Here is a 72089-nt window from a genome sequence, read left to right as displayed (position 1 = left end):
GGCTATTAAAATTGGGGGACCCCCCCAAAAAATGACGTGGGGACCCCCTATATTTTATAGACAGAAAGGCTATGCAGACAGCTGCGGGCTGATATTCATAGCCTAGAGAGGGGCCATGGATATTGCCCCCCCGGAAACAAATACCAGTCCGCAGCCACCAAGGAAATGGCACATCTGTAAGATGCACCAATTCTGGCACTTAACCCCCTCTCTTCCCACTCCCATGTACCGGTGGGATATGGGGTAATAAGGGGTTAATGTCACCTTGCTATTGTAAGGTGACATTAAGCCGGGTTAATAACGGAGAGGCGTCAATAAGACGCCTATCCATTATTAATCCAATACTAGTAAAGGGTTAATAAAACACACACACATTAGGAAAAAAATATTTTAATATTCTTCATTTAACCATAATTACCATACTTCAGTGCCTGCAAAAAACATAAAATAATAAACTGTATACTGCCTGTCCGCCGTAGTCCAATTAATAACGAGTGTCCCACGGCGATCTCCTCTATAGAACAGTGACATCGGGTGATGTCACTGCTCTATAGGACCCTCAGTGACACAGTGACAGGAGACAATGGCTCCTGCAGTGTATCACTGAGAGGTTACTTGAGTTCAAAGTCTCACTTTATGGTAATTGCTGCGTGGGAAAATTTCTCACACAGCAATGGCATAAAGTGAGACTAGGGACTGTTTTTTTTACAGCGGCGGAGGAATACAGTGGTTCCTCCCGTCATTGTGTTCCTGGAGCCCCTGGAGAGCGGTCGCATCAGCTGATGCTGCCGTTCTCCACGGGAGATCGTCGTGGGACACTCGTGGATTCTGTGGATCAGGGAGTATATTGGTTGTTTGTTATTTTAATATTTTTTTACAGATGACACTGGCTTCGGGAAACAAAGCGACAAGTAATGGTGAGTATGAACTCTATGTTTAATGTACTGTATGTCTGTATGTATGTATTGTATGTAATGTATGAATGTATTGTATGTAGTATGTATGTTGTATGTATGTTGTATGTATACAGTATGTATGTAGTATGTATGTAGTATTTATGTAGTATGTTGTATGTATGTAGTATGTATGTAATGTATGTAGCATGTATGTAGTATGTATGTAGTATGTATGTTGTATGTATGTAATGTATGTAGTATGTATGTAGTATGTAGTGTGTATGTAGTATGCATGTATGTATGTAGTATGCATGTATGTAGTATGTATGTAATGTATGTAGTTTGTAGAACAAAAAGTTGAATAAAAAGCAATCAAAAAGTCTGATATAAATAAGCATGGTATTGCTGAAAACATAATCTTGTCTTGCAAAGAAAAAGCTACTTTATAGCTCCATCAGCAGAAAAACATAAAAGTTATGGCTTTCGGTATAAAGCAATGCAAAAATAATAATTTTTTTCTATAAAATAAAAGACATAAAAAAAATATAAGTGAGGTATCGCTGTAATTGTACTGACTCAAAGAATAAAACTGCCTTATCAATTTTATCAAACAGAACGGCACCAAACATAAAAACCCGATATAAATCTGGTATCGCTGTAATCGCACTGACCCGAAGAATAAAGTCGCCTAATCACTAATACCGCATGAGAAACGGCATAAAAAATAAATAAAACCAATTCTTCACCTGCTTCCCAAAGATCACAGTAAGGTTCGGCGCACATTTACCCTGCGCTCTGCGCTGAGCGCTTGCACTGGGGTTTCCGTGTAAATCTCTGAGATATGTGACTCAAATGGAACCTCTAGCAGAAGATTCCCAATAATGAGGCAGATGGAGGCACTGTGGACACCATCTGACTAGTGATTTGGCGGTGCCCATCTGTTTAAGGCTGCAGTCACACTATTAGTATTTGGTCAGTATTTTACATCAGTATTTGGAAGCCAAAACCAGGTGAGGAACAATCAGAGGAAAAGTATAATAGAAACATGTCACCACTTCTGGGTTTATCACCCACTCCTGGTTTTGGCTTACAAATACTGATGAGAAATACTGACCAAATACTGATAGTTTGACTGGACTGCAGCCTAAGATTGCATAAAAGTGCCGTCAGACACAATTTTCTGCACTTCTGAAAAGGACACCGCTGAAAAGAGGCCAGACGGAGTTCAGAGTGCCTCTGCTGCCTCATTATAGTGAACGGATCCTGTGATGTACCAACTAGTGATCTAATGAGAGACAGGTATGTATCGCAGAGACAGAGGTCTGCGGCGATCTGAATCCAGGACAGGTTGCTGGGTCTTGTACTCCCACAAAACTGTATTTTAGTAAAGGGCTGGATTTAAGTGATAACCAGAAAGTGATGGGTGGGACTGGTTAACCATATACCTACCAGGGGGTGTGCTTCTATGATGTCAGGAAGGTCCTATATGTTTTCTGGTTGCATCACATGGAAGATGTCCATGTGTGAAACTGGAGTTACCAGGGAGCTCCTGAGAGTCCAGGGAGCATGGAGGGTTGGAACTACTGACAGATCCTGTATGAGTCCAGGCTGGGAAAACCGGAGCATCTGTTAAGCAGGTAACCCAGAGCCTGAGGAACTGTGACCTGACGGGGGTTGGGTATTGAACTGCATGGACATAACTGCAGCTGAAATGGACTATATGTTGGTAATGTCATGTTCTAATGCCCTACCGTGGTTTATGGAGGTGTAATAAACCAGGAACTGACTTTTCTATCTGAGAAACGGCTGATGTTTGTTTGAATATCGCTACCAAGGGACTGTACCCCAACTTACTTAGTGATTGCTACGTCACATGTGGTGGAGAATGGTAAGGGCGCTCTTGTAGCATTGTTGCTGGGGCAACGGACGAGGCCTACAAACTCAGTTGCTGGTGGCAACGGACGAGGTGCACATCTTCTGGATTCTGCAGCAGTGCAGCCTTGTTACTAAGAGCAACGATACCACTGCAACAGCACATGCGGAAGCAGGCATCTGGCTGTGCTCGGCAGGGCCACAAAGATTAAAGCTTCTGGTTTTAACTTGGCGGGGTTACCAAGGTTTCAACACCCTCAACCCAGGTTTGCTGTGGCTCAGAGGAGTGTTTCAGGACCCAGAGTGACCGCATCAGGAGCTGTGCAAAATGTCCGGTGTGTATGGGTCGGTGTGCAGTGCCAGGAGGTCCAGCCAGTTAGGCTCCAGGTTTTTGAGGGCCCCAGGCGAAAGAGTCTCAGTGGTCCCCCCCGTTTAACACATACCACGATTCATGATGCACAGATACAGCAGAGAACTATAGGTATAGTACAATGCCAGATATCACTTCTTACATGAGTGATAGCTAATGTAAATTCTACAATACCATACAGCAGAGGGGCTTTATATAAATCAACCCCTTACATGCCAACTATGCAAGAGCGATGTGCAAGCCTTGCATTGCATCACCCGAAACGTCCGTATTTCTATGCAGCTGCAACACTCCTGTTCAAAGAACGGGCGGCTGTGCAGGGTGAAGTGATGCGAGCCTCTCACAAGTGGAACTCCGAGTCCGACCTAATATATAGTAATGATTGTTCACTTAGTCACTTACTAGTCCACGTGTGTATTCTGGAAAATAAGTCCTGATAGTGGCATTTCTGCACTGTGTCACTCTTGGAGTAGGTGACATGTAGATCCTGTACTTTAGCAGATGGCTAATTCTGGTGATCTAAGATCCACAGGTCTCAGGGTATCAGTACCTGTAATATTAGAGGCAAATCAACATTATAGAATACTTTTGGGTTTTCATTGGCTGTAAGCCATAATCATCTACATTAACAGAAATAAACACTTGAAATAGATCACTATGTTTATAACTAGATGGTGGCCCGATTCTAACGTATCGGGTATTCTAGAATATGCATGTTAACGTAGTATATTGCACAGCCCACGTAGTATATTGGCCAGCCACGTAGTATATTGCCCAGCCACATAGTATATTGCCCAGTGACGTAGTATATTGCCCAGCCACGTAGTATATTGCCCAGTAACGTAGTATATTGCCCAGTGACGTAGTATACAGCACAGAGCCATGTAGTATATTGCACAGCTACGTAGTATACAGCACAGAGCCATGTAGTATATTGCCCAGCCACGTAGCATATTGGCCAGTCACATAGTATATTGCCCAGCTACGTAGTATATTGCCCAGCCACATAGTATATTTCCCAACCACGTAGTATATTGCACAGCGACGTAGTATACAGCACAGAGCCACATAGTATATTGCCCAGTTATGTAGTATATTGCCCAGTGACGTAGTATATTGCCCAGCCACGTAGTATATTGCCCAGTTACGTAGTATATTGCCCAGTGACGTAGTATACAGCACAGAGCCACGTAGTATATTGCACAGCGACGTAGTATACAGCACAGAGCCACGTAGTATATTGCCCAGCCACGTAGTATATTGGCCAGTCACGTAGTATATTGCCCCGCTACGTAGTATATTGCCCAGCCACGTATGTCACAGGTTAAAAAATAAAAAATGAGCATATACTCACCTTCCAGGGCCCCTTGTAGTCCTGTCGCCTCCTTCTCGCGCAGGCATGCAGGACCTGTGATGATGTCGCGGTCACATGACCGTAACGTCACGGCCGGTCCTTCTCGCGCAGGCGCGCAGGACCTGTGATGACGTCGCGGTCACATGACCGTGACGTCATGGCAGGTCCTTCTCGCAGACCATCCTTGCCACCGGAGCCTGCCGCTTGCATGGAGCGGTCACCGGAGCGTCGTGAGGAGCAGGAAAGGTGAGTATATAATGATTTTTTTATTATTATTATTATTTTTAACATTAGATGTTTTTTACTATTAACGCTGCATAGACAGCATCAATAGTAAAAACTTGGTCACACAGGGTTAATAGCGGCGGTAACGGAGTGAGTTACCCGCGGCATAACGCGGTCCGTTACCGCCAGCATTAACCCTGTGTGAGCGGTGACTGGAGGGGAGTATGGAGCGGGCGCCGGGCACTGACTGCAGGGGAGTAGGGAGGGACTAATCGGACTGTGGCCGTCGCTGATTGGTCGCGGCAGCCATGACAGGCAGCTGGCGAGACCAATCAGCGACTTGGATTCCATGACAGACAGAGGCCTCGACCAATGAATATCCGTGACAGAAAGAAAGACAGAAGGACAGAAGGACAGAAAGATGGACGTGACCCTTAGACAATTATATAGTAGATGATGACTATATAATATCGAGTTTCATTTTTTGTATTGAGGAACTGAAATAAATTAACTTTGATGATATTCTAATTTTGTGAGCAGCACCTGTATGCATACAACTTTTCTAAACTAAATTAGTGAAGTTTCAGAAATTCATAAACTGTAGGCACTGCTTCAATAGTTGAAGACCCCATGCTGAATAAGGAAGAGGTGTGCAAGCAGTGTATGGCAGCGGTATCTCTATTGAGCATGCACACTAGTTTTTCATTACGGCAACATACAAGTGTGCGTTACCTTCCTGTGCAGTGAGAAGGGCACAAAGTCATCACTGTGTAAGGCGAGCATGTGCAGGGCGAGCATGTGCAGGGCAAGCATGTGCCTGTCCTGTAGCTCCACTGCTTCTCCCTGCCATCAGTGCCACTCAGTTACACTGGACACACTAGGGAGACCAGTGTATAAAGGGAAATGTAGTTTTTAGAAGGATGTCAGATGGTCACTTGATCTGAAGCGCTGGCCATCTGACATTATAAAGGGGAACAAAAATGCTTGGGTGCCCATCTACAAAAGGAAATACTATAGTAAAAGGGTGAATTTTTAATATATGCTTGCATGTGTGGCTTTAAATAAAACTGGGCTATTTGGACAACCCCTTTAAATATTTACTGAACTTAAAGTCTTTAGATTCATACCTATTTATCGTATACACATCAGATATGCCTCAGATGGGAACACCCCTTTAATTTAGTGGGGCCCCTGGATTTGTTCAGTGTGACCCTTGGACAAAAAAAATAAAGTCAGCGCCCCCTGCTGCAGATGGCTAGCTATAGAGACACTGATAGACTCCTATACCCTAGAGATGTGGCCAGTGACCTCCACCTGCCCCCACCCCCGGGTCACCTCCCAGAAGGGCTCACACATGGGGACAAGTCCTCGCCATTTCCCATTATTCCCAGGAGTGCTATCACGCACTGGCACAGGCCGTACGTGGGAGCAGCACACAGCCTCATAGGCAGGCGGCACTCCGGGCTTCAGCCACCAACACCAGCAGGACATACACGTGAGCCCAAACCCGGTCATGCCTCTACCCGGGGGTCACTGCGCTGACCGGGGTCAGTACCGCAGACATACAGAGTTGCACACCGCAGGCCGGGTACTCACAGGCGAGTTGTTCATTGACGTCCGGCTATCAGTCATGCCGCTAGAGCTCAATCTCCCACTCATCGTCTGACGGTTCCGGACTCAATGCACTTCTAAGTCAGGCAGACGGTTACCGTAGTCTGCACTGTGCGGTGCGCGTGCTGTATCCCAGACAGCATGAGTGGGGCCCCCAGTCTTGCCAGAGCCCCGGCACTTGCCTGGGTGCGCTGGGTGCTGACGCCAGCCCTGGGTCCAGCAACAGCCATAGAATGTAAAGCAGCCATGTGTGAAGTGGTTTTCAGTGATGCTCTTGAGGAGTTCTATCACTCTGTGATAGGTGGGCATTCGCAGGAGTCGGTGGGGTGTTCATGGGAAGTATCCCCTATAGACTGGGTTGCCCAAAAGGGCAGTATCCCAAAAAGGGTAGTTGCCCAAAAGGGGGCAGAGTCCCATAAGGGGCGGTATCTTAAAATGAGGTAGTTGCCCAAAAGGGGGTGGAGTCCCAAAAGGGGGCAGTATCCCAAAAGGAGGTGGTTGCCTAAAAGTGGGCGGTGGCCCTAGAGAGGTTAATGACCCAAAAGGGCAGAGCCCCAGAAGTGGGAGTTGCCCAAAAGAGCATCCCGAAGTAAAAGGGGTGGTGCAGTTGGACTGTTACTGGGATAAGTGTACTATGTGTGCCCAGCCATATAAACTACCTACCTGGCACGGGGCTACATGGGTGTGCCCTGCAGATGAACGCAGATGGTATGGTCGGACTAGTCAATTCTAGAAGCTTTGTGACCCTAGTGGGGGCTGGGCACAACCTATTTGAGATACCCAAAAGGAAGATCAGGGTCACCTGCATCCATGGGGACACTAAAGACTATCCGGTGTCCAGGGTGATCCTCAAGATGGCCAATGTTATTGCCAGCTATGATGTTGTGGTAGTCCTGAACTTATCCTATCCAGTGGTAGTACGCCGGTAGGCTGTTCCCAGATTTGTGGGAGAAGGGTGCTCCTCTACAGCAGGAGGAGGAAGGGCTCTCTGCTGATGGGGTGGGGTACATTGCGGCAGTGACACCTCCAAAAATTGACGGTTCAGACATAAGGGTGACCAGAGGAAGGTATGCATCTGCCCAACGTACTGACCTGAGGTCACCTGACGTGTACCATGGTATGTCTGGGAGCGATCTGGAAGCTAAAAAGAGGGGAGCTGACACCCAGTTTGAGAGCAACTTGAGGGTTCACCATACTGTGGGGTGTGACACAGACTCGGGGGTGATGGTAACTCTACAAAACAACGGGAGTACTGTAAGGAAGGGCCCAACAAGGGTGGCAAATCCTCCCACAACTGAGGGAGCAAGGGCCACAAAGAAGTGATCCAACTGACTCTTGTTGATGATGAGCTGTCAAATGATGGCACTATAGGAGAATAAATCCTGGGAAGTGCTGGTGGAGAAGGAGTCTGTGATGCCCAGGAAGAGCAGATCAATGGTGAATCCACCTCTAGGGAGGCTGGAAACAAAAACAGAGCTATGGGTGAAGAAGTGGAGAAGGTTGAAGACTCTAAAGACCTTGAGAGTAAAGAGTGGAGGGCTGAAGGTGTAACAGCTGAGACCCATGAGAAGGCTGAAATTGCCATTGCTGAAACCCAGGTGAAGACCGAAGGTGCAGACATGGAGGAAGCCACCAAAGGAGTGGGTCCTGATACCTCCTCGAGTGATGGAAGCTCAACAAGTCCAGAGGATGGAAGAAGCGAGCTAAGGAGGATCAAGGAAATTATACAAGCCCATTTGAAGCAACAGAAGCTTCGGAGACAGGCTGCTGATGGCCAAGTGGGTACGTTGGAATGAGAGGTGTCCAAGCTCAGAAGCTGCCTGGCAGGAAGACAGGCGATGAATACGGCAGTCCTGAAGATGATGGAGCAGCAGGTGTCTGTTCTGGCCAACCAACTCGAAGAGGTAGAAGTCCGGCGAGAGCCGAGGCCTGAGACTGAGCCCGGCGATCATCATGGTGCAGTGAAGAAGGGTGAAACTCCCTTGTTCAAGTGCCTTGTAGAGGTTCTGGAAGACCTGAGAGAAGAGTGTGCCAGAGAGTCGGTGTATGATGACTTTAAGAAGGCTGTGGGAGCTTGTAGGATGTACTGGTTCCCAGAAGCTAAACAGCTGATGGTTCCGTCAACAAATGAAATGACTGTGGATCGAGTGGCTATACTGAGGGACATGCTCTGAGGTGTGTTTGCATGAAGCAGTTGATCCAGTGGAAAAACAAGGAAGACGCTAGGCGACTGCAGCTTATGAGGAAAGCTTGGAATCTACTGGAAGATGTTGTCCAGGTGCCTAGTACTCTGCTGAGAGAATTCATTGGGACAAATGGACGACTCATGCAGGAAATGGTAGATAAGTCTCGGGTGACCAGAGTGAAAATTCCCAATAATAACGAAGACAAGATACCCAGGGAAGTGAGTATGGTTGCATTCCTCATCGTTGGGACAGGCGAGAGTCTTGGTAATATGCGGATTCTCCTCATGTATAGGGTGGCTCACCTCAATGAAGTGTAGCAATTAAGGCTGGAAAGAGAGAGGATCGAGAGACAGCATCGCTTCCAAAGATGGAAGCCATCTTTAACCCCTTTCTGACCTTGAACGGGATAGTACGTCCGAGTAGGGTTGAGCGAAACGGATCGGACAAATTCAAAAATCGCTGACTTTCGGCAAAGTCGGGTTTCATGAAACCTGACCCGATCCTAGTGTGGGATCGGCCATGCGGTCGGCGATCTTCGCGCCAAAGTCGCTTTTCGTATGACGCGTTCGGCGCCATTTCTCAGCCAATGAAGGAGGACGCAGAGTGTGGGCAGCATGATGACATAGGTCTTGGTCCCCACCATCTTAGAGAAGGGCATGACAGTGATTGGCTTGCTTTCTGCGGCGTCACAGGGGGTATAAAGGGGCGTGCACACCGACCGCCATCTTACTTCTGCCGGTCTTAGCATAGGGAGAGATTGCTGCAGCTTCGTCAGAAGAAGGGATATAGTTAGGGAGGGAAGATTAACCCCCAAACCACTTGTGCTGTAGCGATTTCCACTGTCCAACACCACCTTTTTTTGCAGGGACAGTGGAGGCTATTTTTTTGTGCATCAGCTCTGCAGCTTATTAGGCTGCCTTATAAGGCTCCATGATAACTGCATTGCTGTTTGCACGCTGCTGTGCAAACCAACTGCTTTTTTAAAAGCAAAAATCCTATTGCTCCTTTCTGCAGTTATCTTGTTTATTTGTCCACACTTTTGTGTGCAGCAGTCCTTTTTGTTGCTGCCATACTTGTCCTGATATCATTGTAGGAAGATTGAAATTGTACTACAGTCCTTGGATTTTTTCAGATATCTTCCAGTCACTTTCTGCCACTTAAATTGTGCTGTGTTACACACTGGGCATGAGTTACAGTGCAGACTCCTCCCAAAAAAAGGGAGATTCAAATTGTCACAAAGTGGATATACGTCAGTTCTGTTAGTTTGTCGTATATCAGCCAGCCATGTTCTGCCACTTACATTGTGTTGTGTTATACACTGGGCCTTAGTTGCGGTGCAGTCTCCCCCCAAAAAAAGGGTGTTTCAAATTGTCACAAAGTGGATATACGTCAGTTCTGTTAGTTTGTCGTATATCAGCCAGCCACGTTCTGCCACTTACATTGTGTTGTGTTATACACTGGGCCTGAGTTGCGGTGCAGTCACCCCAAAATAAAAAGGGAGATTTAAATTCTCAACAAGTTTATATACACCTTCTACCTTGTTTTACAGTACCATATAACAGTTGTTATTTTGGTAACATTTTCCCAAAAGGAGGAAGTCTGGTGGAAGAGGCCATGGGTGGTCATTGCCAGCTGGTACTGATGGTGGTGGTGGTGGAGCATCTGGTGGTAGTGGGAAAAGCAAAATGGCACCTAAGGCTGGAGGTGTTGAGCCAGCGTCATCGTCTGGCTACACAAGGCCTCGAAGGCTCCCTTATCTTGGAGTAGGAAAACCGCTTTTAAAGCCGGAGCAGCAGGAAAAAGTTTTGGCTTTCCTTGCTGACTCAGCCTCTAGCTCTTTCGTCTCCTCTTCAGAAAGTTCCAAATATAAAAGCAGCGAGTCGTCAGTGGATGCTCCCGGTCAGGAACAAGACGTTTCCTTGTGTCCTTCACCCAAATCAAAAGTGAAGGACAGGCGACACTACAGGTTACTCCATGGAGCTCTTTACACATACCGTGCCTGGGTTAAAAAGGGAAATTGTTAACTGCCCATTACAAGATGAATCGGACATGGAGTGCACTGATGCACAGCCACAGCTAGATTATTATGCTGTTCCATTGACTCAGATCACTAAATTGCCCTCGCAGTGTACTCAGCCAGAATCTGACCCTGATGAGACTATGGTGCCCCGTCCCGAACGCTATAACACCTTACATGGTGACACAGAGGAAGGTGCACATGACATTGAAGAGGAGGTGATAGATGACCCAGTTGTTGACCCAGATTGGCAGCCATTGGGGGAAGAGGGTGCTACTGCCAGTAGCTCAGAAGCGGAGGAGGATGATCCGCAGCAGACATCTACATCACAACAGCTGTCATCTGGCAGGCCCGTATCAGGTCAAAAACGTGTGTCAAAAACAAAAACAGTTTTAGGACAGCATGGCCATTGGGTGAAAGTAGCACAGCGGGCAATGCCTGAAAAGGTATTCGATAGTAGGAAGAGTGCAGTGTGGCAATTTTTTAACCAAGATCCGAATGATCAGTCAAAAGTTACCTGTAAGAAATGATCAAAGACAAAGACCTTTAGCAGAGGGAAGAATCTTCAAATTTTAAATACAACGTGCATGCGTAGACATTTAACCAGCATGCACTTGCAAGCCTGGACTAACTACCAAACTTCCCGTACCGTTGGTGCACCTGCTCAGAATGAAGGTAGTCAGCAACGCTACATTGCTTCCCTCACTGTAAGCCCACCGGTTAGGACACCACCAGCAGCAAATGTGGAGGTATCGTCGCAAGGCCAAAGCAGTCAGGGAATCACAAGGTTTTCGGTAGGAAACACTGTATGTATGCCAACATCAAGAATACCATCACCAACCCTCTCTCAATCCGCCATGTCCACCACCACCACCACCGCTAATTCCACCATATGCAGCTCTCCAGTCCAGCTCACCCTACAAGAGACTCTCGATAGGAAAAGAAAGTACTCATCCTCTCATCCGCGTACACAGGGTTTGAACGCCCACATTGCTAGACTAATCTCATTAGAGATGATGCCCTACCGGTTGGTTGAAAGCGAAGCTTTCAAAGACCTGATGGCCTACGCAGTACCACGCTATGACCTACCCAGTCGGCACTTCTTTGCGAGAAAAGCCATCCCAGCCCTCCACCAGCATGTCAAAGACCGCATTGTCCATGCACTGAGGCAATCAGTCAGTGGAAAGGTGCACCTCACAACAGATGCATGGACCAGTAGGCATGGCCAGGGACGTTACGTGTCCATCACGGCGCACTCTGTTAATGTGGTGGATGCAGGGTCCACAAGGGACAGCCATAGTGGGACAGTTCTGCCTAGCCCACGGTCTAGGAAACAATAGGCTGTAGGCGTTCGCCACCCCTCCTCCTCCTCCTCCAGAAGTGAAAGCTCGTCCACAGAGCGCAGTCGCATGACCACTCCATTCGCAGCTGCCAGTGTTGCACACGACAGCAGGCTGTGTTACAAATGAAGTGTTTGGGTGACAACATACACACCGCGGAAGTACTGGCCGAGTACTTGCACCAAGAAACTCAGTCATGGCTGGGCAGTGTACATCTTGAGGCAGGCAATGTAGTCAGTGATAACGGAAGGAATTTTATGGCTGCCATAGCCCTTTCAGAACTGAAACACATACCTTGCCTGGCTCACACCTTGAACCTGGTGGTGCAGTGCTTCCTGAAAAATTATCTGGGGTTACCAGCCCTGCTCCTGAAGGTGCAAAGACTTTGCTCGCACATCCGCCGGTCAACCGTACACTCCAGCCGTATGCGAAACCATCAGCGATCGCTGAATCTTCCCCAGCACCGCCTAATAATCAACGCTGCAACAAGGTGGAACTCCACACTGCACATGCTTGAGAGGCTGTGCGAACAGAGGCGTGCTGTAATTTATTTGTGGGAGGATACACATACACGGGCAGGCACTTGGATGGCAGACATGGAGTTGTCTGGTGTGCAGTGGTCGATTCTACAAGACCTCTGTCAAGTCCTTCAGTGTTTTGAGGAATGCACACGGAAGGTAAGTGCAGATGACGCCATCATAAGCATGAGCATCCCACTAATGCGTCTGCTGATGCAAAGTTTGATGCACATTAAGGAGAAGTTGTCTGCAGCCGAGGAGGAGGGAAGCCTTGATGACAGTCAGCCATTGTCTGCTCAGGGAACTCTCCTGGATGAGGTGGCGGACGAAGAGGAGGAGGATGATGGGGATGAATATTTATGGGAGGAGGATGCTTCTCAAGGGGCAATAGAAACTGGTGGCGTTGCAAGGTCAGGTACAGGGTTTTTGCGGGACACAAGTGATGTTGATTTGCAAGAAAGTGCTCCTCAACCTAGCACAAGCAATGAATTGACACCTGGAACATTGGCCCACATGGCTGAGTATGCCTTGCGTATCCTAAAAAGGGACCCTCGCATTATGAAAATGATGACCGATGACGATTACTGGTTGGTCTGCCTCCTGGATCCACGATATAAAGGAAAATTACAAAATATCATGTCACATGAGAACCTTGAGCAAATATTGGCTACCAAACAAGCAACTCTTGTAGACCGTTTGGTTCAGGCATTCCCAGCAGACAGCGGCGGTCATAGTTCTTACTCGAGCCGTAGTGGGCAACATGGCAGAGGTGCACAAATCCGAAGTGGCGTTGGACAGAGGGGTTTTATGACCAGGTTGTGGAGTGATTTCACAATGACCGCTGACACGACAGGTACTGCTGCATCGATTCAAAATGACAGGAGACAGCATTTTTCCAGTATGGTTACGAACTACTTTTCCTCCCTCATCGATGTTCTCCCTCACAGGTCATTCCCCTTTGATTACTGGGCATTTAAAATAGACACCTGGCCTGAATTGGCAGAATATGCATTACAGGAGCTCGCTTGCCCTGCTGCTAGTGTGCTATCCGAAAGAGTCTTCAGTGCTGCTGGTTCAATACTGACCGAAAAAAGGACACGTCTGGCTACCCGAAATGTCGATGATCTAACCTTCATTAAAATGAACCAATCATGGATTTCAAATTATTTGGCCCCACCTTCCCCTGCTGACACGTAGCTTGCCTGAAAAATGTCTTGCTTTTGGCCTCCTCTTACTGACTGCTTCAATTCCTCCATTTGCAGCTGCTGAATGTCCACCATAGGCCATTGTTATACCTCCCTAAATGGGCTGACTCCCCCCACAGGGCTGTGGTCACCACCTGGCGCAAGCACCCATGCGAGTGCCGTTTGCCTGGACAGGTGGGTGTGCCCACTCTTGGGAGTCGGCACTGGCACAGGGTCCCTCAAAGTACAATGAAATGTCTCTGACGGTGGTGGTGCACAACCAACGTCAGACACACCGTCATAATATGAAGGGCCCTGTGCCAGTACCGCCGCCCACGAGAGAGTGTTCCCCCCAGCTCGAATAGTGCTCTACCACTTGCAATACTTACCTCTCCCTGCTCCACCACCATGTAGTCTGTGCTGTTAAATCCTTCAATGGCACTGCCAATACAAATTTGTTGAAATGACAGATGATAGTTAAAATATACAGGGGCTCTGGCCTCCATTTAGACCGGTTAATACTTTGCGCCTACTACCACTGTCTGCTACTCAGCAGAGGAGCCCACCCCTGTACCTAGCTATGCCACCTGTTTATTTATTAACAATTTTTTGGCATTTAGCCCACTTTATTTTTTGGGCCTACTAACTGTGTCTGCCACTCATTACAGTTGTCCTCAGCTGAACAAAGCAATGCCGCCTGGTTAGTCCTGTTACCAATTTTGAACTGCATTTAGCCTACTTACTTATTTGGGCCTACTCACTGTGTCAGCCTCTCCTTACAGTTGTCCTCCGCTGAACAAAGCAATGCCGCCTGGTTAGTCATGTTACCAATTTTGAACTGCATTTAGCCTACTTACTTATTTGGGCCTACTCTCTGTGTCAGCCTTTCCTTACAGTTGTCCTCCGCTGAACAAAGCAATGCCGCCTGGTTAGTCCTGTTACCAATTTTGAACTGCATTTAGCCTACTTTCTTATTTGGGCCTACTCACTGTGTCAGCCTCTCCTTACAGTTGTCCTCAGCTGAACAAAGCAATGCTGCCAGTTTAGTTCTGTTACCAATTTTGAACTGCATTTAGCCCACTTTATTATTTGGGCCTATATCTGTGTTTTCTCCTCATCCTGCCCATTGCCAAGCCACTGCTAGATGAGTCTGCTGGTACATTGACCCAGACCACTACATTCCCCTTACACTCTACACAGCCAGAATCTGACCCTGCTGAAAGTCAGGTTCCCCTTCCCGCATACTATACCACCTTACATGGGGACAAAGAGGAAGGTGGAGATGAAACTGCAGGTTCCTTCATCAGGTGGGGGGGCATACTCGTTGTCGATGTCACTGGCACAGGGCCCCTCATAGTACGCAAAAGTGTCTCTGCCGGTGGGAGGCGCCACCTGCTGTCAAACACACCGCCATACTATGAGGGGCCCTGTGCCAGTGTCAATGCCAATGAGTGGGCCCCCACTGCTTGCTCAGGATCACAGCACTTGCAAAGTTGAAATACTTACCTCTCCCTGCTCCACCGCCGTGACGTATGCCGCGTTTCCTGGGCCCACGAAAATTTTGAGCCAGCCCTACCCCCCCACAACTTTAGCCAAATGACCCCCAGTTTTCAATGCCTAACTATTATTATAAAGTAAATTAAGATTGACAAGCTTTAGTAATAAGAATTGATGTTTTTGGCATTAAAATGGGCACTGTAGGTGTTTTCCTGTCTACCACTCACTGCCGACTTTGATTCCCCATTGACTTGCATTGGGTTTCGTGTTTCAGTCGGCCCCCGACTTTACCCAATATTCGGCCGATTTCACCCGACCCGACTTTTGACAAAGTCGGGTTTCGCGAATCCCAACTCGATCCGAAAAAAGTAAAAGTCTCTCAAATCTACGTCCGAGGTCAGATCCCCTGCTTTGATGCGGGCTCTGGCGGTGAGCCCGCATCAAAGCCGGGACATGTCAGCTGTTTTGTAAAGCTGACATGTGCCCGCAATAGTGATGGTTGGAATGGTGATCCACCCGCCGCTATTAACTAGTTAAATGCCGCTGTCAAACACTGACAGCGGCATCTAACTAGCGCTTCCGGCCATCGGGCCGGAAATGAGCGCATCGCTGAACCCGTCACGTGATCAGGGGGTCAGCGATGCATCAGCATAACAACCCGAGGTCTCCTAGAGACCTCTATAGTTCTTGATGCCGGATTGCTATGAGCACCACACTGTGGTCGGTGCTCATAGCGAGCCTGTAATTTTGGTACATAGGAGCGATCTGAGCTTCGCTCCTATGTAGCAGAGCCGAGCGAGTAGTGCCAGCTTCTAGCATGGAGGCTATTGAAGCATGGCAAAAGTAAAAAAAAATGTTTTAAAAAATATGAAAAAAAATATATATATAAATCACCCCCCTTTCGCCCCATTTAAAATAAAATATATTTCTAGTGCAGTAATGCAGTTCAATATTCATGTTTCATGTTTGCAAGCTATGACGCTACAGAGTACAGCCTTGTTTATTTGAGAAAAAGTATTTAGTCAGCCACCAATTGTGCAAGTTCTCCCACTTATAAAGATGAGAGAGGCCTGTAATTGACATCATAGGTAGACCACCACTATGAGAGTCAAAATTGGAAAACAAATCCAGAAAATCACCTTGTCCGATTTGGCAAGATTTATTTTGCAAATTATAGTGGAACATAAGTATTTGGTCATTAACAAAAGTTCATCTCAATATTTTGTTATACAGCTGTGGCAAAAATTAAGAGACCACCACATCAAAACCCTGTCATAGGCAGCCCATTCTCCAGACCTGAACTCCATTGAAAACCTCTGGAATGTAATCAAGAGTATGATGGATAGTCACTAGTGATGAGCGAGCACTAAAATGCTGGGGTGCTCGTTGCTCGGGACGAGCAGATTGGAATACTCAGGTACTCGGCCAGAGCAACAAGCCCAATGTAAGTCTATGGGAGACCTGAGTATATTTACAGCGATTCCCCCCGGGGGTCCTTTTAAAGTCTTAAAATGTCTGAAAATCATGGAAACAATGCTCAAATGACACAGGGACATCATGGGGATCGCCCCTGGAACCATTCCTGACTTCTAGTTCACAGCTGTAAACATTTTTTCCGAGATTCATGCCATCTTTGCCTATGCAACAAAAAACACACTAAAACTAAACCAAAACGGATTTTGCTGGGAAATATGTCAAGGTACATCCTTTGCAGGTTAATGACTTTCCTGTAAGGCCAAATATTTAACCCCAGACCGAAAATTTCCTCCCCCACTTAGGCTTAGTTCAGACGCAGCGTTTTTGAAGCGTTTTTCAACTTTAACATTGTTTTCAACCACTACAAATGCATTCACTGGGAAATGTCATTCTAACATTTATCAACCCTAGCTGGCCATGTGGTGTGTGACACATAAGAAGACCCATCTTGTTTAACCCCTTCCCGACATTTGACGTACTATCCCGTCGAGGTGGGGTGGGCCCGTATGACCGCCGACGGGATAGTACGTCATCACCGATCAGCGGCGCTCACGGGGGGAGCGCGGCCGATCGCGGCCGGGTGTCAGCTGCATATCGCAGCTGACATCCGGCACTATGTGCCAGGAGCGGTCACGGACCGCCCCCGGCACATTAACCCCCGGCACACCGCGATCAAACATGATCGCAGTGTACCGGCGGTATAGGGAAGCATCGCGCAGGGAGGGGGCTCCCTGCGGGCTTCCCTGAGACCCCCGGAGCAACGCGATGTGATCGCGTTGCTGCGAGGGTCTCCTACCTCCTTCCTGGCTGCAGGTCCCGGATCCAAGATGGCCGCGGCATCCGGGTCCTGCAGGGAAGGAGGTGGCTTACCGAGTGTCTGCTCAGAGCAGACACTGGTAAGCCTGCAGCCCTGCACAGCAGATCGTCGATCTGGCAGAGTGCTGTGCACACTGCCAGATCAATGATCTGTGATGTCCCCCCCTGGGACAAAGTAAAAAAGTTAAAAAAAAAATTTTCCACATGTGTAAAAAAAAAAAAAAAAAAAAAATCCTAAATAAATAATAAAAAAAAAATATATATTATTCCCATAAATACATTTCTTTATCTAAATAAAAAAAAACAAAACAATAAAAGTACACATATTTAGTATCGCCGCGTCCGTAACGACCCAACCTATAAAACTGCCCCACTAGTTAACCCCTTCAGTAAACACCGTAAGAAAAAAAAAAAAAAAACGAGGCAAAAAACAACGCTTTATTACCATACCGCCGAACAAAAAGTGGAATAACACACGATCAAAAAGACTGATATAAATATCCATGGTACCGCTGAAAACGTCATCTTGTCCCGCAAAAAACAAGCCGCCATACAACATTATCAGCAAAAAAATAAAAAAGTTATAGTCCTGAGAATAAAGCGATACCAAAATAATTATTTTTTCTATATTTTAGTTTTTATCGTATAAAAGCGCCAAAACATAAAAAAATGATATAAATGAGATATCGCTGTAATCGTACTGACCCGAAGAATAAAACTGCTTTATCAATTTTACCAAACGCGGAACGGTATAAACGCCTCCCCCAAAAGAAATTCATGAATAGCTGGTTTTTGGTCATTCTGCCTCACAAAAATCGGAATAAAAAGCGATCAAAAACGGTCACGTGTCCGAAAATGTTACCAATAAAAACGTCAACTCGTCCCGCAAAAAACAAGACCTCACATGACTCTGTGGAGCAAAATGTGGAAAAATTATAGGTCTCAAAATGTGGAGACGCAAAAACTTTTTTGCTATAAAAAGCGTCGCTGGTTTCACACTTGCGTTTTTTGTCTGCAGCGTTTTTTGCACAAAAAAACGCATGCGTTTTTTCCCTATATTTAACATTGAAAACGCATGCGGTTTTTTTGTACGCGTTTGGTCGCGTTTTCAAACGCATGCGTTTTTTTTCTGCATGCGTTCATTTTCAGAAATACAACCTGCAGTATTTTCTTGCGTTTTTAAGCACATGCGTTTGTTTGCGTTAAAAACGCATGCATTTAAACACACTGAAAAGCCACCCACCACCATCAAGGTGATAAAGGGATCCAAACCCTAACCCTAACTCTACCCCTAACCTCACCCCTAACCGTTTAATGAACATTTTCTGACAGTCATAGTGCCACGTATTTCAGTGCCACGTATTTCAGTGCCACGTATTTCAGTGCCACGTGTTTCAGTGCCACGTATTTCAGTGCCACGTATCACATATTTCAGTGCCACGTATCACGTATTTCAGTGCCACGTATCACGTATTTCAGTGCCACATATTTTAGTACCACGTATTTCAGTGCCACGTATTTCAGTGCCACGTATTTCAGTGCCACGTATTTCAGTGCCACGTATTTCAGTGCCACGTATTTCAGTGCCACGTATCACGTATTTCAGTGCCACGTATTTCAGTGCCACGTATTTCAGTGCCACGTATTTCAGTGCCACGTATTTCAGTGCCACGTATTTCAGTGCCACGTATCACGTATTTCAGTGCCACGTATTTCAGTGCCACGTATTTCAGTGCCACGTATTTCAGTGCCACGTATTTCAGTGCCACGTATTTCAGTGCCACGTATCACGTATTTCAGTGCCACGTGTTTCAGTGCCACGTATTTAAGTGCCACGTATCACGTATTTCAGTGCCACGTATTTCAGTGCCACGTATTTCAGTGCCACGTATCACGTATTTCAGTGCCACGTATTTCAGTGCCACGTATTTCAGTGCCACGTATTTCAGTGCCACGTATTTCAGTGCCACGTATTTCAGTGCCACGTATTTCAGTGCCACGTATTTCAGTGCCACGTATTTCAGTGCCACGTATTTCAGTGCCACGTATTTCAGTGCCACGTATCACGTATTTCAGTGCCACGTGTTTCAGTGCCACGTATTTAAGTGCCACGTATCACGTATTTCAGTGCCACGTATTTCAGTGCCACGTATTTCAGTGCCACGTATTTCAGTGCCACGTATTTCAGTGCCACGTATTTCAGTGCCACGTATTTCAGTCACGTTTAGGGTTAGGGTTAGGGGTAGGGTTAGGGTTAGGGCTAGGGTTGGAGGTAAAGTTAGGGTTGGGGCTAAAGTTAGGGTTGGGGCTAAAGTTAGGGTTAGGGTTTGGATTACATTTACGTTTGGATTAGGGTTGGGATTAGAATTATGGGTGTGTCAGGGCTAGGGGTGTGGTTAGGGTTACCGTTGGGATTAGGGTTAGGGGTGTGTTTGGGTTAGGGTTTCAGGTAGAATTGGGGAGTTTCCACTGTCCAGGCACATCAGGGGCTCTACAAGCGCGACATGGCGTCCAATCTCAATTCCAGCCAATTCTGCGTTGAAAAAGTAAAACAGTGCTCCTTCCCTTCCAAGCTCTGCCATGCGCCCAAACAATGGTTTACACCCACATATGGGGTATCAGCGTACTCAGGACAAATTGCACAACATTTTTTGGGGTCCAATTTCTTCTCTTACCCTTGGGAAAATAAAAAATTGGGGGCAAAAAGATCATTTTTGTGAAAAAATATGATTTTTTATTTTTACGGCTCTGCATTATAAACTTCTGTGAAGCACTTGGTGGGTCAAAGTGCTCACCACACATCTAGATAAGTTCCTTAGGGGGTCTACTTTCCAAAATGGTGTCACTTGTAGGGAGTTTCAATGTTTAGGCACATCAGGGGCTCTCCAAACGCAACATGGCGTCCCATCTCAATTCCAGTCAATTTTGCATTGAAAAGTCAAATGGCGCTCCTTCCCTTCCAAGCTCTGCCATGCGCCCAAACAATGGTTTACACCCACATATGGGGTATCAGCGTACTCAGGACAAATTGCACAACATTTTTTGGGGTCCAATTTCTTCTCTTACCCTTGGGAAAATAAAAAATTGGGGGCAAAAAGATCATTTTTGTGAAAAAATATGATTTTTTATTTTTACGGCTCTGCATTATAAACTTCTGTGAAGCACTTGGTGGGTCAAAGTGCTCACCACACATCAAGATAAGTTCCTTAGGGGGTCTACTTTCCAAAATGGTGTCACTTGTAGGGGGTTTCAGTGTTTAGGCACATCAGGGGCTCTCCAAACGCAACATGGCGTCCCATCTCAATTCCAGTCAATTTTGCATTGAAAAGTCAAATGGCGCTCCTTTCCTTCCGAGCTCTGCCATACGCCCAAACAGTGGTTTACCCTCACATATGGGGTATCAGCGTACTCAGGACAAATTGTACAACAACTTTGGGGGTCCATTTTCTCCTGTTACCCTTGGTAAAATAAAACAAATTGGAGCTGAAATAAATTGTGTGTGAAAAAAAGTTAAATGCTCATTTTTATTTAAACATTCAAAAAATTCCTGTGAAACACCTGAAGGGTTAATAAACTTCTTGAATGTGGTTTTGAGCACCTTGAGGGGTGCAGTTTTTAGAATGGTGTCACACTTGAGTATTTTCTATCATATAGACCCCTCAAAATGACTTCAAATGAGATGTGGTCCCTAAAAAAAAATGGTGTTGTAAAAATGAGAAATTGCTGGTCAACTTTTAACCCTTATAACTCCGTCACAAAAAAAAATTTTGGTTCCAAAATTGTACTGATGTAAAGTAGACATGTGGGAAATGTTACTTATTAAGTATTTTGCGTGACATATGTCTGTGATTTAAGGGCATAAAAATTCAAAGTTGGAAAATTGCGAAATTTTCAAAATTTTCGCCAAATATTCGTTTTTTTCACAAATAAATGCAAGTTATATCGAATAAATTTTACCACTAACATGAAGTACAATATGTCACGAGAAAACAATGTCAGAATCGCCAAGATCCGTCAAAGCGTTCCAGAGTTATAGCCTCATAAAGGGACAGTGGTCAGAATTGTAAAAATTGGCCCGGTCATTAACGTGCAAACCACCCTTGGGGGTGAAGGGGTTAATTTATGAAGGAGGGACTCTTAAAGTCACAGACTATTTTTACTGGTGCATCAGGCGGCATTAATCTTCTTAAAGGGCCATTATTAAACAGTGGGTCTCCTAAGCTGTTGTAGCCTATGCTGTGAGTGGATGGGCTGCCAAGAATTACGACACACCACAATACCCCTTTCATAAGATGTCCAGGGAGGACTCCTGAAAAAGTGTTGCATTGAATTCAAGGCCTGCCCTGCTACCAATTCATATGCACCCCAATAAGCATTTGAACCAACATACTGGATGGGCTCCTGAAAATCCACTTCACAATATGCATTTTGTACTCCGTACTCCTTTGTTATACACTTTGGCAGGAAGGCTAGCCCTGCTGCATAGTCAGTCATATGCACCCCATTACGCCTTGGAACCCACATACTGGATGGGCCCATGAAAATCCACTCGCATTTTTTAATGGTATGATGGTTCCCTCTTTGCAGAATTATTTACAGGAGAATTTGGCAATTTTATTTCCCATGTTTTTAACACTAAGGTTCAGATACGGCTTTAAATAAGGCTAATACTTGCAATACAACGTAATTTTATTTCAAACTACAAAATTCAAGAAATAAAACACAAAAAAGTACAGTAAAACAAAAAGCGCTATGTTGCCAAAAAATCACAGTGAACAGCAAGTGCTAGTAAAAAGATGGAGAAAACCGGATATTTGGTTGATACTTTTTTTGCAAAAAATGTGTACTAAGCCGCTCTACCAAACGTCAAGGTATACCCGTATCAGAGCAGTCCTAACTGATGTATGTAATCCCTATCTGATGTATTTAAAAACCTGGTCATCTGTACAATACCTGCTGTTGTGAACTCTGTTTTTGGGCTCCCTCTTGTGGTCACAAGTGGTACTGTGTGACTGCTGTCTTTGGGCTCCCTCTGGTGGCTCTTTGTGTCTTTCTGCAGGTCTGAGGCGGATCAGCTGTCTCATTATCTGTTAGCTGGTTTCCTATTTAGCTCACCTGGACTTTCAGTGTTTGCCTGCTGTCGATGTATTCAGTGCTATCTTGATCTCTTCTGAATTCCTTCGCTATCAGTCTCTCCAAGAGAAGCTAAGTTTTCTGTTTGGTTATTTTTTGCTCATTAGTGTTCAATATGTTTCTGGGTTATTTCCTTGTCCTTGTCCAGCTTGCTAATATGTGATTTCCTTGCTTGCTGGTAGCTCTAGGGGGCTGAGTTTCTCCCCTCACACCGTTAGTTGGTGTGGGGGTTCTTGTATTCTCAGCGTGGATATTTTGCATAGGGTTTTTTACTGACCGCACAGTTCCCTGCCTGTCTTCTGCTATCTAGTATTAGTGGGCCTCATTTGCTGAATCTGTTTTCATTTCTACGTTTTGTATTTTCCCCTTACCTCACCGTTAATATTTGTTGGGGGCTTACTATATCTTTGGGGTCATTTCTCTGTGGCAAGTGAGGTCTTACTTTCTCTATAGGGGTAGCAAGTTTCTCAGGCTGCGTCGAGACGTCCAGGAATTTAGGCACGTTCACCAGCTACCTTCAGTGTGTTTGGTTAGGATCAGGTTTTGCGGTCAGCCCAGTTACCACCTCCCTAGAGCTCGTTCTATGTTCAGTAACTTAGCTAGTTCATTCTGTGATCCTCAGCCACTAAGGATCATAACAACCTGCATGAGCAGGGTTCAGAGAGGAAATGTCCAATGTGCACACGCTGGATAGAACAGCTCTTGTGCGCACGGCTCAAAAAAAGGAGGGGTGGAGGCCTCCCCAGTCTTGTGGACACAAGAGAAAAATTGTGTAAAACAGGAACACATGAGCAGTGCGCACAGTGAACAAGCCTGTAGAGACATGTTCACACCACCTCATGTGTTCCTGTTTTACAAAATTCAAGGAATAGCATGATTGAGTAGTGTGAGTGTGTACACTTTTGTATATGTTAACATACAAAGGTGAATAAGTACATGTAAGGATTAAATACATATAGCGATTACCTATATATGAAGATTAAGTACATACAGTATACTTACATCAGTCACAAGAGGCTTTTAAACATCATCTATATGGAATATCAGAGAAGCAAGACCAAGACAGAGAACCCCTGGGAGATTACCTACACTGCATGGGCGTCCCCAATTATGCAGGTATCAGCACACTGTACATGTACAGGTACCCCAGTTTTGGCATTTGTCTTTGTCATGTTTCTCTGGTCTTATATAGTGATTTACACTATGTAGTAACTCTAGTTTCACCCAGACCTTCAAGTGGCCAGCTTTCAAGGTTGTATGACACTGAGATATCATGGAGTCATCAGACGAGGGGCCATAAACCATTAGAAAATAAAAGCCACAAGGATTTAGATCAAACCACCACAGGCAGAGTTTCAGTAAACCTAAATGTTTTACAATGACAAACTTTGCCATTGTTCCCCTGCCTGAGCTGGATTGCACTTCTGTCTCTCTAGCTTGGACTCCTTGGTTGTACAACATACTCTGACTTCTGCTGCCAGCGTTCTCACATGGTAATTCTGCTACAAGGACCCTCTGGTACTGCAACATTTTAGTACACCTCTCTGCCTCTGGTAGCAGAGATTAAAAGTTCTCATTTTAGTATGGGTCTCGAAGTATCACCAACCAGTAATGAGTGTCACCCAAAATTTTTATAATGCGAGGGTCACTTGAAATGCAGCACAACATAAAGTCAGCCATGCATGCAAGACTGCTAACAGGGAAGACTTACATGTCCTCACCAATAGGACGACTGACCATGTTGTCCTCCTCCTCATCCTCCTCCCTGTCCTCAGGCCATCCCCGCTGAACAAACGGTATGACAGCTGTGCTTGTAGTACCGTCTTTAGCGCATGAAAGAAGCTCCTGTTATTCCTCCTCCTCTTCCTCCTCATTGTCTACCAATCCATGTTGGGACGACAGCTGGGCTGATCCCAGTAATCACCCTGTATGGTTCCTTGCTCCATTTCATCATGCTCTGCCTGCAATGCATCCTCTTTAATTGTGAGCAGAGAGGCTTTCAGAATGCAGAGAAGGGGGATGGAGATGCTAATTATGGCGTCATCACTAGTGTTGAGCATTCCGATGCTGCAAGTATCGGGTATCGGCCGATACTTGCTGTATCGGAATTCCGATACCGGGATTCCGATACTCTTGTGGTATCGGGTATCGGGTATCGGAACAACATTAATGTTAAAATGTGTAAAATAGAGAATTAAAATAAAAAATATCGCTATACTCACCTGTCCGACGCAGCCGGGACCTCAGCGCAGGAACCGGCAGCGTTGTTTGTTTAAAATTCCCGCTTTTACATGGTGACGCGAAGTCCCGGCTTTTGATTGGTCAGGGCGGCCATGTTGCCGGGCCGCGGACCAATCACAGCAAGCCGTGACGAAATTACGTCACGGCTTGCTGTGATTGGTCCGCGTCCCGGCAACATGGCCGCCATTAACCAATCACAAGCCGTGACGTCACGGGAGGCTGGAAACGCGCTCATTTTAAAAAGGGCGCGTGTCCAGCCTCCCGTGACGTCACGGCTTGTGATTGGTTGCGTCGCGGTCAACCAATCACAAGCCGGGAGGCTGGACACGCGCCCATTTCAAAATGAGCGCGTCCAGCCTCCCGGCTTGTGATTGGTTGATCGCGGCGCAACCAATCACAAGCCGTGACGTCACGGGAGGCTGGACACGCGCCCATTTCAAAATGAGCGCGTCCAGCCTCCCGGCTTGTGATTGGTTGATCGCGGCGCAACCAATCACAAGCCGTGACGTCACGGGAGGCTGGACACGCGCCCATTTTAAAATGAGCGCGTGTCCAGCCTCCCGTGACGTCCCGGCTTGTGATTGGTCAGGGCGGCCATATTGCCGGGACGCGGACCAATCACAGCAAGCCGTGACGTAATTTCGTCACGGCTTGCTGTGATTGGTCCGCGTCCCGGCAACATGGCCGACCTGACCAATCACAAGCCGGGAATTCACGTAACCAAGTAATAGCGCGATTTTTAAACAAACAACGCTGCCGGTTCCCTCGCTGAAGTCCCGGCTGCGTCGGACAGGTGAGTATAGCGATATTTTTTATTTTAATTCTTTATTTTACACATTAATATGGTTCCCAGGGCCTGAAGGAGAGTTTCCTCTCCTTCAGACCCTGGGAACCATCAGGAATACCGTCCGATACATGAGTCCCATTGACTTGTATTGGTATCGGGTATCGGTATCGGATTGGATTCCGATACTGTGACGGTATCGGCCGATACTTTCCGATACCGATACTTTCAAGTATCGGACGGTATCGCTCAACACTAGTCATCACCGCTCACCTTCTTGGTGCAGCCCTCCTTATGTGTGGAGTCTGAACTGAATATCGACGGCCTTGTTGATGCTGGTAGTCAACAACTGCCCTCTTCTGCTCACAAATCCTTTCAATCATGTGCAGTGTAGAGTTCCAATGTGTGGGGACATCACACACCAGTCGGTTAGCCGGAAGCTGCAAACGCTGCTGGAGCACGGCAAGCAGCGTACTTTCACTAGCAGATCCGGCAGCTCCGGGTAGTTTTTGAGAAAATGTTGAACCATGAGGTTAAGTACATGGGCCAGGCAAGGTATGTGTGTGAGCTCACCTTGCCTCAGAGCTGCCACCAGGTGCTGACCATTGTTACACACGACCATGCCTGGCTGTAGGTTCAGCGGTGTCATCCAAATATCTGACTGCTCTTTCAGCGCTGTCCACAACTCTTCAGCATTTTGCGGTTTGTCACCTAAGCAGATTAGCTTCAGCACAGCCTGTTGCCGCTTGGCTGAGGCAGCTGCAGTGCTTCCAGCTTCTGACTGATGTGTTCATTTCAGAGATGGAGGCTGAGGAGGAGGAGGTGCAGGAGCTGTAGACTGTGGGGGCAACCCTGATTGATGTAGGGCCCACAATCATTGGTGTGTGGAGGATGTGTTCCATCCCAAGGTCCGACTGGGTCCCAGCTTCCACTATGTTAACCCAGTGTGCTGTCAGTGAGATGTACCATCCCTGCCCACAAGCACTTGCCCACATGTCCATGGTTAGGTGGACTTTCCCTGTAACAGAATTGTTGAGGGCACGAGTAATGTTGTGGGACACATGCTGGTGTAATGCCGGTATGGCACACTGGGAGAAATAGTGGCGACTGGGGAAAGCTTCTGTCTCAATGAGCCGAAAAGTCAACATTTCAAACACAAGCAGATGAGAAATGTTAGAATTTAGTACTGTGGCCTGTGGGGCATTGGCTGGGTATTTCTGCTTGCGTTCCAATGACTAGGGAATAGACAACTGAAGGCTGGCCTGGGACAAGGACGTGGACGGGCTTGATGATAGTGCTGGTCGACTGTGGGCAACAACAGGTGCAGGGCCTGAGGCATCTTCACAGGCACGGTGAACTGTGGACTGGCTTGTATGCAAAACAGTGGAAGAAGCAGTGGTTTCACCTGCAGACAGTGTTCCTGGAGCCTGGGGTTCGGCCCAAAAAGTCGGGTGCTTTGCTGCCATTTGTCTAATCATGCTGGTGGTGGTCAGGCTGGTAGATTTGCAACCTCTGCTGAAGCGGGCATGGCAGGTGATGCAAATGGCCTGTTGGGGGTTATCGGCAGAGTCTTTGAAAAATAACCAGACTCGAGAAGATCTAACAGAATGGCAACTTCTGTCATGTTAGTGTTACGGGGAACAGATGCAGGCATTCTGTCTGTGGTCACCACACTGCTTCTTCCTGCCTGTTGGGGTGATATGCCTTCTTCCCTATGTGTGCTGCTGTCCTCGCTCTGCATGTCCTCCTGCCAGGTTGGGTCAGTCACTATGTCATCCACCACCTCGTCTTCCACCTCCGCTCCCTGCTCCTCCTCCTGACTTTCTAGCAATTGCATCTCGCCATCATCCACCTCTTGTGACACTTTCCCACCATCGCCTTCATGTGACAACTCCAAGTTGACTGGCTGAGAGTCCGGAGTCTTTAAAGGGAAAACTGAACAGCTCTTAGCAGTGTCCAAGTGTGGGATCAGTTGTATCAGGGCACTCAGCATGGTGGGTGGTAGGAGGATTAGGGTGAGTAATATCCGGTCCACACTCACTTCTACTCAGACGTGACCGTGTGGAAGACACAACGCTATCCAACGTACAACCGTTGCACACTGCTCTGGCTTCAATAGTGGTGTGCTGCAGTCCCCTAGAAACTGAGACAGGAGGGTCTAGCGTGAAGATATGGGTGTTTGCTGTGACCCACTTTCAGCTTGGCCACTGCCTCCTCATCTGCATGCATCATCAGCATCACGTCCACTTCCCTATCCCTTGTCTCTTGCCTTGACCATTTTAAATGGACTACTGAAATATTTGAAAAGCTCAATACAAATGGAATTATATGTGATCAGTATGCCTGAAAAGGAAGTATTTGGAGACCACATATACACCGAGCGTCTGACGGAGATAACAGAAAGATAAACATTTTTTTTTAAAATATTTTTTAAACAAAAAAAATGAGTAGACCAAGGCTAGCATACAAAAAATACAACGTATGCCTGTGAAGCGAAGATTTTTACACCACAGATACACCAGGCGTCTGAAGGAGATGACAGACTGTATACATTTTTTTTTTATTTTTTTGTAATGTTGGAAAACACTACATACTGAGTAGACCAAGGCGAGCAGACAGAACAATGCAACGTATGCCTGCGAAGTGAAGATTTTGACACCACAGATACACCAGGGGTCTGACAGAGATAACAGACTGTAAATATATATTTTTTTAATTTTTGAATACACTAAATACTGAGTAAACCAAGGCTGGCACACAGAACAATGCAACATATGCCTGCGAAACAAAGATTTTGACACCACAGATACACCAGGCATCTGAGGGAAATAACAGACTGATTAAAATGTGGCCTTGATTTTTTTGGGCACACCAAAATCATGTCAATAAGTTGGCTATGCCATAAAAAAAAATATAGTACTATAATTGTAAGATATTTTGCGCAATGATATGCGATGCATGTGGAGCGCCCCCACACCGCCGCAGGGCCGAGGGATACCCGGAGCCGGGCCTCTGGGAGTCTCTGTTCAGTTCTGGGGATGTCACGGTGGCTAGGCCCGGTCCGTGGCCCTGTCTGTCAGCGGGGGACGTCCGGTAGAATAGGTGGTGGTGTAACGGTGCAATTGTGAGGTGCAGGTCGCGGTAAATAACGAGGACACCAGGTTGCAGTCTCTTTACCTCTTTACTGAAGATCTCTGAGTCCTCAGTCCAGGATACGGTTTACCAGGCTGCGCAAGTCCGGCCGGTCCAATGGCACCTCCAGAGTTCTCTTCACAGGTGGAAATCTGTGCCTTCCTGCTTGCGCTATGTGTTGTGGTCCTTCCCTGCTGTGCTTACGGAAAGTCCCCACAACTGTTGTGTCTGTTTCTTAAGTTCCCTCACAACTCGACTAGATGATGTTCTGCTAATCCTCCGTCCCTCCCTGAGGTTCGGGTAGGAACGGCACCCGTTTGACGGGTAGGCTCGGAGCTCTTCCGGGACCCTAGAGACGCCCCTCTCCACAAGTTGCCCCCCAAGACTTCATAGGTGATTTGAGTTAGACAGCCCGCCTGAGACTGACTGTCCTGCCGCTGTTTAGAGTATTGCTTGAAGCTGGATATTATGATACTCTCTCGGCGTTCCGGCCACCGGTTGTGCGCCTCAGTAGAATGTTGCCTCGGTCTTACAGCACGACTCCTACTGGTATTCTCCTATCGCTTTGATCTCGTTTCTCACTCAGCACAATCTATCTCTCTTCTAATCCTTTCTTGGGCACCGCCGCTACCCGGAGCAGGCACGGTCCCGTTATGTTCGTTCTCGTTGCCAAGCCTCTGTCAGGATCCCACCCCTAACACAGACCCTACTGTCTCTTCCCCTACAACACCCTCTGCCACAAGGTGTTGCCTGGTTCCAACCCAGTCAGCTTTCTCTCTAACTTCCTGCCTGACCCCCAGTTTACCCACTATGGTGGGGAGTGGCCTAATGAATAGCACCCTTAGCTCCCCCCGGAGGCCCGGCTGTGAAATGTATTGGTGACTGTGATACCTGATTAGATGAACTCCTTCAGTGCCATCAGATGCACCATAGCTCCCCAGAGTGGCGGAGCCACAGTACTGCAATGACCAGGACTCTGGGGCGCTGCACTCCCCCCTGGTTAAACACAGTACTCCGGGACTGGGAAGAAAAACAACAATACAAGTTAGCAAAAAGACATACAGTTTTGTTTGAGTGCAATAACAATAAGTATACTTGAACAGGCTTCCCTTTATGGGAGGTAAGGTCACTTAAACGTTACAAACATGGTTAAATAACATAGCAACATGCTATAAATAATTCTTCTTACCCAACCGGGTATTCTACTAAGTGCAAAAATTGTTGAACAGTACTTTAATGTTGCCTTTAAGGACATACACTCTGTATCCACTAAAGACCTTCTTATAATCACATTATAAGGCAATTTAACTTTTACATTCTCCTTCTTTAAATCTGCAGGACCGCCTGTCCTATTGGCACCAGACCTACTGCCTCTCCTTTCTGTTACAGGACCGCCCCGTTCAGCCAGGGCCTACTGCCTTTTCGACTTCTATACACAGTATAGATCCTAACATTCTTTCAATTTAAGAGCACTGAGCCATCTCTACATGACTCCTAAAAGGACTCACTAACTAACCCCTACGGGCTCACTTTCTGTCCTTTGTAACACATTATTAACTCTTTTCCTAAAATGACTAACTTCCTATGGAGGACTCAGGGTTTACCTTCTATCCCCATTTCCTTATCAACATTATCAAAACATTTTCTACTGAACATTAAGCCTTCTATTTTAACTTCTGTGCTAACAACTATGCAGGACACTATGTCTGCCCCTACGGGTCCACTGCATCCTTCCTTCTGAAAACATCATCTGCTTTTCTTTTACAACTTAACTAATCAGATACATATAACTTTTACATGTAAAGATTGTCATCACTTTCGTCCATCAAGACATTATTGCTATCCATCAATCTTAAAGCAATACAGTTCTGTGAATGTAAAACATGGAGGTCTCCTTTAAGGGAGGGGACCAAGTCTTTAAGGGGTAACATTTCTTTTCTGGCTACCAGTCTTTACTCAGCAAAGGCTCCGGTGTGGTCTCTTCGCAAAGAGTCTTTAAGTAGAACCAGTAGGAAGCGCCTTTAAGAAGGTGCAAACTATTCACAAAAAAAAGTTTGTATCACGCACGGTCCATGATTACAACAGTTCTTTCAACTTTTGTGCAAACTCGAAGAAAAATAAACAAACAGGGATCCCGGGTCAACAAAGGGATCCATTGAAGAATTAACCCTGGACGGGTTCAGCAACAAGAATCAGGAAAACAAACAGTTAAAAACTATGTACATCTTTAAGGCATTCATGCTTACTCATTTTTCGGGGAAGAAGGTGGTTTCCTTCCGGGCCTCACCAGACCAACGGGTCGTCCGGCTGGTTCCAGGATCGGGTCCCGCCCCAACAGCGCCAGGACCCCTCGCCGGGATGTTCTTTTCACTGAAGCTCCGGCACGCCCCCAAGGTACATGGTGAGTCCGGGTGTTCCGCTGTTCTTCAGGGCCAGATTCAGCGGCTTTTTCAACAGGAGATTTATCCTCCGGTGTTCCGGCAGTGGCTTGTAGTGCGACGCACCGCTGGACGCCCCGCGCCACCCAGCCAGCCTCTCCCATGGCTCTCTTCCATCTGGTATAAGTTACCGCGTCACCAGGCTCCAGATCGCGAGGGAATCGTCCTTCGCAAGGCTCCACCTCCTCTCGGTCCACGTGGACTTGTAGCGGCTCCCCGATCTCCTGGATAACCCCGCGTCCATATTGGGGGTTGAAGGAGACCACTACACCCCAGTGGGACAAAGGGGGCTCCGCAACGGTGGTTAGATCAACCCGGGTTGCCGGTTGTGGTCGGGTTCGCCGTGCATCCATCAAGCACCGCAGGTGTTCGGCCTCAGGCATGAGTTTCAGGCCCGGTGCCTGCGGCGCGCTGTCAGCCGCGACCGGGTCGAGAGGATCAGGGGACATTGGAGACAAGCAGACCTCCGTGGGTTGGCCCAGCCGAGCAGTCACATGGGCATCGGCCTCCAGGCGGGCAGCGATCCGCCAAGCCTCGGCTGCGGCCATACATTCTTCCGACGGCGGCCGGGGGGGTCGGCCCATCGTTGGCTCCGTAAGGGTCAGCTTTCGCAGTGACGGCGTATCCTGAGCCACATCGGACTGTCCAGCCCCTCTCTGCGTTCGACCATCCCCATGCGGTGCCTCCGGCGTCGCCATCTTTTTCTCCTCTCCAAAGTCTTCTTCCCGCGGTCTCTTTCGTGGGCGGCCCCGTCGCCATGGTCTCCACCCTCCAAACAGGATCAGGAGGCGGACCTCAGCCGTTGACGGACACGTCCGCAGGACACAGAAATATTTGGACTGGGCGGCCATTGTCTTTCGCGCTCTTCCAGCTTGCCTACGCCCACTCCACGCCCCTCTTCTCTTCCTGCGCTCTCCTCAGCGCTGTAATGGCAGCGTATTTTGGCGGCAAATGGCGCAGCACAGTCCTTGCAATAAAGTACAGTCCAAGCACAGTAAATCACAGTTCCAAGGCACACATGACCTGATTCCTCAGGCTTAAGTAGATCCTGTTCGTGACGCCAAATTGGAGCGCCCCCACACCGCCGCAGGGCCGAGGGATACCCGGAGCCGGGCCTCTGGGAGTCTCTGTTCAGTTCTGGGGATGTCACGGTGGCTAGGCCCGGTCCGTGGCCCTGTCTGTCAGCGGGGGACGTCCGGTAGAATAGGTGGTGGTGTAACGGTGCAATTGTGAGGTGCAGGTCGCGGTAAATAACGAGGACACCAGGTTGCAGTCTCTTTACCTCTTTACTGAAGATCTCTGAGTCCTCAGTCCAGGATATGGTTTACCAGGCTGCGCAAGTCCGGCCGGTCCAATGGCACCTCCAGAGTTCTCTTCACAGGTGGAAATCTGTGCCTTCCTGCTTGCGCTATGTGTTGTGGTCCTTCCCTGCTGTGCTTACGGAAAGTCCCCACAACTGTTGTGTCTGTTTCTTAAGTTCCCTCACAACTCGACTAGATGATGTTCTGCTAATCCTCCGTCCCTCCCTGAGGTTCGGGTAGGAACGGCACCCGTTTGACGGGTAGGCTCGGAGCTCTTCCGGGACCCTAGAGACGCCCCTCTCCACAAGTTGCCCCCCAAGACTTCATAGGTGATTTGAGTTAGACAGCCCGCCTGAGACTGACTGTCCTGCCGCTGTTTAGAGTATTGCTTGAAGCTGGATATTATGATACTCTCTCGGCGTTCCGGCCACCGGTTGTGCGCCTCAGTAGAATGTTGCCTCGGTCTTACAGCACGACTCCTACTGGTATTCTCCTATCGCTTTGATCTCGTTTCTCACTCAGCACAATCTATCTCTCTTCTAATCCTTTCTTGGGCACCGCCGCTACCCGGAGCAGGCACGGTCCCGTTACGTTCGTTCTCGTTGCCAAGCCTCTGTCAGGATCCCACCCCTAACAGAGACCCTACTGTCTCTTCCCCTACAACACCCTCTACCACAAGGTGTTGCCTGGTTCCAACCCAGTCAGCTTTCTCTCTAACTTCCTGCCTGACCCCCAGTTTACCCACTATGGTGGGGAGTGGCCTAATGAATAGCACCCTTAGCTCCCCCCGGAGGCCCGGCTGTGAAATGTATTGGTGACTGTGATACCTGATTAGATGAACTCCTTCAGTGCCATCAGACGCACCATAGCTCCCCATAGTGGCGGAGCCACAGTACTGCAACGACCAGGACTCTGGGGCGCTGCACATGTGGCGTACAACTCACAGTGATAAATCTAAGAACTGTAGCTAAATATTTTTGGGCCAGCTACAGATTTTTGGGGCAGCAAAATAGTGTCCAAAAATGTTGCAAGACACTGCAAAATATTAAATAGTATCAAAAAAAGGACACATTTTTTGGAGCACTCACATCTGATGACTGGGACAAAAAATATGTTAAAATTCTTAGATTTGCACACTCTTGTATTACAATGACCTGGCAGTGGTCTGCAGCATGACCAAGCAAATAAATGTAGAAAAAAGGGGCTATGGATTGCTGTTTAAAAAAAGAGCAGGTATAAGCTGTGAAGAAAGTAAAAAATTGCCACGGATAACTGCAGCTAGGTTTATATAAAATAAGCAGCAGCAGACAGTAATGGAGCTTTTTGAGGTATGCAGTGAGATCTATGTACTCACATACAGTGCCTGCAGGCCTTGCACAGATGTGGATATGTGCACATAGACTCACCTGCCTACCTAGCGCTGCAATCTATGTACCACCGAAATAGCCCTAAAAATTACTGTTGGTTTATCAGGATTTGTGGACTGAACACTAGCAGACCCACACTATTAAAAGAACGATTCTGACAATATCTCAGCAGCTCTCCCTACACTAGCTGACTCCGGAGCAGAATGCGGCAAACAGGGCAGTGCCAGGTCTCTTATAGACCTGATGACACTGTGCGGCCAGCCAATCACTGTAATACCACAACAAAGATGGCTGCAGCACTACAGTGCATGGCAGACAATCCCTGCAAGGTCATTGGCGCTCTAAAGAGCGCCAAAATTGCAGGGCAGAGACCCGAACTCCCACCGAATAATCCCAGAAATACTCGGTGCTCACCGAGCATAGTGATACTCGGGCGAGTACCGAGTAGTGGTGAGCACGTTCGCTCATCACTATTACTTAACATTGCGCCCAGAGATATACTGGACCTTGGGACTCCCACGACTGCTTGGTCTGCTGCCTCCATGCTGTTGGACTGCATCCTGCCGACTACGCCAAGTGTGAGCAGGTTACATAGTAACATAGTTAGCAAGGCCGAAAAAAGACATTTGTCCATCCAGTTCAGCCTATATTCCTTCAAAATAAATCCCCAGACCTATGTCCTTCTAAAGAACCTAATAACTGTAAGATATGATATTGTTATGCTCCAGGAAGACATCCAGGCTTCTCTTGAACCCCTCAACTGAGTTCGCCATCACCACCTCCTCTGGCCAGGAATTCCAGATTCTCACTCCCCTAACAGTAAAGAATTCTCTTCTATGTTGGTGGAAAAAACTTCTCACCTCCAGATGCAGAGCATGCCCCCTTGTGACCCTTACATTCCTTGGTATAAACAGATCCTTTGTATTGTCCCCTTATATACTTATACATGGTTATTAGATCACCCCTCAGTCATTTTTTTTCTAGACTAAATAATCCTAATTTCGCTAATCTCTCTGGGTATTGTAGTTCCCCCATCACCTTTATAAATTTTGTTGCCCTCCTTTGTACTCTAGTTCCATTATATCCTTCCTGAGGACTGGTGCACACAACTGTACACAGTACTCCATGAATTTGTACAGAGGCAGTATAATGTTCTCATCATGTGTATCCAGACCTCCTTTAATGCACCCCATGATCCTGTTTGCCTTGGCAGCCACTGCCTGCCACTAGCTGCTCCAGGTAAGTTTAACTAGGATCCCCAAGTCCTTCTCCATGTCAGATTTACCCAGTGGTTTCCCGTTCAGTGTGTAATAGTGATATTGATTCCTTCTTCCCATGAGTATAACCTTAAATTTATCATTGTTAAACCGCATCTGCCACCTTTCAGCCCATTTTTCCAACTACCGTATATACTCGAGTATAAGCCGAGATTTTCAGCCCAAATTTTTGGGCTGAAAGTGCCCCTCTCGGCTTATACTCGAGTCACGGTCGGCGGTGGGGTCGGCGGGTGAGGGGGAGAGGGCCCTGAGGCATACTCACCTAGTCCCGGCGATCCTGACGCTCCCCCTGCCTGTCACACTGTCTTCGGGTGCCGCAGCTCTTCCCCTGTTCAGCGGTCACGTGGGAACGCTCATTAGAGAAATGATTATGGACTCCAATCCCATAGGGGCGGAGCCGCATATTCATTTCTCTAATCAGTGGTGCCGGTGACTGCTGACAGAGGAAGAGCTGCGGCACCCGAAGACCGTGTGACAGGCAGGGGGAGCGACAGGATCGCCGGGACTAGGTGAGTATTTTATATTCACCTGTCCACGTTCCACACGCCGGGCGCTGCTCTGTCTTCGCGTCCTCTTGTTCTGACTGTTCAGGTCAGAGGGCGCGATGACGCATATAGTGTGCACGCCGCCCTCTGCCTGATCAGTCAGTGCGGAGAGACGCCGGGACGGGACGCTGAGGAGCTGCAAGCAAGAGAGGTGAGTATGTGTTTTTTTTTTTTTATTGCAGCAGCAGCGTTATATATGGCACAGATTTATGTGGAGTATCTATGGGGCAACGGTGCAGAGCACTATATATGGCACAGATTTATATGGCACATCTATGGGGCAACGGTGCAGAGCACTATATATGGCACAGATTTATATGGCACATCTATGGGGCAACGGTGCAGAGCATTATATATGGCACAGATTTATATGGCACATCTATGGGGCAACGGTGCAGAGCATTGTATATGGCACAGCTTTATATGGAGCATTTATGAGGCCATAATGAACAGTGCAGAGCATACAGTGCCTACAAGTAGTATTCAACCCCCTGCAGATTTAGCAGGTTTAATAAGATGCAAATAAGTTAGAGCCTTCAAACTTCAAACAAGAGCAGGATTTATTAACAGATGCATAAATCTTACAAACCAAAAAGTTTTGTTGCTCAGTTAAATTTTTATAAATTTTAAACATAAAAGTGTGGGTCAATTATTATTCAACCCCTAGGTTTAATATTTTGTGGAATAACCTTTGTTTGCAATTACAGCTAATAATCGTCTTTTATAAGACCTGATCAGGCCGGCACAGGTCTCTGGAGTTATCTTGGCCCACTCCTCCATGCAGATCTTCTCCAAGTTATCTAGGTTCTTTGGGTGTCTCATGTGGACTTTAATCTTGAGCTCCTTCCACAAGTTTTCAATTGGGTTAAGGTCAGGAGACTGACTAGGCCACTGAAAAACCTTGATTTTTTGCCTCTTGAACCAGGCCTTGGTTTTCTTGGCTGTGTGCTTTGGGTCGTTGTCTTGTTGGAAGATGAAATGACTACCCATCTTAAGATCCTTGATGGAGGAGCGGAGGTTCTTGGCCAAAATCTCCAGGTACGCCGTGCTATCCATCTTCCCATGGATGCGGACCAGATGGCCAGGCCCCTTGGCTGAGAAACAGCCCCACAGCATGATGCTGCCACCACCATGCTTGACTGTAGGGATGGTATTCTTGGGGTCGTATGCAGTGCCATCCAGTCTCCAAACGTCACGTGTGTGGTTGGCAGCAAAGATCTCGATCTTGGTCTCATCAGACCAGAGAACCTTGAACCAGTCAGTCTCAGAGTCCTCCAAGTGATCATGAGCAAACTGGAGACGAGCCTTGACATGACGCTTTGAAAGTAAAGGTACCTTACGGGCTCGTCTGGAACGGAGACCATTGCGGTGGAGTACGTTACTTATGGTATTGACTGAAACCAATGTCCCCACTGCCATGAGATCTTCATGGAGCTCCTTCCTTGTTGTCCTTTGGTTAGCCTTGACTCTTCGGACAAGCCTGGCCTCGGCACGGGAGGAAACTTTCAAAGGCTGTCCAGGCCGTGGAAGGCTAACAGTAGTTCCATAAGCCTTCCACTTCCGGATGATGCTCCCAACAGTGGAGACAGGTAGGCCTAACTCCTTGGAAAGGGTTTTGTACCCCTTGCCAGCCTTGTGACCCTCCACGATCTTGTCTCTGATGGCCTTGGAATGCTCCTTTGTCTTTCCCATGTTGACCATGTATGAGTGCTGTTCACAAGTTTGGGGAGGGTCTTAAATAGTCAGAAAAGGCTGGAAAAAGAGATAATTAATCCAAACATGTGAAGCTCATTGTTCTTTGTGCCTGAACTACTTCTTAATACCTTAGGGGAACCAAACAGAATTCTGGTGGGTTGAGGGGTTGAATAATAAATGACCCTCTGAAAAAACTTTTCCAATTTTTTTTTAAAAATAAAAAAAGAAATAACATTCTTTTTTGCTGCAGTGCATTTCACACTTCCAGGCTGATCTACAGTCCAAATGTCACAATGCCAAGTTAATTCCAAATGTGTAAACCTGCTAAATCTGCAGGGGGTTGAATACTACTTGTAGGCACTGTATATGGCACAGCTTAATAAGGAGCATCTATGGGGCAATAATGAACAGTGCAGAGCATATATGGCACAGCTTAATAAGGAGCATCTATGGGGCAATAATGAACAGTGCAGAGCATATATGGCACTGCTTTATAAGGAGCATCTATGGGGCAATAATGAACAGTGCAGAGCATATATGGCACTGCTTTATAAGGAGCATCTATGGGGCCATAATGAACAGTGCAGAGCATATATGGCACTGCTTTATAAGGAGCATCTATGGGGCCATAATGAACGGTGCAGAGCATTGTATATGGGGCATCTATGGGGCCATAATGAATGGTGCAGAGCATTATATATGGCACAGCTTTATAAGGAGCATCTATGGGGCCATAATGAACGGTGCAGAGCATTCTATATGACACAGCTATATATGGAGCATCTATGGGGCAATAATCAACGGTATGGAGCATTATATATGGCACAGCTTTATATGGAACCTCCTTTGGGGCAATAATGAACGGTATGGAGCATCTATTTTTAGTTGTGAAATTCACCGGTAGCTGCTGTATTTTCCACCCTAGGCTTATACTCGAGTCAATAAGTTTTCCCAGTTTTTTGTGGCAAAATTAGGGGGGTCGGCTTATACTCGGGTCGGCTTATACTCGAATATATACGGTAATCCAGATCCATCTGTAGCAGAATACTATCTTCTCTTGTATTGACTGCTTTACATAGTTTTGTATCATCTGCAAATATCGATATTTTACTGTGTAAACCTTCTGCCAGATCGTTAATAAATGGGAGGCAGTAACGGACAGGAAGCTGAGCAAGGGTTAACGTTAATTTTTACTTGAACAGGGAATACTCCACACAGGGAGGAGGAAGGAGTGGCAGGGGTGTGGCAGGTGATATGAGCACAAAAAGTATACTGAGGGAGGTAATGAGGGCAAATAGTATAACAACTGTTCATTAAGATCAACTTATCAGTCTGATGGCTTCCTGACTGCAGAGTCTTAGGTTCAAAAGGTGGTGCTAATGCAGTTAGCACGTGTTGAATCCACTGTTGTCCTGCAGGCGTTGGTAATCCAGTTCCTGGCAGTGGTGAAGAGCCCTTGATGTCTTGCGAGGGGTCCTGGGTTCGAGATTCAGGCTGCAGAGTGGAGAGCAGCCTCCGATACTGTTGGAGCTTAACGATGCTCGGCAGATGTATGCGGGTGAGAGAGGGAACAGTTCTTGGTAAGTCACCCGATATTTCTTAGGTGGCATGCACGCGATATTTACTGACTGACAGCGTTGAGTGTCCTGAGCTGTGGAAGCCAACGGGTCACAGACAGTTTCCCGGACACAGTTTCTGTATGAGGCCACAGGGGTTCAATAGCGCAACCTGTGCTGTCACGGTGCTCAGAAGACGGAGCACCAAACTTTCCCTGCTGTGCACTGCGTGCTCCCGCCAAGTCTGAGTCTCTTTACACGCGCTCTGCCCTTTTTAACCTAGCTACGCCCCCTGCTGTTGAGTGCAAAAGTTGGTCCGGGTTTCTAAGCTTTCCCCCAACAACAAAGGTGACAGTCCTAACAGTTCCGGACTCGGCGCAAGAAGGGTACCCCCGGTCAGGTCTCTCTTCTTACACACATACCGAGGTCAACTCTGATACATGGTTAGGTTTTTAATATTAGACAGTGTAGAATTGTCCCGATCAGGGTCATCTTGTTGAGGTGGGATGGCTTTTATGCTATTTTTGATCAAACACAGTATTACTAAGAACCCTGTGTTATTTAAATGCACTTTTGCTTTTTACTTATTTAGTTACAGGAGGGTTTTTGCCCATTTTGCTTCTTATAGATTTGTGTGCTTTATGGCCAATGTGAACATGCGTTTATTTGCTGCATGTATACCAACTTAAACCAAGCTCAATATTTGTGTTTTTTCTATGTATAGTATGATGTTAAAATGTCACCAGATTTTTGCTAATCCATCTGAAAGCAGCATGATGTAGGGACAGACAACCTGATTCCAGCAATGTGTCACTTTCTTTACTGGTTTCTGCAGTTTTGATAAAATCACAGTTTTATTTGCTTCACATCTACTAGTTGTCTGAATGCTGAGCCCTGTATAACCCCGACCACATCACTGATTGACAGCTTTCTGTGTGCACTGTTCAAAAGCAGAAAGCTGTCAATCAGTGGACGAAATGGAGTTTTGTAGCTCTCAGAAATATGGAGGACTACATGGCAGCTTATTTACTATTCCTGATCAACTATGGAAACAGCCAAGTAACTGACACATCCCTTGAATCAGTCTACATCTCAACAGCTCTGCAAAATTTTCAGTTTGTCTGATTTTTCTCTTTATAGGTATATTTTGAGTAAAATGTAAATTTTTCTTTTATTCTTCAAACTACTGACAACATTTATCCAAGGTTCCAAGCAATACATTTTGTATTTATTTTCTGAAAATGACAAATGGTAAAAATAACAAAAAATGCATTGCTTGCAGACCTCAAATAATGCAAAAAAACCAAGTTCATAATCATTAAGAAACAACAATACTATTGTTTTAACTCACGAAGAGTTTAGAAATCAATATTTTGTGGAATAGCCATGATTTTTAATCACAGCTTTCATGTGTCTTGGCATGCTTTCCACCAGTCTTTCACATTGCTTTTGGGTGACCTTATGCCACTCCTGGTACAAAATATGAGCAGTTCTTCTTTGTTTGATGGCTTGTGACTATCCATCTTCCTCTTGATTACATTTCAGAGGTTTTCAATGGGGTTTAGGTCTGGAGATTGGGCTGGCCATGACAGGGATTAAATTGACCTAGCTGTGTGGCATGGCGCATTGTCCTGCTGGAAAAACCAGTCCTCAGAGTTGGGGAACATTGCCTGAGCAGAAGGAATTAACTGTTTTTCCAGGATAACCTTGTATACGGCATGATTCAGGGTCTGTGCACATGCTGCGGACTGGTGTGCGGATTTTTCCTCACAGATTTTGATAAATCTGCAGCGCAAAAACAATGCATTTTTCCTGCAGATTTATAGCGGATTTACTGCAGATTTACAGCGGTTTTTGGGCAGATTCTACTGTGGTTTACACCTGCGGTTTTCTATTATGGAGCAGGTGTAAAACCGCTGCGGAATCCACACTAAGAATTGACATGCTGCAGAAAATAAACCCCTGCGTTTCAGCGCGTTTTTTTCCGCAGCATGTGCACAGCGGTTTTTATTTTCCATAGGTTAACATGGTACTGTACACCGCATGGAAAACTGCTGCGGATCTGCAGTAAAAACCGCAACGTGTGCACATGGCCTCATACGTCCTTCTCAAAGAACAACCTTCCCAATTCCAGCCTTGCTGAAGCATCCCCAGATAATCACCGATCCTCCACCAAATTTCACAGTGGGTGCAAGACACTGTGGCTTGTATGCCTCTCTCCGTGTAACCATTAGATGACCAGGTGTTGGGCAAAGCTGAAAATTAGACTCATCAGAGAAGATTACCATACTCCAGTCCTCTATGGTCCAATACTTATGGTCTTTGGCAAACTTCAGCTCTCCTTTGCTTCTGATTGCTGAAAGGCTTTTTTCTATCTTTACATGACTTAAGTCCTGCCTCTATGAGCCTGTTACGAACTGTTCTTGCCATGCACTTCACCCCAGCTGCCATTTGCCATTCCTTTTGTAGGTCACTTGATGTCGTCCTGCAGTTGCTGAGTGACATTCGAATAAGATGACGGTCATCCTGGTCAGTGGAGAGTCCTTTTTGCCCTCTGCCGGTCTGTTGCTTTGTTGTCCCCAATGTCTGCTGCTTGACCTTGTTGTAATGGACTGCCGTATTAGAAATTTTAAGGATGGAGGCAACATGACACTCACTGTATCCCTCTGCTAGTAAAGCCAAAATTGAGCCCTTCTTTTCCTCACTCAAAACTTTTCTTTTCAACTCCTTTGGCATGGTTAAAAGTTATTTTTTCATTCCTATTACTTTTGGGATATTACTAGCACTTGTTTTTCCATCCAGCTTGTCCTATTGCAAGTGGATTGTGAACACCACAGCAGTGTTTTTTATACTTTCCTTTGTTAAATAAGATTTGGTTCGGGTGATCACCTAATCAGAAGCACATTAAGTAGAATGAGGTGTATTCTTTATAAATACACTCGTAACATATTTATCAACTGTCATTAGCGTTATTCATATTCTATATTTAGGACTGATTTTTCTCATATTTTTATATATTCTTAATTTATATGCATTACAAACATAATTTATTTTTCAGGAAGTGCCCCATCATTCAAAGATAAGCAGATCCTAAAATCAACATGTAAAAATCAATAAGTTGCATGAGTTTCATCGTTTGCTGTCATCAGTACACATAGATCATTCTCCCTACAAATAAAAATTAAACAACTATATCTGACCAGAAAAGCCCTAAACACTAAAAGGGTGACCCTTCAAAATTCATAAATGCATTCTGACTGTAGAAAAAAATCTAACACCAAAAAGTGTATAATGCTATGTATTATTTTAAAAAATATATTTTTATTAACATTAATAAAATAATAAGAAAGTCATGAAGATGTAAAGTGCCGGGAACGGAAGAAGCAAAGGGAAAATGCACGTCGGGGTAGAGGGACACAGCATTTACTTATCTGTAGATGCCACCAGCATTTTCATTTACGTAATCGATTGCCATATACACACATTGTCAAAATTGTTAGTACCCCTCATTTAATGACAGAAAAACCCACAATAGTCACACAAATAACTTGAATCTGACAAAAGTAATAATAAATTAAAAATCTATGAAAATTAAACAAATGAAAGTCAGACATTGCTTTTCAACCATGCTTCCACAGAATAAAAAATAAAAAATAAAGCTCATGAAATAGGCCTGGACAGAAATGATGGTACCCCTGAAAATAATGTGACAAAAGGGACATGTTAAATCATAGTGTGTCCACTAACTAGCATCACAGGTGTCTACAATCTTGGAATCAGTGAGTGGGCCTGTATATAGGGCTACAGATACTCATTGTGCTGTTTGGCGACATGGTGTGTATCACACTCAACATGGACCAGAGGGGTACCAACAATTTTGACTACGTGTGTATACTGATTCTTGGCATCTACTTCTTATCTTTTTCCATAAGAGACTAGACTCTTGACATATACTTGTATTTTTGCACTTCTACTTTAGTCTCACACCATTATACCATGCATGTAATCCATTTTAGCTATTGGTTTTTTGCATAGGTTGCTATTTGTTAGCAGCCTCTGGACTCTGGTCATATGTATACATGAGAAGTGTACTCCAGTATTTTGATTCTAATTATGTTCTGAAATCATGTTTTATAATTGAGGCCATGTAGCGCAATATTTACAGGTTTTCATTCACTATTTTTGTGGTTGCTATTAGGTACATACACTGGTTACTCCATACTTGTATGGTCATTCCATATTAATATTTTATACATATCTGTGCTGGAATTATATAGATATATAGTATGTTAGATGTCACTGTCTATTGAATATTTTTGTCTACTTATATTGCTGCATCTTGGCTTTGCATGAGGCACCTTACATGTTAATGAATTTTTTTTTGCCATATATTAATGTTAAGAAAAGACTTTTCAAATATTACATAACATTATAGACTTCTTGATCCTAGATTATTTTCTAGAGACTCGAGTATGCACATTTAGGGCCCTGTGGAAGGTCGATTGACCTAACAAATAGTGTAATTTCATAGTGTCATTTTTGTTTGCTCTTCAGTACAAGTATTGAGTTATTCTAGTTTCATTTCTTGTAAAAAAAAAAATAATAAAATTACACGGTCTTCCAAAGAGGATATGTTGGACTCACGAATGTTCAGTGGATTACATATTTGTAAAGATCAAATACACTATTGTCTCAGGATTAGGACTGATTTCTCATTGTAGTCTGACCATCCACTGTAGAAGAATGTCAAGCTCTCCGATTGCTTTTAATACAGCGTTTCTATGTGGCAACTGCAATAAGACAAGAAACTGAGTAAATGTTCTAAAATCTGAAAATAAAGGATATGATACAGTATCATACAACTGTAACTATAATAATAACTCTTGCATATGATGATTAATTATCCAGAACCATTAATTAATATAAATCAGGTTGCTATTTTATGTGCTTTTCCATGTAATCATGCATTACAACAGATAACATATACCAATGATATCATGACTAAGGGTGCTTTGTCACCAGAAACGCATTGCTATCGCATTTTATTCTCTGTAATTGCTGATGTTTTTATCCTCCACTTAAATACATTTTCTAAGTGAATAAAGGAAAGATTTTTTCACTATCTTGTTGAGCTGGATTCATCATTTTCTTGATTCTTCCACACCCTGACACAGCGGTTCCGTGCTCCGAGTCTCCAAGGATGTCGACCATAGTGAGCTGGACTTTGTTTGATAACATATACCAATGCATTGGAAAACTAATTTCAGATTTGTCTTTAAGCCACTACTTTAGGACAGACTTTGGTGGGATAACACCAGTATATGTAACATGATGTATATGTTTGATTAAAATGGCATCACCATGTCACGGGGAGACTAGGTGAGCAAGAGCTAATAACCAGGGCCCCTGCAGTTTCCCTCAGACTAGGGAAATCCTGACTGACCCTCTACCTGGAGTTTACACTGATGGTGCGCATGTCCAGGCCTCGAACCTCACCCTGACTCCTGTTTTAACCCTAAGCTGATACCTCCGCCCTCCACCCAGTGAAGAGGTAATATTCCAATACCCACAGTTAGCACAGACTAGGATAAAGGAAAATATACACCACGCCGTAGTCACTCAGAAATACACTATAAATGTGCAGGGCAAAATAAATACAAATATAGGAAGGAGTAAATAAGACAGAGGAAAATACAGCACCAGCAACGAATCTCCAACCACCAGCTCTCCACTCCAGACCGAGATAACAACGCACAAGACAGAAGCTATAATCGGCGACGCCCAATGATCAGGAGAACTATTTAAAGGCCATGGGAATGGCCCAGCTTCCAATCCGAGGATTAGGTAAATTAACCCCGGAACAGCTAGATAAAATCTAGTAGATGCCAATGAGCAAATAGTGGTCAAAAGCGGAATTACCGCTGTCTGTCAGACGACCTGGTCTGAACAGCGTCCGACATGACACACCATTAGCAAAATGCTCAGCCTCTTTGACTCCTATCCCTTTGTCTCTAGTCAAGCAATTAGTGGGGTCACGTTTAAGACCTCAAAATAGTATATGGAATGCAAATTAAAGGGGTTTTCTGAGACTTAATTTTTTTACAGTAGGTCTATGGCTGACTAGCTGCCCTTTCTGCCCAATGCCAATCTCTGCTGTCTCATAATGGTCGCAGGCTTCCACAGATTCTACAGCTTCCACTGACGTCACAATAGTAAAGCAGGTCCTCCTATTCCGCTCTGTTGATGTGACTGCTAATGTCATATTGATTGACAGCCAAATACTAGCAGCTTAACTGGGAAGCCAGCTGTCAATCAGCATGACACCAGTAGTCTGAACAGCTTGGAAGAGGAAGAGCAGCTCAGTTGGCGTGAAGCAACAGAATCGGTGTCAGGAGCAGTCTGTGATTGCTCTGAGCAGGATAGAACAAAGAGCAGGCAGGTAGTTAGCAAATACCTGCCTATTAGTTCTTAGGCCCATATTTAAAAAATCCCCTTTAAAACCATTAAGCCAACAATATCAGTCCTGAGACAACTAGTTAAAATACACAGTATAGTTATTCATCTTGTCGTCTTTTACGTAATAGGATAGAATTGGTGAAAGCATGCAAGCCAGTTGCTAATAAGAAGAGGTTGAGATATTTGTATTTTTTTTAATAAGTCCAGACTACAATTAAAGTTATAAAAGTACATACATTCAATGGATACTGTTGGATAGTGATTGCAAAAACAAGCACTGCTGCAATTTATTGCTTATTAAAAATTGCAGATGTTCTTTTGATATTAACACTTTTCTTTTGTTTACTGTTTGTTGCCTAGGAGACTGACCACTATTTCTGTCTAGCAAGCACTGCACTGAAGATAGCTGGGATTAAATGATAATACTGAGCTCCAGCAATCTTTGCACACTTTAAAATAATGTTTACAAGCTCAATAGAAAAGGGCTTACAGTAGTATGTCAAAGTTTGGGCACCCGTGGTCAAGTGCAAACTTGCTGGCAGGACAGGTGACGATGCAGAATACTGCACAATTGCAGCGCTGATAGTGGCGGAGCATGCGTGGATTGAGCGGCCCACTACAGGCACCAACCCTTCTGGCATTTGCCAGAAGTGCCTGATGCTCAGTCCGGCCCTGCCATTAGGTACATGCAGGGTGCCCAAACTTTTACATCAGCCTATTTTCCTTTTTGTTATTTTAAAAATGTACTACATGAAAATATATATTTTTTTGCCTAAAATACAAAGTGTTATTTTTAACTTTAGCGCTTTTAGAGATCATTTCATCTTCAACTTGTTAACTGTTTACAATAACAGTAATATTGACCAGGGGTGCTCAAACTTTAAATGCCACTTTATAAGCAATGCTAATGTTTAACTTTCTAGCAGCAGTGGCCAGTCTCCCAGGCAATTTTCGGTAAACAACTAAAAGTGTTAATATCTCAATAACAGCTGAAATTGTTAATAAGCTGCAAATTGATTAATTGATTATATTTACAGCACTATACGACAATACCGATTTTTGAAGATGGGAGTAACCCTTTAAAATGTATCATAATAGATCCCTTTACTTCTTTAGGCCGGTTTCACACGTCAGTGGCTCCGGTACGTGAGGTGACAGTTTCCTCACGTACCGGAGACACTGACACACGTAGACCCATAAAAATCAATGCATCTGTGCAGATGTCATTGATTTTTTGCGGACCGTGTCTCCGTGTGCCAAACACGGAGACATGTCAGTGTTCGTGGGAGCGCACGTATTACACGGACCCATTAAAGTCAATGGGTCCGTGTAAAACACGGACCACACACGGACGGTCTCCGTTTGCAGTCCGTGTGCCGTGCAGGGGACAGCGCTATAGTAAGCGCTGTCCCCCCCACTGGTGCTGAATCCGCGATTCATATGTTCCCTGCAGCAGCGTTTGCTGCAGAGAAAATATGAATAATAGTGTTTAAAATAAAGATCTATGTGTTCCCCGCCCTCCCACCCCCTGTGCGCCCCCCCGCTGTTCTGAAAATACTCACCCGCTCCCTCGCAGTGTCCTGTGCTGGCCGCGCCTTCTACTGTATGCGGTCACGTGGGGCCACTGATTAGAGTCATGAATATGTGGCTCCACCTCCCATAGGGGTGAGCCGCCTATTCATGACTGTAAATGAGCGGCCCCACGTGACCGCATACAGGAGAAGATGGGGCCAGACCAGGAAGCAGCGACAACCAACGAGGGAGCGGGTGAGTATTTTCAGAACAGCGGGGGGCGCACAGGGGGTGGGGGGGCGCACGGGGGGTGGGAGGGCGGGGGACACATAGATCTTTATTTTAAACACTATTATTCATATCTTCTATGCAGCAAACGCTGCTGCACAGAAGATATGAATCGCGGCTTTAGCACGATGCAGTGTACCACACGCGTGGGTACCGCACGCTCCGTGTGGTACCCACTCGGCACACGGGCGGCACACGTGTGCCGCACTTATGGCCTGCGTGAGCTCATGGGCACACGGACACGGATAACTCCGGTACCGATTTTTTCCGGTAACGGAATTATCTGGACGTGTGGGACAGTCCTTATGATTAAAAATTAAGTAAAAGCATCAGCAGGACAATGTTACCTTTTTAAAACTGATTTCAATGGTCTTCAAGCTAACCCTCGTGATGTCCTCACAGGTATAAGCGAAGTCAACCTAAAATAAATTAAGCAAAATACATATTAGAAATTATAGCAAAGTAATTATGGTATCTATTTCTCTAAGCAGCACAGTATTTTGGGAGTGGGTGCATATCCCAGGGTCTAATCTATCTAAATTTCAGATTTGTGGGCAATTAACATTTATGGCTAAAACAGAAACCTTATACTATATGAGTTGGAATATCATGTCTGCTTACATAATTTTAAATGACACTGTTTTAGGAATATCTCAACTAATGCAATACTATTTACACATTCTGATGAATAGGAAAAAAATGCATCAAATACTTAATTTGTGCACATATATAAACATTAGAGCTGAAAAAATATTGATCAGGGTAAAATTTGAGTCTGAGGGTACGTGCACACACTGAGTATTTGCAGCAGAAATTTCTATACTAAAATACATCTCTTGGCAGGAACAACGCTGCCCAAAACACTTTTTTTTACTCGTTTTTACTGTGTTTTTGCATGCAGTTTTCATACATTTTTGAATGCATATTTTCCTCATTCAGTTGAACGGGTGAAAAATTCTGCAAAAAATGCTGACAGAATTGTCATGGTATAGATTTGAAACTGCTTCAAATCTGCAAGGAAACAATTAGCATGTGCATGAAATATCCAGAATCTCATTCACTTTGCTAATACTGTTTTTTTTCCGCTACAAAAACACACACAAAAATTGAGTCAAAAATGCAACATGTGAACAAGTCCTATTAAGCCATTAATAATGAAAAACATAAAAACATAAATATGAATAAGTACCGTAATCTAATATATAAAGCTGAATGTGTGTATGTATGTGTGTATGTGTGTATGTATGTCCGGGATTGGCATCTGAACCGTCGCAGCTACAGCCACAAAATTTTGCACAGTCACACGTCTGGACCCCGAGAGCGTCATAGGCTATGTTGTGAGGTGAAATTTTAACCCTGCGCTTTCCAATTCACCAAACAATTTTGCCCCTATCTACATAATGGGGAAAAAATGAAAGGAAAAGTGTTGGAGGCAAATTAACAGCTGCCAGATGTGAACAAGGGGGACTTAAAGAATGAGAGAGATGGCGCCAAAGAGTATATACTGTACAGTTGCTAAGGTGGGGCCCCGACATGGGATAATCACCACACCACCACGGGGATATGAACACACACACAAAATGCGCACACTACCACGTGCTCGAACACATATACCACCCTCAGCGCACATTTCACCACACATACACCAACCTCGCCACATAAAAGTCGAAACACAAAAGTCGCCGCTCAAAACTCGCCACGAGCAAAACTCTCCACATGCAAAACTCGCCACACGTGCAAAACTCACCTCAAGGAAAACTCGCCACATGCAAAACTTGCACACGCGGAAAAATTGCAACATGCACAAAAGTTGCAACACATGCAAAAGTTGCCTCACACAAAACTTGCACATACTCAAAAGGCACCACACATAAAACTCGCCACACGCAAAACTCGCCATGTGCAAAACTTGCTGCACACAACTTGCTACACTAACCTGTCACATGCAACTCGACACACAAAAAGTTGCTACACGCATGTCGCCACACAAAACTCATCTCACAAAAGTCGCTACATGCATGTCGCCACACGCAACTCAACACACACAACTTGACACACGAAACTCGCCCTAAAACACACACAAGTCTTGTATTATCCTTCAAAAATAAAAATCTGATTAATAAGCAGACAAACTACAAGAGCAACAAATGTACCATATAGGAATCCGGCAGCTGTCAGTCACATGACCAGTCTATTATGTGTATGTGTGAGCTAATATATACTGCCAGGGGGTGGGCTTACTGATGGCTGGGGATTTATCAGGCTGCCAATTTAGCTTACAAATACTGAGGTAAAAATACTGACCAAATAACGTGTGAACGAGGTCTAATACAGGAGGAGATGACATACAGATATATACTATATACAGGAGGAGATGACACACAGGTATATACTATTTACAGGGGAGATGACACACAGGTATATAATATATACAGGAGGAGATGACACACAGATATATACTATATACAGGAGAGATGACACACAGATATATACTATATAGAGGAGGAGATGACATACAGGTACATACTACATACAGGAGGAGATGACATACAGGTATATACTATATACAGGAGGAGATGACACACAGGTATATACTATATACAGGAGCAGATTACCTACAGGTATATAGTATATACAGGAGGAGATGACATACAGGTATATGCTATGTATAGGAGGAGATGACATACAGGTATATACTATATACAGGAGGAGATGACACACAGATATATACTATATATAGGTGAGATGACACACAGGTATATACTATATACAGGAGGAGATTACATACAGGTATATACTATATATAGGAGGAGATGACATACAGGTATATACTATATACAGGGGAGATGACACACAGCAGGTATATACTATATACAGGGGAGATGACATACAGGTATATACTATATACAGGAGATGACATACAGGTGTATACTATATATAAGGGAGATGACAAACCTGTATATACTGAGGTGAAAATGAGAGGTGTGAGGTGACAATGAAAAGGTGTGAGTGCAAAATGAGAGGAGTGAGGGAAAATAGTGGAGTGATCGGAAAATGACAGATGTGAGGTCGAAATGACAAGTGTTAGGGGGAATGAGAGGAGTGAGGGGGAAAATAAGAGGAGTGAGGGGGAAAATGAGAGGTGTGAGGGAGAAAATGAGAGATGTGAGGGGGAAAATGAAAGATGTGATGGGGAAAATGAGAGGCGTGATGGGAAAATAAGAGAAGTGAGGTGCTATAACTAACCACAGATATTTACTATGCCCAGGCAACGCCGGGCTCTTCAGCTAGTATATGAATAAGTACCGTAATATATAAGTATGTATGCTTACGTTTTTTAGTACTTACACAAGATCTTTTAGCGCTAAAAAGTTCACAGAAGATATTTGAAATTTTGCTAATGGCAGCTTTGTGCTCGCGGTCCAGAAAACTGTAATGTCTGAAGACTTTATCCATATAAAAATGGATGACGTTTTCCAGAAAACAGCACCGGTCTGATGGCTGAACGTAGATACAAGATATTAGTTATAGTTAGCTTCTCAGTATAAACAGTTTGTGAAAAATGGACAGCAAATTTTTCACAGATCCATTGACTTGCAATGGTGTATTTCATGGACAGTACCCAAATTTGCTTATTTTATTTAGCCCACTTAAAAATTTGAATAAATAGTAATCAAATAATATGTGTAAACCTTAAAAAAATAGTCTTAACTGTATTGACTGACAGAAAAAGTCAATGTCTACTACATGTTAAACTTTGTAAAAAAAATGCAAAATTGATATATAATCTTGTGCTCTCCACTAAAAAGAAGACTTATACAATTTTACTAGATATTTCTAAATATGCTTAAATGTTGCCATGAAAACATGATTATGTTTAGCTGAACCTATAAAAAGCAATGGTTATCAAGAGGTAGAAAACAGCAAAACAAAAATCACCATGTTATAAAGTCCTAACCTGGACATAATGTAAATGTTAAAGATAATAAATCTATGTGTACTTTAAACTTTTTCATATCAAGTAAAATCAAACCCGCTAGAGACCTAATTGAGGACCACAAACTCATTGTCCTTGCACATCACCAGACCCAGGTGTTCATGCTGTACAATTTAATGTCACTAATGAGGACTTTGCTAATCTGCCCTAGGAGTCTGCAGTAGGTGGGGAAAAGTGGAGCTGGAATATAATGTTTATATTTGCTAATACTGAACCACACGCTCTGGCCTCCGGTAGCTTTTCGCTGCTGATACCGCTTCATGGTTAAAGCGTAACCATTTTTTTTTTTTTATAAATCAATAATACACATGAAAGTAAGAAACTATATAATATATCTTATTAGGGAAAGCAGCTTCTTTCTCCGACAGGACAGATAATTCATTCTCAAAATTCTCAATTAACGTGTAAAATCTGTATTCAATGAAGACAGATTGTAAAAATAGTGAGATAGGATGGCAGTTGCTGCTGATAAGATTCAATGAAGAAGTGAGGAAAAGAGAAGGGATTAGCTAGAAGCAAAGCTCCTTCCCATAGAATCCTATTAGTAGAAACAGCCATTTATTTCTGTCAAGTAAAAATCTGTCTTTCACTGAATATAGATGTTACCTGTGAACTGAGGATTTTGAAAACGAATTGTCAATCCTGGCTGAGAAAATAGCATATTTCTCTGATAGGATACACTACCGTTCAAAAGTTTAGGGTCACCCAGACAATTTTGTGTTTTCCATGAAAACTCATACTTTTATTAATCAAATGAGTTGCCAAATGAATTGAAAATCTAGTCCAGACATTGACAAGGTTCAAAAAATTTTATTATTTGAAATAATAATTTTCTCCTTCAAAGCTTTGCTTTTGTCAAATAATGCTCCCTTTGCAGCAATTACAGCATTGCAGATCTTTGGCATTCTAGCAGTTAATTTGCTGAGGCAATCTGGAGAAATTTCACCTCGTGCTTCCAGAAGCCCCTCCCACAAGTTGGTTTGGCTTGATGGGCACTTTTTGCGTACCATACGGTCAAGCTGCTCCCACAACAGCTCAATGGGGTTGAGATCTGGTGACTGCGCTGGCCACTCCATTACATATAGAATACCAGCTACCTGCTTCTTCCCTAAAAAGTTCTTGCATAATCTGGTGGTGTGCTTTGGGTCATTGTCCTGTTGTAGGATGAAATTGGCTCCAATCAAGCGCTGTCCACAGTGTATGGCATTACATTGCAAAATGGAGTGATAGCCTTCCTTATTCAATATCCCTTTTACCTTGTACAAATCTCCCACTTTACCAGCACCAAAGCAACACCAGACCATCAAGATACCTCCACTATGGTTGACAGATGACGTCAGGCACTCTTCTAGCATCTTTTCAGTTGTTCTGCGTCTCACAAAGGTTCTTCTGTGTGATCGAAACACCTCAAACTTGGATTTGTCTGTCCATAACAATTTTTTCCAATCTTCCTCTGTCCAATGTCTGTGTTCGTATTAATTCATATTAATCTTTTCCTTTTATTAGCCAGTCTCAGATATGGCTTTTTCTTTGCCACTCTGCCCTGAAGGCCAGCATCCCAGAGTCGTCTCTTCACTGTAGACGTTGACAATGGCGTTTTGCGTGTACTATTTAATGATGCTGCCAGTTGAGGACCTGTGAGGCGTCGATTTTTCAAATTACAGACTCTAATGTACTTGTCTTGTTGCTCAGTTGTTCAGCAGGGCCTCCCACTTCTCCTTCTACTCTGGTTAGAGCCTGTTTGTGCTCTCCTCTTTTGGCAATTTCTCGCATGGAATATCCTTCATTTCTAAGAACGAGAATAGTCTGTCGAGTTTCACATGAAAGTTCTTTTTTTCTGGCCATTTTGAGAGTTTAATGGAACCAACAAATGTAATGCTCCAGATTCTCAACTAGCTCAAAGGAAGGTCAGGTTTATAGGTTCTCTAATCAGCCAAACTGTTTTCAGCTGTGCTAACATACTTGCACAAGGGTTTTCAAGGGTGTTCTAACAATCTATTAGCCTTCTTACACAGTTAGCAAACACAAAGTACCATAAGAACACTGGAATGATGGTTGTTGGAAATGGGCCTCTATACACCGATGAAGATATTGCATTACAAACCTGACTTTGCAGCTAGAATAGTCATTTACCGCATTAACAATGTATAGAGTGTATTTCTAAATCATTTAATGTTAGCTTCATTTGAAAAAACTGTGCTTTTCTTTCAAAAATAAGAAAATTTTTAAGTGACCCTAAACTTTTGAACGGTAGTGTATATTACAAAGTATCTTATTGTCATGTGTACTATTAATTTTTTAAATAAAAATTAAAACTATAGTTACTGTTTAGAAGAGAAGAAAACAAAATTGAACACGTACACATTAATGTCGTTTTTACATGGCTGAGCATTAGGGCTTATTCACAAATCAGTATTTTTACATCACTATTTGTATGCCAAAACCAGAAGTGCACCTTATAGAAAAAAGACTATAATTAACCCTTTAACGTCCAATGATGGGCATAGCACATCATGGCAAGGTGTCAGTTCTCGCACCAGGAAGGGCTATGCCCGTCATGCATTTAAACTATCACTGCATGTAAACATGCAGCGGCAGTTAGGGGCTGACGGCTGCCTGTGACAGCTGAGAGGCACGGGAAGAGGTGCAGGGACCCATGCCGGCAGTCCCTGCATCCAGATCGCTGGGATCGGTCAGTCAGTTTGACTGACCAATCACAGCATGATCGCGCAGGAGATACTGAAATATGAGCACTTCCTGCCCGATAAGTGCAGCAGCTCAGCTCTGCCAGTGGCTGAGCATCTGCACTAACAGCCAGGAGCGGTGTCAGCACCGCCCCTGGCTGTTAACCCCCTAAATGCTGCAATCGAGTGCGACCGCAGCATTCAGGAGGAAGGCAGAGGGACTGGAGCTCTATCTGTCTTCAGATCGGCATCGCCGTGATGTCATCGCGGGGGCCTGATCATTGTCATTGTGGCCCAGGGTCATCATTCTGACCCCCAGGTCAGCAAGCTACAGAAAGCTTCTAAGACCATGCTCACAGCATGGTGTCAGAAGCCTTCAGTATAGGTATAATGCACTGCAATGTTAGTGTACTGCAATGCATTATACGTTCAATCAAAGTAAAAAATAAGTGAAAGTCCTATAAAGAGACTAGGTTAAAAAAAAGGAAACATTTTATTTTAAAAAATATGTAAAAAAAAAAAAAGTCAAAATAATAATAATTTTAAAAATCCACTAATAAAATCATATTTTTATGTAAAAAAAAAAATGTAATAAACAAAAAAGTTCATATGTTTGGTACTGCGCTTCTGGGACAATCTGATCTATAAAAGTGCCGTGCTAGTTAAGCCCTTCAGTGAACGATGTTAAAAAAAACACACAAAACAAATTAGCAAACTATGCTTTAGCATCATACCACATGCTAAAAAGTGGAATAAAATGTGATCAAAATGACGAATGTAAATGAAAATAGTATCACTGAAAACGTCATCTTGTCCTGCAGAAAGCAAACTGCCATAGAAGCAGAAAAATAAGTTATATCTTTCAGAATGAAGCGATGCAAAATAATTATTTTTTCTATAAAAATGTTTATTGTGTAAAAGCACCAAATTATAAAAAATAATATAAATAAGGTATCTCTATAATCCTACTGACCTGAAGAATAAAACTGCCTTATCAATTTTACAACACGTACAATGGGGAAAAAAGAACAAAAAGAAAAACAATTGCTGGTTTTTGTTCATTCTGCCTCCACAAAAATCGGAATAGAAAGCGATAAAAAAAGTAATGTGCCCGAAAATGGTATCAATAAAAAACGTCATCTTGTATCACAAAAGCAAGCCCTCAAATGACTCTTTGGGATGAAATATGGAATAATGATAGCTCTCAAAATATGGAGATGCAAAAACTTCTTCTTGGAAACAAATGCGTCTTTTAGTGTGTGACAGCAGACAAACATAAAAAAAGGATATAATTCCGCTATCGCTGTAATCGCACCAACCCGAAGAATAAAGTCATCTAATCACTAGTGTTGAGCGATACCGTCCGATACTTGAAAGTATCGGTATCGGAAAGTATCGGCCGATACCGGCAAAGTATCGGATCCAATCCGATACCGATACCCGATACCAATACAAGTCAATGGGACTCATGTATCGGACGGTATTCCTGATGGTTCCCAGGGTCTGAAGGAGAGGAAACTCTCCTTCAGGCCCTGGGATCCATATAAATGTGTAAAAGAAAGAATTAAAATAAAAAATATCGCTATACTCACCTGTCCGACGCAGCCTGGACCTCAGCGAGGGAACCGGCAGCGTTGTTTGTTTAAAATTCGCGCTTTTACTTGGTTACGTGAAGTCCCGGCTTGTGATTGGTCAGGGCGGCCATGTTGCCGGGACGCGGACCAATCACAGCAAGCCGTGACGAAATTACGTCACGGCTTGCTGTGATTGGTCCGCGTCCCGGCAACATGGCCGCCATTAACCAATCACAAGCCGTGACGTCACGGGAGGCTGGACACGCGCGCTTTTTAAAAAGCGCGCGTGTCCAGCCTCCAGTGACGTCCCGGCTTATGATTGGTCACGGCGCCATGTTGCCGGGACGCGGACCAATCACAGCAAGCCATGACGAAATTACGTCACGGCTTGCTGTGATTGGTCCGCGTCCCGGCAACATGGCCGCCATTAACCAATCACAAGCCGTGACGTCACGGGAGGCTGGACACGCGCGCTTTTTAAAATGGGCGCGTGTCCAGCCTCCCGTGACGTCCCGGCTTGTGATTGGTTGCGCCGCGGTCAACCAATCACAAGCCGGGAGGCTTGTATAATACATCAGCTGAGAGGTGATACATGGGAATGTGAGACACATCCTGCAAATTCGACCAAACTTATTATGCAATAATTGATGTTTTGACAACATTGGCAGTTTCCCCTTGTTTGGTTTAGTTCATCCTCACTCATTTTGTGCGCCGCGGTCAACCAATCACAAGCCGGGAGGCTGGACACGCGCGCATTTTAAAACTTTAAAATGGGCGCGTGTCCAGCCTCCCGTGACGTCCCGGCTTGTGATTGGTTGTGCCGCGGTCAACCAATCACAAGCCGGGAGGCTGGACACGCGCGCATTTTAAAATTTTAAAATGCGCGCGTGTCCAGCCTCCCGGCTTGTGATTGGTTGATCGCGGCGCAACCAATCACAAGCCGGGACGTCACGGGAGGCTGGACACGCGCCCATTTTAAAATGCGCGCGTGTCCAGCCTCCCGTGACGTCACGGCTTGTGATTGGTTGCGTCTCCCATGTGACTGCGACGCAACCAATCACAAAGCCGGGACGTAATTTTAAAATCCTTAAGGACCTGAAATTACGTCACGGCTTGCTGTGATTGGTTGCGTCGCCCATGTGACTGCGACGCAACCAATCACAACGCCGGAACGTAATTTTAAAATCCTGAAGGACCTGAAATTACGTCACGGCTTGCTGTGATTGGTTGCGTCCCGGTCACATGGGCGGCACGCAACCAATCACAAGCCGGGACTCACGTAAAGGAAAGAAAAGCGCGAATTTTAAACAAAGAACGCTGCCGCTTCCCTCGGTAAGGTGCAGGCTGCGTCGGAGAGGTGAGTATAGCAATATTTTTTATTTTAATTCTCTCTTTTACACATTTTTACATTAATGTTGTTTCGATACCGATACCCGATATCACAAAAATATCGGATCTCGGCATCGGAATTCCGATACAGCAAGTATCGGCCGATACCCGATACTTGCAGTATCGGAATGCTCAACACTACTAATCACTTATATCACATGAGGAATGGCATAAAAAATAAATAAAACCAATTCTTCACCTGCTGTGGATTTGTTCATTCTGTGTCCCAAAGATTGCAGTAAGTCTCAGCGCACATTTATCCTGCACCCTACACTGAGTGCTTACACCGGGGTTTCCGTGTAAATCTCTGAAAACCGTGATTCAGACAGAACTGCTGGCGGAAGATTCCCTATAATGAGGCACTGTTTCGCCCTGTGATCCGGCGGGGTCCATCCTTTTTAGGTGTGAATAAAAACGCGGCCCACCATAGTTTTGTGCACCTCTGAAAAGAAAGACGGCACTGAACAGAGGCCAGATGGAGTCTAGAGTAACTCTGCTGCCTCGGTATTGGATCCCTCAGGGGTTTCATCTGTCACGTCACTCGGGGATTTAGATGAAAACCCCAAAGTAAGTGCTCAACGTACAGCACTGGATTAATGTGATCCCAAATGTTATGAAAAATGTTCCCAATAAAAGCTTCAACTCAATCAACAAAAAAAACAAGTCTCCACTCAGGTTGATCATCTGTTAACGGAAATATAAGAGGCTTCCACATTACAGATAGCACAAAGGCTCTGGAAAAGCAAAATGGCTCATCGCCCCCCAAAAGAAATTCAGCAAATTCTGCACTCCCAAATCTAAATGCCCCCCTCCCTTCTGAGCTCCAGTATGCATAAACCACCTTTAGAGTTCCCATTTGGCAGGGGTATAATTTACAAAATGGGGTCACTTGGGGGAGATTCTGCTCTTCTAGCAATTAGGGGCTCTGTTTATGGATACCGCAAACAATTCTAGGAAAATCTGCGCTCCATGAGGTAATTAGCTTTATATCCCTACCGAGACTCTTTGTATGGCTAAGCAGGACTGTACAGCCACATATGGGGTATTTTTATATTCATCAGTATTTGTGGGACAAATTCTGGTGCCAATATTACCCACATCTTGTGCCAAAATGTTAAATCTTGGGCTAAACATTTTTTTTTTGTGGTAAATATGTAATTACTTTTTCTTCACTGCCCAATGGTATAAAATTCTGTGACCCAATGATGGTGTCAAAATGATCACTTCACCTCTAGATTAATTCATCAAGAGGTGTATTTTGTAAAATGGAGTGTTAGGCGCCAGGATTCTCCCACTGCGCAGGATAGATCCCGGGCAGTGCCTGGTGCTGTGGTCTCCCATTATGGCCCAGCCGCTGCGGGTGCTGCTCAACACAGATGTCAGTCCCAGCATCTTGCTCAGGTTCATGATATTCTTGTGGTTACTGCTGGCTCTCCAGCCAAGTCTATGGCAATCAAACTATAATAGTAAAATCTGCACTATAATATGGCGCTCCTTCCATTTTGAGCTTTGCACTGTGCCTCAAAAGTAGTTTTCACCCACACATGGGGTATTGACACACTCAGGATTAATTGCATAACCAATTTTGGGGTCCATTTTCTCCTGTTACCCTTAAGAAAATAAAAAATTGGGGGCTAATATGTGATTTTTAAAATTTTCTTTGCACTGTTATAAACTTCTGTAAAGCACCTGGTGGTTCAAGATGCTCACCACACACATATAGATAAGTTCCTTGAGGGGTTTAGCTTCCAAAATGGTATCACACTGTTTAGGCACATCAGGGGCCCTCTAAAAGTGACATGGTGTCCGCTCTCAATTCCAGACAATTTTGTGTTCAAAACATGAAACGGTGCTCCTTCCCTTCCAAGCCCTGCCGTGCGCCCAAACAGTGGTCTTTCTCCACACATGGGGTATCGGTGCACTCATGAGAAATTGCACAACACATATTGTGGTTAATTGTCTCCTGATACCCTTGAGAAAATTAAAAAAATTGTGTCCAAAGTAAAATTTTTGTGAAAAAAAAGTTAAAGGTTCATTTTTTCCTTCCACATTGATTCAGTTCTTGTGAAGCACCTGAAGGGTTAATAAACGTATTGAATGTGGTTTTGAACACCTTGAGAGGTGCAGTTTTTAGAATGTTGTCACTTTTGGGTATTTTCTGTCATATAGGCCCCCAATGTCACTTCAAATGTTAGGTGTTCCTAAAAAAAATGGTTTTGTAAATTGTGTTGGAAAAATGAGAAATTGTTGGTCAACTTCTAACCCTCATAACTTCCTTACAAATAAAAATTATGTTTCAAAAATGTTGCTGATGTAAAGTAGACATGTGGGAAATGTTATAAATTAACTACTTTGTGTGACATAACTCTGATTCAGGGTCATAAAAATTAAAAGTTTGAAAATTGCATAATTTTGAAGAAATTTTACCACTATCATAAAGTAAAATATTTCACAAAAAAACTTTCTCAGAATAAATGGGATCTGTTGAAGTGTTCCAGAGTTATTACCACATAAAGTGACAGTGGTCAGATTTCAAAATTAAGGCCTGGTCATTAACCTACAAAGTGGCTTGGTCCTTAAGGGGTTAAAAGACTAACAGCTGTTTTGTGTTTTGGAAACACTCTTGGTTTTGGCATACAAATACTGATGAAATACTGATCAAAAATACTGATGTGTGAATAAAGCCTAATGTTCATCTTTTTCAGCAGTTTTGCTGCACTTTTTCAGGTGCTTTCCAGGTGGAATCTGCCTGAAAATGACATCATGTTCATATACTTTTTCGATTGCACATTGCTGACGTTTGAAGAGGTTACCCTCAGAATCCATTTCTATAAGGTATGTGCACACAATGTCTTTTACTGATGGATTCCACCATAAACCGGTCAGAAAAAATGCCCAAAAGAATGAGCATATGCACAGCAATGTGTCAGGTGCATATATCCCATCTTTCGTAAGCTTTTTTGACAATTCAAGGCTTCAAGAGAAATGAAGCGGCTAAAAGAAATGACCGGTTCATTCTTCTGGTGGCTTAGAAGCCGACACTGAAATATATCCAAAGAGACATCAGATTAGATGCTTACGGGAAAATCCAGCCTGTGTTTCCTCAAAGGGTTGTTTTCTACTAGGACAACCCCTTCTTGAATTAAAACGTAAACTCAACTCCCATGCCTGCGCCGTACCAGGAGTGTCAGCACTCACGGTCTCACAGCTCTGGTGTGGTGTTGTGACACATGATGCCATCACTCAATCTGCGCTGGTATCACTGTCCCTCCCTTCTTTTGGATTGAATGCAAAGAGGAGGTCAGAGATCAGCTGCAACCCGGACTTCCTATTCATGTTCAATCCGTATGAAGATGGGGACAGTGAAGTGGCGCTGATTAGGCGCCGGACTCGAGTGTCACAACAGCTGCACGGGAGCCCCAGGACCATGAGTGCTGACACAGCTGGAACTACGCTGGCATGGAAGGTGAGTATAAGCTTATTTATTTTATTGGAGCCAAACATTTAGTTCAAGAAGTGGTTGTCCTAGTAGTGGACAACACCTTTAATTGTCTTCTGCTCAAAAATGATACAGTAATGTTGGCCTCTAAAAGATGCCATTTGCACATACCCTTACTATTAAATTTAAAAAAATGCGCTAAAAACTCATATGAAGAGCAAACTGGTTTTCCCATAGAAATTAATTGAGGGAGTTTTCCCAATAACTTTTTAAGGAGTTTTTGATGAAGATTTTGTAGCGTTTCTGTTTCAAAATCCATTGAAAAAAAAAACAAGTTTGAGCATAGCCTAAATATAAAAAGTGGAGAAGTCTTGCAATAATATTTTCTCTACTTTCTAGATCCATTCATGAATTTGAGAAAGCTGCAATAAAACTCACACAAAAATATACTTTGCTTATAGAATATAATTCAGCATTTACATAAACTTTCCAGTGTAAATACATGTGTTATAAAATGTGAATCCGAACATTTACAATCAAAGTGCAAGGACATGAGAGGTACTTACAGGAATTCTCTGCATCAGTGATGTTTGCAGAATCTGAAAATCTATATAGTTGTCTTGCTTTTGCTGGAAAATTAGATACAAAAAAATTATTTTACAAAACGTCCTTTCGTGCTGAGAAAGCATTAACTTTTGTTTCTGTTAATACTTACAATTGAGGGGCGAATAGTTAGAAATATGTCTCTTATTTCCATAATCTGATTTTTTGTTGATGACAAACTACACGCAGGCAACACTCCAGACATGGCAAAATTCAAGATCATTGCAAATATAGTAGCAACGCCAAACATATAGTTCTTCATTTTCTTATTTGCTTTTATCTTTTATTTGTCTTAAAACTAATACAGTTCTGAAAAGTACAAACAAAATATTTATGCATATAACCACAAATATACCAAATACTGCAGATAAATGTATTTGACCTACCTTTGAATAGCCAGGGATGTCTAAATGATGATATATGGTCATATTTATATGTACACCCCACCAAAAAAATTTCAGGTGTGTCTTCATTGCTATATTTTGTGGGGGCTCTTCTCATCCTATATTCCTAGAAATGAAGTAAAGACTTTCAGTTTCTTTTATGTGCCACCTTTACTATATCTGAAATCAGGTAACATAACTTTCTCACACACTCTCCACTCCCACATAATATTCCATAGAATACAGCACCTGCTTCCTGTACTCGTTTCCAATCATAGTTTTTAAATTGGAATTACTTAAATGATATATCAAATGTCTCATATTTTGTCCTATGACCCAGGCCTCCAGGTTTTCGTGGGCCTCAGACAAAAGAGTCTCAGTGGGCATCTTTAACATATACCACCATATTCATGATGCACCGATAAAAAATAAAGGTAAAGTACAATGCCAAAGATTTCATTTCTTGCATTACATGAGTGATATCTATGGTAAATTTTACAATAGTTCAGAAACCAGCAAATCCTCACAGTGCACAGTGCGTGTGCCTTGGTATTTAAAAGTCTGCAGTCACACAGAATGACTGCAGACTTTTCATTTTAGATTGGACATCTTAGTCCTCCATACCGTACTATGGGCACAACATAGTCCTCCATACAGTATTATGGGCCCCACATAGCTCTATTTACTTTCTCCTTTGTAATTTGTACGACCTCTCTGATGAAAATTTGCATCAAGGTCTGGGCATTAGGTAAAGCAGGTAGCGCAGTGAAATGTGACACCTCTGTTGTCGGGTGCCCCGGGACCAGGGGCTTCTTTCCCTGTCCCTAACACTTAGGGTGTCCTAGCTTGCTCTGTTCCCTGAATTACTTATTATGGGCACCACACAGTCCTCCATACAGTAAATGGTAAATAGTAACTCATATAGCATAACCGCATTATCAGGGTAATCCTCACTGTAACAAAATAAGCGGAGGACAATGTGACTTATCGTCAATGTTGCAAACACCACACCACAAAAAACGATATTAGCGTCAAGATTATATACCAAAATACAAGTCAACTTTATTGATAAAATTAAACAGACACTTGTGAACAGGAAGGAAGTATATGAACCATATCCTAGAAAAATGCTATGCAACAAAACGCAGGGGAGCACATACCCTGGACCAATCCCACTCAATACCAGATTGATATATGGCCACCATTATATCAAGGCATATTGCTGCTGAAAAACCAGCTATGGGGCCAAGGCTCAGGGAAAGTATCCATGCATACCATAGTATACGGTCCATCCAAAAGGATTGAATGAAAACATTAGTTTAGCTCTGTTCCTTTGATCATAAGGTTTAGCTGTTGTTTTGGGTACCATAGCCTTGGAGGATGCTGTGTGTGTTTTTATTGTTCTCTAGTTTTGTTTTTATTTTTTTAGTATTTAAATTTAGATGTGTTACTGGTACTGAGCCTGGAGTGAGTCGTGTTTATGAATACGGAAGTGTCTATTGGAAGTGTTACATCTTCGGTTGGTCATCAGATGAATTATGCCGCTCGCTTCTCCTATATAGGATCTGGATATGATGAAGATGTAAAGATGGATGTCAAAGTTACAAATATGGACATACAGCGTCTTTTCTTTATTATATGACATTGTATATACTATATGGGTGATGCTGTGTTGGCAGCCCCCTAACCTGTGTGTGGGGACTTAGATATACAGACGGCACACTACAAGCCTCTTATGGGGATATCTTTAATATAATGAATATTAGATATTTGCTGTGATATAATATTATTTTTTGGTTTTGATATGAAATCTGATGTGCTGGGAATTGGTGTCTTAATTGTAGAAACTGTTACACGAGTAACCAAATTTTGACCTGCATAAGTACTGGGGATTCGGTTTCGTTACACTTCTATCTTGACTTATTGTCCCTGGCATCTGTGGACTTACATGTAATGAGTCTTGATATTCTGTTACTATGTGGCCCACTTGATGCGCCATCTAGTGTTCGGAGGTTGTGGTCATGTGTTGCCCCCATGATCACTCCTCAGGCGCATGGAGGCTGCGTCTGCTGGAATCAAGGTTGTCATGGATACGGTATGTCATTTCCGGTTATGCGCAGTAGGTGTCATGGATGAAATTATCTCCGGATCCATTGCTGCGGTGGGCGGCTTGCTTTCATGCCGGGGAGGAGTGTGGAGACCACGTGGGGCTCCCGGGTTTGCCTCCTCTTCCCCGGCTATGATCGCTGGCTTACACCGCGGTTGGTATGGAAACGGAATGACACTTCCGGTTACTGCGGGACACGTACTTCCGGTCTCGGCCTTTTTAAACTCACGTTTTTATGTAAGATGGTATGCCCCCTGACGAAGGTGCTTCACCGAAACGCGCGTTAGGGCGGGCGCACATCCCCTGGACACCCTGACTGCATCAGCTACCGGTAATTATTATGTTATAATTGTGTGAACTATGGTATGCATGGATACTTTCCCTGAGCCTTGCCCCCATAGCTGTTTTTTCAGCGGCAATATGCCTTGATATAATGGTGGCCATATATCAATCTGGTATTGAGTGGGATTGGTCCAGGGTATGTGCTCCCCTGCGTTTTGTTGCATAGCATTTTTCTAGGATATGGTTCATATACTTCTTTCCTGTTCACAAGTGTCTGTTTAATTTTATCAATAAAGTTGACTTGTATTTTGGTATATAATCTTGACTCTAATATTGTTTTTGTGGTGTGGTGCATACAGTAAATGGGACATATATTTGGCTCCATACAGTATAAAGGGCCCCATATATTGCTTCAAACAATATAATGGGCCCCATATATTGCTTCATACAGTATAATGCGCACCACATAGTCCTCTATACAGTATTATGGGCACGACATGCTCCTACTTACTTATTCCCAAGTAACTTTACGATCTTTCTGATGAAAATTTGCTCCAAGGTCTTTGCATTAGGTAAAGCGGGCAGAACAATGAATTGTGACAACTCTGTTGTCGGGTATCCTTCCCTGTCTCTAATGCTACTGGTGCCCTAGCTTACCCTGTTCCCTAGAAGACTTACTCTGTCCTCCATACAGTATAATAGGACCCATATACTGCACCATACATTATTATGTGCCCCATATGTTGCTCCATACAGTATTATGTGCCCCATATATTGCTACATATAGTATAATGGGCCCCATATATTGCTCTATACAGTATAATGGACCCTATATATTGCTTCATACAGTATTATGAGCCCCATATAACGATCCATACAGAATAATTGGCCCCATATACTGCTCCATTCCAGGCTGCTTGCTGTGGAAATGTTACCATTTAGGGTGGTAGACACTGAGGATTTCTTCCAACTCATGACCGCCTCTCGATACCCAGCAGCCACTTTTTCTCCCGACGTGATGTCCCTGCCTTGTACCAGAATGTGTCCAGGAACCAATGCACTTGTTGGTATTGTCTACTTAATGATCGACACATAGACAAGTGCTTATGGACAGGGATGCTACATTTCCCTGACTGCACACTGGGTGTATGGGGCTGAGTCATACCCTGGCAAGGAGCATATGCTCCTGACAGCAAGGATTGCTGGTCCTACTTCTATCAGGGTTTGCTCCACCTCATACAGCAGCTCCTGCCCCCCATCCTGCTCCTCCTCATCCTTCATGTCATGGATTTACTATGACAGAGAGGAGCCAGAAGACCACAGAGTCTGATTTCTTCTACTCCTGCACTGATTAACCCCTTTCTGACATGAGACGTACTATCCCATCGAGGTGGTCTGGGCCCCTATAACCATCGATGGGACAGTACGTCATCACCGATCAGCCGCGCTCACGGGGGGAGCGCGGCCAATCGTGGCCGGGTGTCAGCTGATTAATGTGACCACTCCCGGCACATCGACCCCTGGTATCATCATACCGCCAAACAAAAAGTGGAATAACACGCAATCAAAAAGATGGATATAAATAAACATGGTACCGCCGAAAACGTCATCTTGTCCAGCAAAAAATGAGCCACCATACAGTGTCATCAGCAAAAAAATAAAAAAGTTATAGCCCTCAGAATAAAGCGATGCAAAAATAATTATTTTTCTATAAAATAGTTTTTATTGTATAAAAGCGCCAAAACATTAAAAAATGATATAAATGAGGTATCGCTGTAATCGTACTGACCCGAAGAATAAAACTGCTTTATCAATTTTACCAAACGAGGAATGGAATATACACCCCCCAAAAGAAATTCATGAATTGCTGTTTTTTGTTCATTCTGCCTACCAAAAATCGGAATAAAAAGCGATCAAAAAATGTCATGTGCACGAATATTGTACCAATGAAAACGTCAACTCGTCCTGCAAAAAACAAGACCTCACATAACTCTATGGACCAAAATATGGAATAATTATAGCTCTCAGAATGTGGTAATGCAAAAAATATTTTTTTCACTAAAAAGTGTCTTTTAGTGTGTGACAGTTGCCAAACATAAAAAACCTGCTATAAAAACCTGCTATTAATAGTAAATCAAACCCCCCTTTATCACCGCCTTAGTTAGGGAAAAATAATAAAATGAAAAAATGTATTTACTTCCATTTTCCCACTAGGGTTAGGGTTAGGTTTGGGGCTAAAGTTAGGGTTAGGGTTGGGGCTAAAGTTAGGGTTGGGGCTAAAGTTAGGGTTAGGGTTGCGGCTAAAGTTATGGTTGGGGGTAAAGTTAGGGTTAGGGTTGGGGCTAAAGTTAGGGTTAGGGTTGGGGAAAAAGTTAGGGTTGGGGCTAAAATTAGGGCTAGGGTTGGGGCTAAAGTTAGGGTTGGGGCTAGAGTTGGGGTTAGGGTTTGCATAACGTTTACGGTTGGGTTAGGGGTGTGTCAGGGTTAGTGGTATGGTTAGGGTTGAGATTAGGTTTAAGGGTGTGTTGGGGTTAGGGGTGTGTTGGGGTTGGGATTAGGGTTAGGGGTGTGTTCGGATTAGGGCGTGGTTAGGGTTGGGATTAGGGTTAGGGGTGTGTTGGGGTTAGGGTTGGAGTTAGAATTGGAAGGTTTCCACTGTTTAGGAACACCAGGGGCTCTGCAAACGCAACATGACATCCCATCTCAATCCATATAATTCTGCAATGAAAAAGTAAAACGGTGCTCCTTCCCTTCCGAGTGTCACGGCTAGGAACTAATAGAGTGAACTCTCAGATCCACGACAATGAACCTCCCACGGGTGAGCTGGCCAGGTGGACCACCTCCTATACAGGGAGTGTTAGGGGCAGGCCTGAGGGAGACTATTGCCGCAGAAGCTGATACCCGGGGACAGGAAGTAGGAGCAGAAAAGAAGCAGCATTGAGTGTGATGAAGACACAGGGCAGATAGCTATGACAGAGACCAAGATCAGATAGAATATAGCGGACGCCCAAGGCGGACTGGGTATGGCGGTAGTATGGGACAGGCAGGGTACGGAGAAAACACAGGACAGGCAGGATGGCAGACAAACAGGGTTGGCAGAGAATGACGGACACACAGAACAAAGCAATGTATGGTGGAAACACAGGACGGGCAGGGTATGACGGACGCATAGGACAGAGCAAGGTACGGCGGACGCACAAGACTGAGCAAAGTGCAAAGGACGCACAAGACAGAGCAAGGTACGAAGGGACCTGGGTCAAATGAAGACAAATGACAATCAGGCAAGGATCAGGGGAAAGGGCGTACCTTAAATACATAGTGTGCAGGAGGACTTCCGGGTCAGGATCCTCTAAACAATATAGAGGAGAAGCAGCGCTCCAGAATGACACAGAGGAAGTGTGCGTGCGCAGAGGAAGATGGAGTGCGCACGTGCAGGCGACGGACACCAGGAGGCTGCGGTGCATCAGGAGGAGAAGGGAGAACGCGCGCCTGCCGCCTGCAAGAGGAGCGCGCCGGAGAGGGTAAGTATGCCGGTGAGCGCGGGGGTGGAGCGGCAGGCGGGGTGGCAGGAGCGGCGACGCCGAGCGGCACCATGACACCGAGCTCTGCCGTGCGCCCAAACAGTGGTTTACCTCCACATATGGGGTATCAGCATACTCAGAACAAATTGTACAACAACTTTTGGTTTCCAATATCTCCTGTTATCCTTGGGAAAATACAAAACTGAGGGCTAAAAAGATCACTTTTGTGGAAAAAAAAGATTTCATATTTTCACGGCTCTGTGTTATAAACTTAAGTGAAATACTTGGGGGTTCAAAGTTCTCACAACATATCTAGATAAGTTCCTTGGAGGGTCTAGTTTCCAATATGGGTTCACTTGTGGGGGGATCTACTGTTTAGGTACATCAGGGGCCCTGCAAACACAATGTGACATCCGCAGACCATTCCATCAAAGTCTGCATTCCAAAACGCCACTTCTTCCCTTCTCTGCCATGCTCCCAAACAGTAGTTTTCTCCCACATATGGGGTATCAGCGTACTCAGGACTAATTGTACAACAATGTTTGAGGGCCAATATCTCCTGTTACTCTTTGGAAAATACAAAACTGGGGGCTTAAAACAATCATTTTTGTGGAAAAAAAGATTTTTTATTTTCACGGCTCTGTTATAAACTTTAGTGAAACACTTGGGGGTTCAAACTGCTCACCACACATCTAGATAAGTTCCTTAGGGGGTCTACTTTCCAAAATTGAGTCACGTTTGTGGAGTTTCCACTGTTTAGGCACATCAGGGGCTCTCCAAACGAGACATGGCTCCTATCTCAATTCCAGCTAATTTTGCATTGAAAGGTCAAATGGCGCTCCTTCCCTTCTGAGCTCTGCCATGCACCCAAACAGTGGTTTACCCCCACATATGGAATATCAGCGAACTCAGGACAAATTGCACAACAACTTTTGTCCAATTTCTCCAGATACCCTTGGGAAAATAAAAAATTGGGGGCGAAAATTCATTTTTGTGAAAAAAAATAAGATTTTTTATTTTTACGGCTCTACATTATAAACTTCTGTGAAGCACTTGGGGTTCAAATTGCTCATCACAAAATGTAAGTTCCTTAGGGGGTCTACTTTCCAAAATGGTGTCACTGTTTGGGGGTTTCCACTGTTTAGGCATATCAGGGGCTCTCCAAACGTGACATGGTGTCCTATCTCAATTGCAGCCAATTTTGCATTGAAAAGTCAAATGGCGCTCCTTCCCTTACGAGCTCTGCCATGCGCCCAAACAGTGGTTTACCCCCACATATGGGGTATCAGCATACTCAGGATAAATTGTATAACAACTTTTGGGGTCCAATTTCTCCTGTTACCCTTGGAAAAAAAAAACAATTGGATCTGAAGTAAATTTTTTGTGAAAAAAGTTAAATGTTCATTTTTTAAAACATTCAAAAAATTCCTGTGAAACACCTCAAGGGTTAATAATCTGCTTGAATGTGGTTTTGACCACGTAGAAGGGTGCAGTTGTTAGAATGGTGTCACACATGGTGTCTATCATATAGACCCCTCAAAGTGACTTCAAATGTGATGTGGTCCCTTAAAAAAAATGGTGCTGTAAAAATGAGAAATTGCTGGTCAAATTTTAACCCTTATAACTCCCTAACAAAAAAAATGTTGGTTCCAAAATTGTGCTGATGTAAAGTAGACATGTGGGAAATGTTACTTATTAAGTATTTTGTGTGACATAGCTCAGTGATTTTAGGGCATGAAAATTCAAAGTTGGAAAATTGCAAAATTTTAAATATTGTCACCAAATTTCCATTTTTTCCACACATAAACTCAAGGAATTACAAGGAACCTTTACCACTAACATGAAGTACAGTATGTCACAAGAAAACTTTGTCAGAACCACTGGGATCCATGCAAGCATTCCAGAGTTATAACATCATAAATGAACAGTGGTCAGAATTGTAAAAATTGGTCTGGTCATTAACATGCAAACCACCCTTGGGGTAAAGGGCTTAATAGCACTTCACCTTTACACTAAACATTGCAGGTTCCTTTTAGAAGTGCAGGGGTTCATCTGCTCAGTTGAAAGCTCCTGGAAACTTTCCTGCATTAAGGCTCTCAGTTGTTCACTTTTATCCAATTCCATCTCCTATATAATCTGGGCCCTGACAAGCACTCTTTGCCAGAACTAGCTTTGTTGTTGTTTGTGTGAGTATATTTGTATGATTGGTATTTTCCTTTATCCCTATTTGTATTACCCTGTTGGTCTGGTTGGGGTATTACTGTACAGTGTACACTGCTACTCCCCTGTTCCCTGGGTGGGGGCTTGGTACAGACTGAGGGTGGATTCAAGAGCTAAGGCAAGGTAAGTGGACCCATCATCTTCACCATCAAAAGTAATCTGGGAAACAGGGCAAGCTTGGGTGCCCCAACAGTTATGGACAGGGACTCAGGATACCCGACAACAGAGTCATGACACTTCACCTCCATGTGCTATCTCAGAGCACGTTGTCCATATCACTTGGAAGCTGGAAGCTCTGCAGCCCTGCCTCAGCAAAGCAACAACAGCCTCTGCTGAAGCTAATTTGTCAAGGAAACAAACAGTACATTGTGGCAGTTACTTAAAGGAATAACATACCATTCAGATCTGTGTTTTTTTGCCACTGAACATTCAATAAGGCATGGTCTTGTCTGATAATGGTTATAACCTAGTGGTGACTGTGAAGCTTGGCAAGCTCAAACATGCTCCATGCTTTACACATGCGATCAACTTGGTGCACAGCATTGACAGAGCTTCTGCTCAAGGTACACTGCATCAGAGCCAATTTCCAAAAGTCATCTACAGCTGTTCTGCAGCAGCGCATGCAAGTGCCAGCTCGCCGACTGGTGTGCAATGTCACCACACGCTGGAACTCCACACTACACATACTGGCAAGGTTTTTTGAGCAGAAGAGGCTAGTGGTTGATTACCAGCTCCAACACACTCATCGGCATTCTGGTCAGTCTCTGCATATAATGACTGAACAATGGGCATGGATGTCTGACATTTGTGTGCTTCTCCAAGACTTTGAGAACTCCACAAAGATGGTGAGCACTGATGACACCATAGTCAGTGCAATGATCCCACTTCTATGCCTACTTAAATACTTGCTGCTCACAATAAAACATGAAGCTTTGCATGTCGAACAGCTGGGGATGGAAGAAAACATAACACAAAGAGATTGTAGCCAGCCCAGAATCATTTCATCTGCTCAGAAAAGAGGAGAGGCCAAAGAGACACATAGCAGATGCAGGGGTACACGATCAAAGGTGTGGGCAAATTTAATCAGCGCAGCTTTCAGGGCCTGATGACCGGGTATTTTTGACAAGGAAGGAAAAGTTTTTAAACATGGTCAAGCAACACCTGGCCAACCAAACCAGCGCATTCAATAATTCCTCTGCAACTTTCAACTATTGTGTCTCAAAGCTGGACACCTGGCATGAGGTGTCCCACTATGCCTTAGGCTACTTTCACACTTCCGTCTTTTGCCCTCCGTCGCCCATAGACTTGAATAAGTGACGGATTGCGATGGATGGGCACATGTCGCATCCGTCGTGTGATGGATTTGTTGGGTTTTGGCGGACGCGACGCACAAAAAAATGTTCAATGTAACTTTTTTTGTGCAATGTGTCAGCCATTTCCGACCGCGCATGCGCAGCCGGAACTCCGCCCCCACCTCCCCGCTCATCACACTGGGCAGCGGATGCGTTGTAAAACTGCATCTGCTGCCCACGTTGTGCTAAATTTAGCACAACGTCTGTCAGAACGTCGGGCCGATGTTTTGCGACGGCCCGTACCGACGGAAATCTGAAAGTAGCCTTAGAGGTGTTGTGCTGCCCTGTCACTAGTGTCTTGTGTGAGCAGGTTTTTATTGCTGCCAGGTGAGTCATGACAGACAGGCGCTTTCACCTGTCAACAGAGAACGTAGGCAGGCTCACTCTCATACAAATGAAGAAAGCCTGGATTAGCCCATACTTTTCCCCAACACCAAATGACAGCAGCACATAAAGTGTTTGTAATATTCAATATTTTAATGAGGCCTGCCAGTTGTTGCATTTCTGGGGTGTATGAATGACCCTCCTAATTTCTGTATGGCTTTGCACATTTTGCAAAGCCTTTATGACTGTATATGACATCAACAAGACTTTCAAAATATTTTTGTTCTAGATTTTTTATGGATTCAATGACTTATCCATACAGTGTAACTTAGTTTTTGTTGCATTATGGTGGTTTGTAAAACTTACAACAAGAGTTGAAAAATATTTCAGGATTAGATTACTCATCCATAGAGTATTATGTGCTATCTGTCACATTTTGGTGGTATATAACATTTTGGTGGTATATTTTCTTTGAAAATGTTGATGGTTTGTTCACATTTCTTACCCATACACTATTACGTGTTCTGGGGTACATTTTTGTGATATATAACACTCAAAAACATTTTTCAAATTTTGCTTGGTTACATTTTTCAGCCATACAGTATTATGTATTCTTGGGTACATTTCATTAGTATATAACCCCCCCAAACATGTTGAAATGTTGATGTTATTGGATTATATTGCTCATCCATAGAGTTTAGTTGCTATATAAGCCTCAAAAAACTTGTTAAAAATTTATTGTTAAAATATTGCTGACCGATAGACTATTCCGTGGTCTGGAGTACATTTCGTTGGTATATAAGCCTCAAAAAGCTTATTAAAAATGTTATTGTTATAGTGCTCATCCATAGACTATTTTGTGGTCTGGAGTACATTTTGTAGGTATATAATACTCAAAAAAGGCTTTTAAAATGTACTGGTATTATATTGCTCATCTATACTGTTTTACACATTGTTAGGTATATTTTGTTAGTATATAACCCGGAAGAAATTTGTTTGCACTTTATCGGTATTATATTACTCACCCATAGGGTATTACAGTGGGTATGGAAAGTATTCAGACCCCTTTAAATTTTTCACTCTTTGATTGCAGACATTTGGTAAATTCAAAAAAAGGTTTTTTTTCA

At 44.3% G+C, this 72089-nt stretch overlaps 1 protein-coding gene across 1 annotated transcript; it reads right to left on the bottom strand.

Annotated features, from left to right (window-relative positions):
* Positions 1–43401: 43401 nt before the first annotated feature.
* On the bottom strand, positions 43402–63412 carry LOC143818084 (interleukin-20-like). Its single transcript, XM_077299510.1, has 7 exons — positions 63105–63412; positions 61160–61283; positions 60886–61082; positions 60737–60799; positions 50436–50588; positions 47435–47506; positions 43402–43621 (listed from the first exon to the last, which is right to left on the bottom strand). Exons 3-7 carry the CDS (start codon positions 61033–61035, stop codon positions 43544–43546), a joined length of 516 nt encoding a protein of 171 aa, XP_077155625.1. The 5' UTR covers positions 61036–61082; positions 61160–61283; positions 63105–63412; the 3' UTR covers positions 43402–43543.
* Positions 63413–72089: the final 8677 nt, after the last annotated feature.

The sequence above is a fragment of the Ranitomeya variabilis genome, chromosome 3 (genome assembly GCF_051348905.1).
Source record: "Ranitomeya variabilis isolate aRanVar5 chromosome 3, aRanVar5.hap1, whole genome shotgun sequence".
Lineage (NCBI taxonomy): Eukaryota > Metazoa > Chordata > Amphibia > Anura > Dendrobatidae > Ranitomeya > Ranitomeya variabilis.
This window is presented reverse-complemented; position numbering and strand designations above follow the sequence as displayed.

Excerpts from the sequence above, each read along its gene's own strand:
- LOC143818084 (XM_077299510.1), bottom strand. The coding sequence starts at position 61,035 with ATGAAGAACTATATGTTTGGCGTTGCTACTATATTTGCAATGATCTTG. Across the intron at positions 50,589-60,736 it reads CACTGATGCAGAGAATTCCT|CCATCAGACCGGTGCTGTTT; the intron begins GTAAGTACCTCT and ends ATCTACGTTCAG. Across the intron at positions 43,622-47,434 it reads TTGAAATCAGTTTTAAAAAG|TTGCCACATAGAAACGCTGT; the intron begins GTAACATTGTCC and ends GTCTTATTGCAG.